Source organism: Somniosus microcephalus, chromosome 4 (assembly GCF_052327205.1).
Source record: "Somniosus microcephalus isolate GS21.2 chromosome 4, FLI_Smic_1.0, whole genome shotgun sequence".
Taxonomy (NCBI): Eukaryota; Metazoa; Chordata; class Chondrichthyes; order Squaliformes; family Somniosidae; genus Somniosus; species Somniosus microcephalus.
In genome coordinates this window covers 139162569-139234657 of record NC_140990.1, presented here as the reverse complement: position 1 = coordinate 139234657, position 72089 = coordinate 139162569, and the positions used below count along the sequence as shown (strand labels likewise).

General features: G+C 47.3%; 1 protein-coding gene across 1 annotated transcript; it reads right to left on the bottom strand.

The window, feature by feature from the left end:
• Nucleotides 1-17821: 17821 nt before the first annotated feature.
• Nucleotides 17822-59867, bottom strand: LOC147119842 (uncharacterized). The gene is given in 5 exon segments (XM_085984161.1): nucleotides 17822-18232; nucleotides 18312-18400; nucleotides 19985-19991; nucleotides 57533-58479; nucleotides 59766-59867. Coding segments are annotated over 5 exon segments (1392 nt in total). The 3' UTR covers nucleotides 17822-17985.
• Nucleotides 59868-72089: the final 12222 nt, after the last annotated feature.

Genomic DNA, 72089 nt, shown 5'->3' with positions numbered 1-72089 from the left:
TTTTTTTGCTGGAAATGTAGATTTGAAAAGAAACACGCAGAAAGCGGGAAAATGAAAGGAAAAGTTTGGAATCAAGATGGCGGCGACTCACCTCGGTTCAGAACGATAAGGCCCACCCACACACGCACCGATTGGTCGACCGTTAGGTCACCGAAGCGTAGGATTGGTCAATCGTCCCGTCAGTCGACTGTAGACAGACAGATAGACAGACAGACAGGTAGACAGACAGACAGACAGACAGATCGATCCGTTTATATATATAGATTGATACAGAATATTAATCTCCAGCCCAGGGTTTAGGGGTTATTAAGGTCAGCAAAAACACACCCTGACTGTGTACTAGAGGCGGAAGTAGTACCATATTAGATAGGAGCAGACTAAGAAAGACTATGAAAAATTCAAAAATGGGTTTAGAATTAGCCGTGCGGCAATATGATGTTGTGGCAATAACGGAAACATGGCTTAAAAACAGTGAGGACTGGGCACTTAATATTCAAGGGTACAAGGTGTTAACAAAACATAGGGATGGACAAAAAGGGAGGTGGGGTGGCAGTGCTGATTAAGGAAGACATTGTAGTGTTGGAAAGGAAGGATGTTCTTGAGGGGACAAGGACAGAATCCTTTTGGTTAGAGTTGAGGAGCAAAAAGGGTATGATCCCACTATTGGGGGTATTCTCTAGGCCTCGAAATAGTGAGAGGGAGGTAGAGGAGCAAATCTGCAGGGAAATCGCAGAGATATGCAAGTGCTAAAGAGTGGTGATATTGGGGGACTTTAATTACCCAAATATCGATTAGGATAATGCTAGGGTAAAGGCAAAGGAGGGGGAGGAATTTCTGAAATGTGTTCAGGAGAATTTCCTTGAACAATATGTTCTTGGCCAACTAGGAAGGAGGCATTGCTGGATCTGGTGCTGGGGAATGAGGTGGGCCAGGTCGACCGAGTGTCTGTGGGAGAACACAAGTACAATTTCAAAACGCACATCATTATAAAATACATTTCCTGATTCAATTACTTCTAGTCCAGATAATCAATTTTATTTTCACGACAAATTATGCCCAGACTTTGTGATTTTACAAAGAAGACAAAAGTAACAATTGCGTTTGGATGCGAGTCATTTATCCTCCCCTTCGAGCAATGTATCTTGGAAAATAGGATTACACAGGATATACGGCACAGAAACACACCATTCGGCCCAACCAGTCCATGCCGGCGTTTATGCTCCACTCGAGCCTCCTCCCGTCTTTCCTCATCTAACTCTATCAGCATAACCCTCTATTCCCTTCTCCCTCATATGCTTGTCTAGCCTCCCCTTAAATGTATCTATACTATTCGCTTCAACCACTCCCTGTGGTAGCGAGTTACACATTCTCCCCACTCTCTGGGTAAAGAAGTTTCTCCTGAATTCCCTATTTGATTTCTTGGTGACTATCTTATATTGATGGCCTCTAGTTATGTTCTTCCCCACAAGTGGAAACACTCTCTCTGTATCTACTCTATCAAAACCTTTCATAATTTTAAAGACCTCTATTAGGTCACCACTCAGCCTTTTTTCAAGAGAAAAGAGACCCAGCCTGTCGATCCATTCCTGATAGGTATACCCTCTCATTTCTGGTATCATCCTTGTAAATCTTCTCTGCACCCTCTCCAGTGCCTCTATATCCTTTTTATAATATGGTGACCAGAATTGTACGCAGTGCTCCAAGTGTGGTCTAACCAAGGTTCGATACAAGTTTAGCATAACTTCACTACTTTTCCATTCTATAACAATTCAATTCTATAACAATCGATCCCAATAATTTAACCCAATAGGTTAAAGTCTTAAGTCCAATTTTGTCAGCACGCTGCGACATTCGATGTCTGCAGATAACGGGAGATAAATTCTTAAAACTGCTGGATCTCTTGCTCTACCATCAACCTCTTATCAAGCTGGAGCTGGCATTGCCTAATATGGTCGTCTCTGGCTACTGCACAGTCCAGAGACACAAGTCTGCATTTTCTTCAACACACATCAACAACGTTAGAAGCAGTAAAAACACTGTGGCCTTCCTGGGGCAGCACAAACCACTAGTCTCCAGACTTTTCTTATCCCAACATCATATTTCTGATCGAAACATTCTATGATGAAAATATCCAAGGCCAGTTGGTTGCAAACACCAGCTGTTGCTCAGTGAAATCTCTCTCTCTCTCTCTAATGATACCAACCACATTTTCCCTGATATCGAATGAACTAAACATGAACACCTTTCAGAAGCTGAATTAACCGAGGTCCATATGCCAACACCCCTCTCATCTTCCATTCACTTCAATTGAAAGGAAACCGACAGATTGGACCAGTCAGGATTTGAAAGATATTTACAACAGATTCTAGATGTTCTTGGAGTTGGGATCTTTCTTGACTCTGTCCACTCGAGGAGTTCGATAACAGACTTTCTCCTGTGAATATAGAGCTGGGGTATTGGGCCGTGATGTGCTCACTTGTTCATCTTGTTGACTCTAAACTTTGCCAATTATTTGATGTGATCTGTTTACTTGTACGTATTTTTTTAATACACTTGCTGAGTGGTTTCAAATTTAAATTGAAAGCAGGTTTGCAGGCGTGATGCTCTATTCACACATTGAAGGTGAGAGAGATGCTGTGGGACACACGCTAAGTCCAGTAGCTGAAAGTGATTAACAGACTGGGTTTTGTGTTTACTGATCCCGGGCGTGTTACCGAGACCTTCCTCGGATACCAAGGCTAGGAGAGGCACTCTGGAAGGTATGGGAAGCTGCGACTTGTCCATGAGAGTAACCGAAGGTATGAGAACTGAAATAATCTTGAGTTAGAAAGGAGAAAAGGCCCAAAAATGGAACAGTCGGTAACAGGACATTAATTAGTCTCTTATCTTGGAGATATCAAATATTGACACACTGCGTTAACTGAAATATCAAAATATTAAACTCCAGCCCAGTTACGGGGGGGGTTATTAACATCAGCAGAAACAAACCACAACTGTCAGAATGAGCATGATTCAGTGCAGGATGTATTTAACAGCAGCAAAAAGAGCAGAATCGAACCCCTGCTTGTGAACTCGCTGGTGTCTCAGCAGGTGGGATGAATCAGTGAATCCCTTCCCACACTCAGAGCAGGTGAACAGTCTCTCCCCAGTGTGAACTCGCTGGTGTTTCAGCAAGTGGAACGACGAAGGGAATCCCTTCCCACACATGGAGCAGGTGAACAGTCTCTCCCCAGTGTGAGTGCGATGATAAATTTCCAGCTGGGATGGGGAAATGAACCCTTTCCCACAGTCCCCACATTTCCACAGATTCTCCGTGGTGCGGGTGTCCTTGTGTCTCTCCAGGTTGGACGATTAGTTGAAGCCTCGTCACACACAACACGTATACGGTTTCTCCCCACTTTGAATGGTGTGATGTTTTTTCAGGCTTGTAACTGGTTAAAGCTCTTTCCACAGTCAGTGCACTGGAACACTCTCACTCGGGTGTGTGTGTCTCGGTGCTTTTCCAGTCACACTGATGTTTGAAATCTTTTCCCACAGACAGAACAGACAAACATTTCTCCTTCCACATTCAAAGGCCGATGATATTCCGATCCTGATGAATCGAGTGACTCTGTCAGATCCTGACGTGATGTTTGGTTTGAGTTTCCCATTTAAAAATCCTCCCCTTCTAATGCCCTGAAAAAGTATTTACTAAACTCATCACTGTAAACACAGGACAGTAATTCAGAAGAGACAATTCTAGTTTCTATGGAACATTATTTCCTCTTGTTTCTCCAAAGCTGTAAATCCCCGTCCCACACACTCTCCCTCCACCCTGTGCTGAATTCGAAACACACCACACGTCTCAAGACAGTTTTTCCTCCTCTCCCTGTTTTCACCACCAACTCTGGCTGTGTTCAGTTCGACACTCACTGGTTCCCCTCCCTCTCCTCCCCTGAAGGTGTTGACTCTGGCTGGGTTGAGTTAAACACTCACTGGTTACCCTCCCTCTCCTCCCCTGAAGGTGCTGACTCTGGCTGGGTTCAGTTCTACACTCACTGGTTCCCCTCCCTCTCCTCCCTTGAAGGTGCTGACTCTGGCTGGGTTCAGTTCTACACTCACTGGTTCCCCTCCCACTCCTCCCCCGAAGGTGCTGTCTCAGGCTGTGTTCAGTTCTACACTCACTGGTTCCCCTCCCTCTCCTCCCCTGAAGGTGCTGACTCTGGCTGGGTTCAGTTCCACACTCACTGGTTCCCCACCCTCTGCTCCCCTGAAGGTGCTGACTCTGGCTGGGTTGAGTTAAACACTCACTGGTTCCCCTCCCTCTCCTCCCCTGAAGGTGCTGACTCTGGCTGGGTTCAGTTCTACACTCACTGGTTCCCCTCCCTCTCCTCCCTTGAAGGTGCTGACTCTGGCTGGGTTCAGTTCTACACTCACTGGTTCCCCTCCCACTCCTCCCCCGAAGGTGCTGTCTCAGGCTGTGTTCAGTTCTACACTCACTGGTTCCCCTCCCTCTCCTCCCCTGAAGGTGCTGACTCTGGCTGGGTTGAGTTCCACACTCACTGGTTCCCCACCCTCTGCTCCCCTGAAGGTGCTGACTCTGGCTGTGTTGAGTTAAACACTCACTGGTTCCCCTCCCTCTCCTCCCCTGAAGGTGCTGACTCTGGCTGGGTTCAGTTCTACATTCACTGCATCCCCTCCCTCTCATCCCCTGAAGGTGCTGACTCTGGCTGCGTTCAGTTCTAAACTCACTGGTTCCCCTCCCTCTCCTCTCCTGAAGGTGCTGACTCTGGCTGGGTTCAGTTCACTCACAAGGACCCTGAAACCCCGCCTACTAGAAGTTCCTTTACAGCCAAGCGCAGGCAGTGCAAGGAGCGCACGTCAACCCAAGCACCCCACCCACCCCTTCAACCACCGTCTGCCCCACCTGTGACAGAGACTGTAGGTCCCGCATTGGACTCATCAGTCACGTGCAAACTCATTTTTAATGTGGAAGCAAGTCATCCTCGGTTCCGAGGGACTGCCTAAGAGGAGGGGAACTAGAAGTTCCTTTACAAAGATGGCTGTGCATGCGCTCTACCTTTTGATGAAGCAAGATGGCGACGCACAAACCCTCATAGAAAACATAGATAGGAGCAGGAGTAGGCCATTCGGCCCCTCCAGTCTGCTCCGCCATTCAATGAGATCATGGCTGATCATCCAAGCTCAGTACCCTGTCCCTGCCTTCTCCCCATACGCCTTGATCCCTTTAGCCTTAAGAAATATATCTAAATCCTTCTTGAATATATTTAATGAATTGGCCTCAACTGCCTTCTGTGGTAGAGAATTCCACAGGTTCACCACTCTCTGGGTGAAGAAATTCCTCCTCATCTCTGTCCTAAATGGCTTACCTCTTCTCTTTAGACTATGACCCCTGGTTCTGGACACCCCGCCATCGTGAACTTCCTTCCTGCTTCTAGTCTGTCTAGTGCTGTTAGAATTTTATAAGTTTCAATGAGATCCCCTCTCATTCTTCTAAACTCCAGCGAGTATAAGCCCAATCGACGCAATCTCTCCTCATACGTCATTCCTGCCATCCCAGGTATCAGTCTGGTGAATCTTCGCTGCACTCCCTCCATGGCAAGAACATCCTTCCTCAGATAAAGCGACCAAAACCGCACACAATACTCAAGATGTGGTCTCACCAAGGCCCTGTACAACTGCAGCAAGACATCCTTGTTCCTGTACTCAAACTCTCTCGCTACGAAGGCCAACATACCATTTGCCTTCTTAACCGCCTGCTGCACCTGCATGCTTACCTTCAGCGACTGGTGCACAAGGACACCCAGGTCTCGTTGCACTTCCCCTTCTCCCAATCTATTGTTGTTCAGATAATAATCTGCCTTCCTGTTTTTGCCACCAAAGTGGATAAGCTCTCATTTATCCACATTATACTGCATCTGCCATGCATCTGCCCAGTCACCCAACCTGTCCAAATCATACTGGAGTTTCTCGGCATCCTACTCACAGCACACATGCCCACACAGTTTTGTGTCATCTGCAAACTGGGAGATATTACATCTAGTTCCCTCATCTAGATCATTAATACATATTGTGAATAGCTGGGGTCCTAGGACCGATCCCTGCGGCACCCCACTAGTCACTGCCTGCCACTCGGAAAAAGACCCGTTTATTCCAACTCTTTGCTTCCTGTCTGCCAACTAGTTCTCTATCCAAGTCACTACCTTGCCCCCAATCCCATGTGCCATAAATTTACACGCTAATCTCTTATGCGGGACCTTATCGAAAGCCTGCTGAAAGTCCAAATACACCACATCCACTGGTTCTCCCTTATCTATTCTACCAGTTACATGTTCAAAAAATTCCAGTAGATTAGTCAAGCACGATTTACCTTTTGTAAATCCATGTTGACTTTTTGTCCGATCCTGTCACTGTTTTCCAAGTGCTCTGCTATTACATCTTTTATAATGGACTCTAGCATTTTCCCCACTCTCTACCACCTTTTTTGAACAGTGGGGTAAAAATGCATCTACTATTTCTAGGGCCACTTCTTTAAGTACCCTAGGATGTAGATCATCAGGCCCTGGGGATTTATCGGCTTTCAATCCCATCAATTTCCCTAATACCATTTCCGTACAAATAATGATTTCATTCAGTTCTTCCCTCTCATTAGACCCTATGTTCCCCGACATCTCTGGGAGGTTATTTGTGTCCTCCTTTTTGAAGACAGAACCAAAGTATGTATTTAATTGGTCTGCCATTTCTTTGTTCCCCATTATAAATTCCCCTGATTCTGACTGCAAGAGACCTACGCTTGACTTCACCAATCATTTTCTCTTCACATGTCTATAAAAGCTTTTACAGTCAGTTTTTATGTTCCCTGCATGCTTACTTTCATATTCTATTTTCCCCTTCTTAATTAATCCCTTTGTCCTCCTATGTTGAATCCTAAACTGCTCCCAATCCTCAGGGTTACCGCTTTTTCTGGTCAATTTATATGTCCTCTCCTTGGATCTTATGCTATCCCTAATTTCCCTTGTTAGCCACGGTTGAGTCACCTTTTTTGTTTTATTTTTATGCCAAACAGGGATGAACAAATTCTGTAGTTCATCCATGCAAATTTTGAATGTTTGCCATTGCCTATCCACTGTCAACCCTTTGAGTAACATTCCCCAATCAATCCTACCCAACTCGTGCCTCATACCATCGTAGTTTCCTTTATTTAAATTCAGGACCCTAGTCTCTGAGTCAACTACTTCATTCTCCATCTTAATGAAGAATTCTATCATATTATGATCACTCTGCCCCAAGGGGCCTCGCACAACAAGATTGCTAATTAATCCTTTCTCATTACATAATACCCAGTCTAAGATGGCCTGGACTCTAGTTGGTTCCTCAACATATTGGTCCAGGAAACCATCGCGTAAACACTCCAGGAATTCCTCCCCCACAGTATTGTTACTAATTTGGTTAGCCCAATCTATATGTAGATTAAAGTCACCCATGATAGCTGCTGTGCCCTTATTGCACACATCTCTAATTTCCCGTTTAATGTCATCCCCAACCTCCGCATTTCTCTTTGGGGGTCTGTATACAACTCCCACTAACGTTTTCTGCCCCTTGGTATTTCTCAGTTCTACCCATACAGATTCCACATCAGAGCTAATATCCTTCCTTACAATTGTGTTAATCCCCTCTTTAAACAGCAATGCTACACCACCTCATTTTTCTTTTTGCCTGTCTTTGCTGAATATTGAATACCCCTGGATGTTGAGTTCCCAGCCTTGGTCACCCTGGAGCCATGATTCCATAATCCCAATCATATCATATCTGTTAACCTCTATCTGCACATCTAATTCATCCACCTTATTACGAATGCTCCTCGCATTAAGACACAAAGCCTTCAGGCTTGTTTTTTTTTAACACGCTTAGACCTTTTAGAATTATTATTTACTGTGGCCATGTTTGATTTAAACCCTTGATTTCTCTGACTGCCACCTTTTGCTTTTCTCCTTCCTGACTTTTGCTTCTATCCTTGTTTCCCTATCCTCTGTCTCCCTGCTCAGGTTCCCAACCCCCTGCCATTTTAGTTTAAACCCTCCCCCAGAGCACTAGCAAACACTCCCCCCGAGGACATGGGTTTACTCCGGGTGCTCCGGTTCCCTCCCACAGTCCAAAGATGTGCAGGTTAGGTTGATTGGCTATGATAAATTGACCCTTAGTGTTAGGGGGATTAAATACGTGGGGTTACGGGGATAGGGTGGGATATGTGTTGGTGTAGGGGTTATGGGGATCGGGTGGGATATGTGTCGGTGCAGGCTTGATGGGCCGAAATGGCTTCTATCTGCACTGTGGGGTTTCTGTGATTTCTGTGATTTCTGTGACATCGGTCCCGGCCCTGCCCAGGTGCAAACCATCCGTTTTGTACTGGTCCCACCTCCCCCAGAACTGGATCCAATGACCCAGGAATTTGAATCCCTCCCCCTTGCACCATTCCTCTAGCCACGTATTCATCTGAAATATGCTTTATTTCTACTTTGACTAGCACGTGGCACTGGTAGCAATCCTGAGATTACTACCTTTGAGAACCTATTTTTAAATTTACCTCCAAACTCCCTATATTCAGCTTTTAGGACCTCATCCCGTTTTTTACCTTTATCGTTGGTACTTATATGCACCATGCCAACTGGCTGTTCACCATCCCCTTCCAAAATGCTCTTCAGCCACTCTGAGACATCCTTTACCCTTGCACCAGGGAGGCAACATACCATCCTGGTGTCTCGTTTGCGGCTGCAGAAACGCCTATCTATTCCCCTTACCATAGAATCCCCTATTATTATAGCTCTACCCCTCTTTTTTCTGCCGTGCTGTACAGCAGAACCACCCATGGTGCCAGGAAGTTGGCTGCTGCTGCCTTCCCCCGATAAGCCATCCTCCCCAACAATATCCAAAGCGGGGGATGGCCACAGGGGACCCCTGCACTACCTGCCTGTGCCTACTACTCTGCCTGGTGGTCACCCATTCCCTTCCTGCCTGTGCAGCCTTTACCTGTGGTGTGACCAACTCAATAAACATGCTTTCCACAATGTCCTCAGCATTGCAAATGCTCCAGTATGTATCCATTCGCAGCTCCAGCGCCGCAAAGTGGTCTGCCATTAGCTGCAGTTGGATACACTTCCCACACACATGGTCGTCAGGGACACAGGAAGTGTCCCTGATTTCCCACATAGTGCAGGAGGAGCATACCACGGCGCCGAGCTGTACTACCATGACTTAGCCTTTAATTAATTAATTCAAATTAAATTAAATCAAATCAATCCCACCAATTACACTATAATTAAATGATATACTCAAGGGCCCTTGTTAACCAGCAGTCCCTGCTACACAACAGACCTTAGAAACTATAAACAACAAAATTAAATTTCGGAAAAATGCGAGAAAGAGAGAAATACTCACCAACCAATCACTTACCTGCTTTCTGGTGACATCACGCTTCGATTACTTTTTACTTCTTTCTCTCCTCTCACAGGTCCACCTCTCCCGCTCTCGGAGCTTGGTTTAAATCAGCCTCTCCTCTCGCAGGTCCGCCTCTCCCGCTCTCGGGGCTCGGTTTAAATCAGCCTCTCCCACCTCTCCCGCTCTCGGAGCTCGGTTTAAATCAGCCTCTCCCGCCTCTCCTCTCGCAGGTCCGCCTCTCCCGCTCTCGGAGCTCGGTTTAAATCAGCCTCCCCCGCCTCTCCTCTCACAGGTCCGCCTCTCCCGCTCTCGGAGCTCGGTTTAAATCAGCCTCTCCCGCCTCTCCTCTCGCAGGGCCGCCTCTCCCGCTCTCGGAGCTCGGTTTAAATCAGCCGCTCCCACCTCTCCTCTCGCAGGGCCGCCTCTCCCGCTCTCCGATCTCGGTTTAAATCAACCTCTCCTCTCACAGGTCCACCTCTCCCGCTCTCGGAGCTCGGTTTAAATCAGCCTCTCCCGCCTCTCCTCTCGCAGGTCCACCTCTCCCACTCTCGGAGCTCGGTTTAAATCAGCCTCTCCTGCCTCTCCTCTCGCAGGTCCGCCTCTCCTGCTCTCGGAGCTCGGTTTAAATCAGCCTCTCCCGCCTCTCCTCTCGCAGGTCCGCCTCTCCCGCCCTTGGAGCTCTGTTTAAATCAGCCTCTCCCGCCTCTTCTCTCGCAGGTCCGCCTCTCCCGCCCTCGGAGCTCGGTTTAAATCAGCCTCTCCCGCCTCTCCCGCCCTCGGAGCTCGGTTTAAATCAGCCTCTCCCGCCTCTCCTCTCGCAGGTCCGCCTCTCCCGCCCTCGGAGCTCGGTTTAAATCAGCCTCTCCCGCCTCTCCTCTCGCAGGTCCGCCTCTCCCGCCCTCGGAGCTCGGTTTAAATCAGCCTCTCCCGCCTCTCCTCTCACAGGTCCGCCTCTCCCTCTCTCGGAGCTCGGTTTAAATCAGCCTCTCCCGCCTCTCCTCTCGCAGGTCCGCCTCTCCCTCTCTCGGAGCTCGGTTTAAATCAGCCTCTCCCGCCTCTCCTCTCGCAGGTCCGCCTCTCCCTCTCTCGGGGCTCGGTTTAAATCAGCCTCTCCCACCTCTCCTCTCGCAGGTCCGCCTCTCCCGCCCTCGGAGCTCGGTTTAAATCAGCCTCTCCCGCCTCTCCTCTAGCAGGTCCGCCTCTCCCGCCCTCGGACCTCAGTTTAAATCAGCCTCTCCCACCTCTCCTCTCGCAGGGCCGCCTCTCCCGCCCTCGGAGCTCGGTTTAAATCAGCCTCTCCCACCTCTCCTCTCGCAGGGCCGCCTCTCCCGCTCTCCGATCTCGGTTTAAATCAACCTCTCCTCTCGCAGGCCCACCTCTCCCGCTTTCGGAGCTCGGTTTAAATCAGCCTCTCCTACCTCTCCTCTCGCACGTCCGCCTCTCCTGCTCTCGGAGCTCGGTTTAAATCAGCCTCTCCTACCTCTCCTCTCACAGGGCCGCCTTTCCCGCTCTCAGAAATTGGTTTAAATCAGCCTCTCCTGCCTCTCCTCTCGCAGGTCCGCCTCTCCCGCTCTCAGTGCTCGGTGTAATTCAGCCTCTCCTGCCTCTCCTCTCGCAGGTCCGCCTCTCGCGCTCTCGGAACTCGGATTAAAGCAGCCTCTCCCGCCTCTCCCGCTCTCGGAGCTCGGTTTAAATCAGCCTTTCCTGCCTCTCCTCTCGCAGGTCCGCCTCTCCCACTCTCGGAGCTCGGTTTAAATCAGCCTCTCCCGCCTCTCCTCTCGCAGTTCCACCTCTCCCGCTCTCGGAGCTCAGTTTAAATCAGCCTCTCCTGCATCTCCTCTCGCATGTTCGCCTCTCCCACTCTCGGAGATCGGTTTAAATCAGCCTCTCCCACATCTCCTCTCGCAGGTCCGCCTCTCCCGCTCTCAGAGTTCGGTTTAAATCAGCCTCTCCTGCCTCTCCTCTCACAGGTCCGCCTCTCCCGCTCTCGGAGCTTGGTTTAACTCAGCCTTTCCTGCCTCTCCTCTCGCAGGTCCGCCTCTCCCGCTCTCGGAGCTTGGTTTAACTCAGCCTTTCCTGCCTCTCCTCTCGCAGGTCCGCCTCTCCCGCTCTTGGAGCTCGGTTTACATCAGCCTTTCCTGCCTCTCCTCTCGCAGGTCCACCTCTCCCGCTGTCGGAGCTCGGTTTAAATCAGCCTCTCCCTCATCTCCTCTCGCAGGTCCTCAGATTGCCTTTGCAAACATGGTGGCCGTTAAACTGGGCCTGTTCCCGGGAAAAAGCCTCCGAGCTGCAAACGCAGAACCTGTAGGATCTCATTCGTGGATTGCGGCCTACACTAGCTGTTTATGAAGCTCACTCATCAGGTGCGTTAGCTTCCTGCGTCCCATTGATTCGTAATCGGCGTAAAATAGCTTAACCGACCTTTCAACGTTTCTCACTCGCCCGGCTCTGATCACAGTGACACTGCGTACGCTCCAAATAATGGCGGGTAGTGCGCCTGCACACTGGGCTCCTCCAGTGTGAATAGGGCACATTCTCCCCGCGGGGCATGCTTGGCAACAGCACCGCCATTGCAAGCCCCAATAAGTGAATGGAGAATGAATTTCTGTGATCCCATTGAGGGAAAATTCATCAATAATTCACACAGAAACCCAAGTGCACGAGCACTCTGCCATGGTTCACTCCTGGATGTGATTAATAACAATCCAAACCCTTGCAGTCACATGTGAACTCACTGGAGTCTCAGCAGGTGGGGTGAATTTCTTCCCAAAACACAAGATATTGAAACAGCCTCTCTCCAGTAACAATGCGCTAATCGTGCTTCAGCTGCTTTGAACTTGAAAAGCTTTTCTCACAGAGTATTTAACGCAACTGTTCTCAACGTGGACACTCTACAGAATTTGTTCACCCCAGTTTAGCATAAAAATAAAACAAAAAGGTGACTCAACCATGGCTAACAAGGGAAATTAGGGATATCATAAGATCCAAGGAGAGGACATTTAATTGGCCAGAAAAAGCAGTAAATCTGAGGATTGGGAGCAGTTTAGGATTCAACAAAGGAGGACAAAGGGATTAATTAAGAAAGGGAAACTGGAATATGAGAGTAAGCTTGCAGGGAACATAAAAACTGACTGTAAAAGCTTTCATAGATATGTGAAGAGAAAAAGATTGGTGCAGTCAAGCGTAGGTCCCTTGCAGTCAGAATCAGGGGAATTTATAATGGGGAACAAAGAAATGGTAGACCAATTAAATACATATTTTGATTCTGTCTTCACAAAGGAGGACACAAATAACCTCCCAGAAATTTGGATAGAGAACTGGTTGGCAGATAGAAAGAAAAGAGTTGGAATAAACGGGCCATTTTCCGAGTGGCAGGCAGTGACTAGTGGGGTACAGCAGGGGTCGGTCCTTGGACCCCAGCTATTTACAATATATATTAATGATCTAGACAAGGGAACTAGATGTAATATCTCCAAATTTGCAGACGGCACAAAGCTGGGTGGGCATGTATGCTGTGAGGAGGATGCCGAGAAACTACAGGATGATTTGGACAGGTTGGGTGATTGGGCAGAAGCATGGCTGATGCAATATAATGTGGATAATTGCGAGGTTATCCACTTTGGTGTCAAAAACAGGAGGGCAGATTATTATCTGAATGGCAATAGATTGGGAGAAGGGGAAGTGCAACGAGACCTGGGTGTCCTTGTGCACTAGTCGCTGAAGGTAAGCATGCAGGTGCAGCAGGCAGTTAAGAAGGCAAATGATATGTTGGCCTTCATAGCGAGAGGGTTTGAGTACAGGAACAAGGATGTCTTGCTGCAGTTGTACAGGGCCTTGGTGAGACCACATCTTGAGTATTGTGTGCAGTTTTGGTCGCCTTATCTGAGGAAGGAGTTCAGCGAAGATTCACCAGGCTGATACCTGGGATGGCAGGAATGACGTATGAGGAGAGATTGGGTCGATTGGGCTTGTACTCACTGGAGTTTAGAAGAATGAGAGGGGATCTCATTGAAACTTATAAAATTCTGGCAGGACTGGACAGACTAGATGCAGGGAGGATGTTCCCGATCGTCGGGGTATCCAGAACCAGCGGTCACAGTCTAAGGATAAGGGGTAGGCTATTTAGGACAGAACTGAGGAGGAATTTCTTCATCCAGAGAGTGGTGAACCTGTGGAATTCTCTACCACAGAAGGCAGTGGAGGCCAATTCATTAAATGTATTCAAGAAGGAGTTGGATATATTTCTTAAGGCTAAAGGGATCAAGGGGTATGGGGAGAAAGCAGGGGCCGGGTCCTGAATTTGGATGATCAGCCATGATCGCATTGAATGGCGGAGCAGGCTTGAGGGGCCGAATGGACTACTCCTGCTCCTATCTTCTATGTTTCTATATTTCTTTGATTCTATGAATGTCAACAGTTGAGACAACGGAGTCAATCCCTTCCCTCAGGTGACGTATCTAAACGGTCTCTCTCCAGTGTGACTGTGCTGGTGTGTCAATAAATGGGATGATTGATTGAATCCCTTTCCACATACAGAGCAGTGAATGGATTCTCACCAGTACGAACATGTTAGTGTGGGAATAGATGAGATAAGCGAGTGAATCTCTTTCCACACTCAGCTGGTGAACGGCCTCTCCCCAGTGTGACTGTATCCATGAGTTTCCACCTCAGTAGGGCAACTGAATCCGTTCCCACTGTCCCCACATTTACATTGTTCATTCAGGTGGAGCGCACGAGTCTCACAGGCGAGACGATTTGTTAAAGGTGGATCCACACATATAAGACGTGTGCTGTTTCTCCCCGCTGTGATTGGTATTTTTTTCCTTTCATATCCAAAGGCCGATGATATTCAGGTCCTGATGAATCCAGTGAATCTGTCAGATCTTGAAGCGATGCTTGGTTTGTGTTTCCATCTGCAGATCCTCTCCTTCTAATACCCTGCAAATGGTGTTTACAACATGATAGAAATTTGGAACAGACAAATCCAGTTTCTACAGACATTTTTTTTCTCTCCTGTCCCTCTTGAACTGTAAAATCCCCATTCTACAAACTTTCCTCCACCCTTACTGTCTAAAAAACAACATTCATGACACCATCTGTGATTTTGTTTCTCTTCTCTCCAGAAGGAACTGAATCTGGCTGAGTGCAACAACAACTTGTATTTATATAGCGCCTTTAATATAGTATAACATCCAAAGGTACTGCACAGGAGGATAAAAAGACAAAAAATTGACACCGAGCCACATAAAGGGAAATGAGGGCAGATGACCAAAAGATTGGTCAAAGAGGTAAGTTTTAAGAGATTAGCATGTAAAGTTAAAGCACATGGGATTGAGGGTAAGGTACTGACTTGGATAGAGAACTGGTTGGCAGACAGGAAGCAAAGAGTTGGAATAAACGGGTCTTTTTCCGAGTGGCAGGCAGTGACTAGTGGGGTACCGCAGGGATCGGTGCTACGACCCCAGCTATTCACAATATATATTAATGATCTAGACGAGGGAACTAGATATAATATATCCAAGTTTGCAGACGACACAAAGCTGGGTGGGCGTGTGTGCTGTGAGGATGCCGAGAAAATCCAGTATGATTTGGACAGGTTGGGTGATTGGACAGATGCATGGCAGATGCAGTATAATGTGGATAAATGCAAGGTTATCCACTATGGTGGCAAAAACAGGAAGGCAGATTATTATCTGAACAGCAATAGATTGGGAAAAGGGGAAGTGCAACGAGATCTGGGTGTCCTTGTGCACCAGTCGCTGAAGGTAAGCATGCAGGTGCAGTAGGCGGTTAAGAAGGCAAATGGTATGTTGGCATTCATAGCGAGAGGATTCGAGTACAGGAGCAAGGATGTCTTGCTGCAGCTGTACAGGGCCTTGGTGAGACCACATCTTGAGTATTGTGTGCAGTTTTGGTCGCCTTAGCTGAGGAAGGATGTTCTTGCCATGGAGGGAGTGCAGCGAAGGTTCACCAGACTGATACCTGGGATGGCAGGAATGACGTACGAGGAGAGATTGGGTCGATTGGGCTTATATTCGCTGGAGTTTAGAAGAATGAGAGGGGATTGCATTGAAACTTATAAAATTCTACAGGACTAGACAGACTAGATGCAGGAAGGATGTTCCCGATGGCAGGGAAGTCCAGAACCAGGGGTCACAGTCTAAAGATAAGGGGTAAGCCATTTAGGACAGCGATGAGGAGGAATTTCTTCACCCAGAGAGTGGTGAACCTGTGGAATTCTCTACCACAAAAGGCAGTTGAATTAAATATATTCAAGAAGGAGTTAGATATATTTCTTAAGGCTAAAGGGATCAAGGGATATGGGGAGAAAGCAGGGACAGGGTACTGAATTTGGATGATCAGCCATGATCTAATTAAATGGCGAAGCAGGCTCGAGGGACCGAATGGCCATTCTCCTGCTCCTATCTTCTATGCTGCTATGTTAAGGTGCATCTTAAAGGAGTGGTAACGAGGTGGAGAGGTTTAGGCAAGGAATTCCAGAGCTTAGGGCCGAGGCAACAGAAGGCACAGCCACCAATGGTTGAGTGATTATACTCAGCGATGCTCAAGAGGGCGGAATTAGAGGTACGCAGGTATCTCGGGGGGGGTTGTGGGGCTGGAGGAGATTACAGAGATAGGAAGGGGCGAGGCCATGGAGGTTTTTGAAAACAAGGATGAGAATTTTGAAATCGAGGCACTGCTTAACCGGGAGCCAGTGTAGGTCAGCGAGCACAGGTGTGATGGGCGAACGGGACTTGGTGCAAGTTAGGACATGGGCAGCCGAGTTTTGGGTGACCTCAAGTTTACGTAGGGTGGAATGAGGGCGGACAGCCAGGAGTGCATTGGAATAGTCAAGGCTAGAGGTAACAAAGGCATGGATGAGATGAGGCAAGGGTGGAGACGGGCGATGTTACGGATGTGGAAGTAGGCAGTCTTTGTTGTGCTGCGGATATGTGTTTGGAAGCTCATTTCAGGGTCAAATACGATACCAAGGTTGTGAACAGTCTGGTTCAGCCCCAGACAGATGTTGGGGAGAAGGATGGAGTCAGTGGCTAGGGAACGGAGTTTGTGGCGGAGACCGAAATCAATGGCTCCGGACTTCCCAATATTTAATTGGAGAAAATTTCTGGAATATTGTGTCCAGTTCTGGGCACCACACTTTAGGAAATATGTGAAGGCCTTAGAGAGGGTGCAGAAAAGATTTACAAGAATGCTTCCAGGGATGAGGGACTTCAGTTCCGTGGATAGACTGGAGAAGATCGGGATGTTCTCCTTAGAGCAGAGAAGATTGAGAGGAGATTTGATAGAGGAGTTCAAAATCATGAGGGGTCTGGACAGAGTAGAGAGAGAGAAACTGTTCCCATTGGCGGAAGGGTCCAGAACCAGAGGATACATATTTAAGGTGATTGACAAAAGAACCAAAGGTGATGTAAGAAAAACCTTTTGCACAGCGAGTGGTTAGGATCGGGAATGCACTGCCTGAAAGGGTGGTGGAGGCAGATTCAATCGTGGCTCTCAAAAGGCAATTGGATAAGAACCTGAAGGAAAAACAATGTCAGAGCTCCGGGGAAAGGGCAGGGGAAGGGACTAGCTGAAGTGCTCTTGCAAAGAGCCGGCACGGGCTCGATGGGCCGAATGGCCTCATTCTGTGCTGTAACCATTCTCTGATTCAAAGTATCGATATAGTTTATCTTCATTTATTCCTATTTTAATAACTTTTGCTGAATGTGGCCCTCGCCAAGGGCCAGGATATCAGATTCGGCCCACCATGGAAAATGAGATCGGCACCCCTGTGGTAGACAATGTCAACCGGATTCCCCTCATCCCCCAACTCAGCAACTTCTTCACAGAACTCAAACAAGTTGGCCTTGTTTTCTGGAAGCCATGTTGAATATCTCTAATGGCTCCTTCCCTTTCCCCGTGATCGAAAACAGCATCTCTTAGGATCGCTTCAGGCACCTTCCCTGTGATTGATATCACACTGATGGGCCTCTAGTTCCCTGGCTCTGATTTGTCCCCAATTTGGAAAATGGGAACTACGTGAGCTACCTTCCAATCTCAGGGAGCAATCCCTGACTCTACTGAGCTGAAGACACGGGCAAGGGGCTCACAGAGCACCCGTCCGATCTCTTTAAACACCTTTGGGTGGAAATCATCTGGACCTTACAGGCCTCAAGATTCACCTGCACGGGGACATTGCTGTCAGTGAAGAGAGACGAGAAAGACCAAAGTGCCATTTGTCCCTCTCAGTGTGGCCCTGAAGGACTGTGTCCAGGCTGTAGTTCTGTTCCTGCCGTATGGTTCTCCCCCCAGATTGTCCTTTCTGAGCTCCAGCCAGGTGATGCTAAACACTCAGGTGGGAACGACAAAAATCCACAACAATGTGTTTAAAGCTAAGCTGATTTATTTGACATATATCCAGAATATTAAACTCCAGCCCAGTTACACGGGTTATTATCAGCAGAAACAAACCCCAACTGTCAGAATGAACATGATTCAGTCCAGAATGTAATTAACAGCAGCAAAATCATCAGAATCCAACCTCTGCAGTCACTTGTGAACTCGCTGGTGTTTCAGCAGGTCGGATGATAGGGTGAATTCCTTCCCACACGCGGAGCAGGTGAACGGCCTCTCCCCAGTGTGAACTTGATAGTGTTTCAGCAAGTTGGATAAACAAGTGAATTCCTTCCCACACTCAGAGCAGGTGAATGCTTTCTCTCCAGTGTGAACTCGCTGGTGTGTCAGCAGGGAGGATGAACACGTGAATCCCTTCCCACACTCAGAGCAGGTGAACGACCTCTCTCCAGTGTGAACACGACAATGCGTTTCCAGCTCAAACGGGTAGTTGAAATGCTTCCCAGTCCCTACATTTACACGGTTTCTTCCCGGTGTGACTGCGCTGGTGTCTCAACAGGCCAGAGGATCGGCTGAAGCCTCGTTCACACACACAACAGGTGTACGGTTTCTCCCGCTCTGAATGGTGCTTTCTGCTTCCATGTTCAAAGGTCCTGATGAATTGAGCGACTCTGTCAGATCTTGAAGTGATGTTTGGTTTGAGTTTCTCGTCTGCAAATCCTCCCCTTCGAACACCCTGTAAAATAAATTTCAAACGGGAAAAAGGGTGAGAGAGAACCCACAAAAACAGGTTGTGAAATTGAGCTGAATGAATCTGGGAATTTGTGGGGCCACCACTAGAAAAAAGTGACCATAAAAACTGTCGGATTGTCATAAAACCCAACTGGTTCACTAATGTCCTTCAGGGAAGGGAACCCGCCACCCGGTCTGGGCCGACACAAGACTCTGGCCTCTATGGGAGGAGAGAGAGAGAGAGAGAGAGAGTGAGGTGGGAGGGGGAGGGGTAAAGGAGAGCGACTTTATACATCTGTAACTCGACTAGAACTTTGACAGCACCTCCCAAACACGCGACCTCCACCACCTAGAAGGACAAGGGCAGCAGGTGCATGGGAACACCATCACCTACCAGTTCCCCTCCAAGTCACACACTATCCTGACTTGGGCATATATCGCCGTTCCTACATCGTCGCTGGGTGAAAATCCTGGAACTTCTCACCTAACAGCATTCTGAGAGTACCTTCACCACACGGACTGCAGAGGTTCAAGAAGGCCCAGCATCACCTTCTCAATGGGCAACTGGGGACTGGCAATATATGCTGGCCTTGCTAGCGGCACCCACATCGAATGAATTTTAAAAATCAGTATATATAAAATGGATTGAAAGCCTCTACAGAAATACTTGTTCCTAAAACGATAATCTTTTACACTGTACGGACAGTATCTGTTTAGCAACTTAATCCCCCCTAGAATCCACCTCTCTTCACAGTCCCACATTGGAAATTGTTGGGTCTCCCTGGGCTCAGAAGTACTGAGGGTTAAACCCAGCAGCTTTTCCCCCCCTCTCCACTCCAGCTCAAACTGATGCAACAAGAAAGCCCTACACAGGAGGCCAGGGACCGAGATCCACCCTGATGCTAACCGGCTCTGAGTTGCTCCCTCTGTTGTGTCAAGGCCACTTGTTGTTTCTTCTGTCGGGTCACCCAGTCTCCGCCACTGCCCAACAACGAGCCTCTCCCGCGCATGCTCAGCTCACACTGCCCGGGTGATTGACAGGCGCTCCCGACCAATAGGAAGAGCGGGGCGGGACTGGAGGACCTAGTGGGCGACTGGACCTCCAAGCAATCGGAGTGTGTGAGGGGCGGGGTTTGCGGCACCCAGTGGGCGGGGCTGAGCCCGGATCTCCCTCATTGGCTGAAACTCTGCCTCATTGTTGAAGCTGATTTCTCTCAAACTCCAGGAGAAAACTGGACCTTTCTGTTGTGGCTTTGAACAGATGGAACCCTGTGGGGTGGAGCAAACATTGCAACATTTGGCAGTGAAATGGATTCACTCAGGACAGACAGCAGCGATTATGTCAGGAAATAGCACAGTGTAGTGAGAAAGGAAATGCAGCGGATGTTGTGGAGATGGATTGTCAGAAGGCGTTTGATAAGGTGCCCAGAGAACATAAGAAATAGGAGCAGGAATCGGCCACTTGGCCCCTCGAGCCTTCGCCGCCATTCAATAAGATCACGGCTGATCTTGGGCTCAAAGCCACTTCCCAGCCCGCTCCCCATAACCCTTCACTCCCTTATCTTGCAAAAATGTGTCCATCTCCACTTTAAATGTATTTAATGACCCAGCCTCCACAGCTCTCTGGGGCAGAGAATTCCACAAATTTATGACCCTCAGAGAAGAAGTTCCTCCTCATCTCAGTTCTAAAAGGGCGACCCTTTATTCTGAGATTGTGCCCCCGAGTTCTAGATTTCCCCATGAGGGGAAACATCCTCTGCATCTACCTTGATGAGCCCCCTCACTATCTTATATGTTTCAATAAGATCACTTCTCATTCTTCTAAATTCCAATGAGTATAGGCCCAGCCTGCTCAACCTTTCCTCATAAGTCAATCCCCTCATCTCTGGAATTAACCTAGTGAATCGTCTCAGAGAAATGATCTGGGCTTGGGTATGAGAGGCACAAGATCAAAATCTCCAGATGAGACTAAAATAGGGACCCTGGCCAACTGTGAAGAGGACTAAGTGATTTCAGTGTGAATACACAGGCTAGTAAATGGGGCAGGTAGATGTCAGCTGAAATTTAATGCAGTGAATTTTGAGGTGGTGCATTTTGGGAGGAAGAAAAAAATAGGAAATCTACATTAAATGGTAAAAGTTTAAAAGGAGTAGAGGAGCAGAACAGTAAAGAGGTGTAAGATTCTAGCTGATGCCTTGTCTTATTAATTAGCAGGTTCGAGAGTCTCGTGTCAGCAAATTTAATACCTTATTAGAAATATAGAAACATAGAAACATAGAAGATAGGAGCAGGAGTAGGCCATTCGGCCCCTCAAGCCTGCTCCGCCATTCAATGCGATCATGGCTGATCATCCAAATTCAGTTCCCGGTCCCTGTTTTCTCCCCATACCCCTTGATGCTTTAGCCTTAAGAAATATATCCAACTCCTTCTTGAATATATTCAATGAATTGGCCTCCACTGCCTTCTGTGGTAGAGAGTTCCACAGGTTCACCACTCTCTGGGTGAAGAAATTCCTCCTCATTTTTGTCTTAAATGGCCTACCCTTTATCCTTAGACTGTGTCCCCTGGTTCTGGACTCTCCGATCATCGGGAACATCCTTCCTGCATCTAGTCTGTCCAGTCCTGTCAGAATTTTATAAGTTTCAATGAGATCACCTCTCATTCTTCTAAACTCCAGCGAGTACAAGCCCAATTGACCCAATCTCTCCTCATACGTCATTCCTGCCATCCCAGGTATCAGCCTGGTGAATCTTCGCTGAACTCCTTCCATGGCAAGAATGTCCTTCCTCAGATAAGGTGACCAAAACTGCACACAATACTCAAGATGTGGTCTCACCAAGGCCCTGTACAACTGCAGCAAGACATCCTTGTTCCTGTACTCAAACCCTCTCGCTACGAAGGCCAAAATACCATTTGCCTTCTTAACCGCCTGCTGCACCTGCATGCTTAGTTTCAGCGACTGGTGCACAAGGACACCCAGGTCTCGTTGCACTTCCCCTTCTCCCAATCTATTGCCATTTAGATAATAATCTGCCTTCCTGTTTTTGCCACCAAAGTAGACAACCTCACATTTATCCACGTTATATTGCATCTGCTATGTTTCTGCCCAATCACCCAACATGTCCAAATCATCCTGGAGTTTCTCGACATCCTCCTCACAGCACACATGCCCACCCAGCTTTGTGTCATCTGGAAATTTGGAGATATTACATCTAGTTCCCTTGCCTAGATCATTAATATATATTGTGAATAGCTGGGGTCCAAGGACCAATCCCTGCGGTACCCCACTAGTCACTGCCTGCCACTCGGAAAAGGACCCGTTTATTCCAACTCTTTGCTTTCTGTCTGCCAACCAGTCCTCTATCCAAGTCAATACCTTGCCCCCAATCCCATGTGCCTTAATTTTGCATGCTAATCTCTTATGTGGGACCTTATCGAAAGCCTTCTGAAAGTCCAAATACACCACATCCACTGGTTCTCCCTTATCTATTTTGCCAGTTACATCCTCAAAAAATTCCAGTAGATTAGTCAAGCATAATTTACCTTTTGTAAATCCATGTTGACTTTGTCCGATCCTGTCACTGCTTTCCAAGTGCTCTGCTATTACATCTTTTATAATGGTCTCTAACATTTTCCCCACTACCGATGTCAGGCTTACCGGTCTGTAATTCCCCGTTTTCTCTCTACCACCTTTTTTGAATATTGGGGTAACATTAGCTACCCTCCAATCCATGGGTACTGTTCCAGATTCCATCGAATGTTGGAAGATGATCAGCAATGCATCGACTGTTTCTAGGGCCACTTCCTTAAGTACCCTAGGATGTAGATTATCAGGCCCTGGGGATTTATCGGCCTTCAATCCCATGAATTTCCCTAACACCATTTCCCTACAAATACTGATTTCTTTCAGTTTCTCCCTTTCATCAGACCCTATGTTCCCCGGCATCTCTGGGAGGTTATTTGTGTCCTCATTTGTGAAGACAGAACCAAAATATGTATTTAGTTGGTCTGCCATTTCTTTGTTCCCCATTATAAATTCCCCTGATTCTGACTGCAAGGGACCTACGCTTGACTTCACTAATCTTTTTCTCTTCACATATCTATAAAAGCGTTTACAGTCAGTTTTTATGTTCCCTGAAAGCTTACTCTCATATTCTATTTTCCCCTTCTTAATTAATCCCTTTGTCCTCCTTTGTTGAATCCTGAATTGCTCACAATCCTCAGGATTATTGCTTTTTCTGGCCAATTTATATGTCCTCTCCTTGGATCTTATGCTATCCCTAATTTCCCTTGTTAGCCACGGTTGAGTCACCTTTTTTGTTTTATTTTTGAGCCAAACAGGGATGAACAAATTCTGTAGTTCATCCATGCGGTCTTTGAATGTTTGCCATTGCCTATCCACCGCCAACCCTTTGACATTCCCCAATCAATCCTACCCAACTCGCGCCTCAGACCATCGTAGTTTCCTTTATTTAAATTTAGGACCCTAGTCTCTGAGTCAACTATTTCATTCTCCATCTTAATGAAGAATTCGATCATATTATGATCGCTCTGACCCAAGGGGCCTCGTACAACAAGATTGCTAATTAATCCTTTCTTGTTACATAATACCCAGTCTAAGATGGCCTGATCTCTGGTTGGTTCCTCAACATATTGGTCCAGGAAACCATCGCGTAAACACTCCAGGAATTCCTCCCCCACAGTATTGTTACTAATTTGGTTAGCCCAATCTATATGTAGATTAAAGTCACCCATGATGACTGCTGTGCCCTTATTGCACGCTTCTTTAATTTCTCTTTTAATGCCATCCCCAACCTCCGCCTTACTGTTTGGAGGTCTATATACCACTCCCACTAATGTTTTCTGCCCCTTGGTATTTCTCAATTCTACCCATACAGATTCCACATCATCAGAGCTAATATTCTTCCTTACAATTGTGTTAATCCCTTCTTTAACCAGTAATGCTACCCCACCTCCCTTTCCTTTTTGCCTATCTTTCCTGAATATCGAATACCCCTGGATGTTGAGTTCCCAGCCTTGGCCATCCTTGAGCCATGTTTCCATAATCCCAACCAAATCATATTCGTTTACCTCTATTTTCGCAGCCAATTCATCCACCTTATTACAAAAGCTCCTCGCATTAAGACACAAAGCCTTCAGGCTTGTTTTTTTAACGCTGTTAGACCTATTAGAATTATTATTTACTGTGGCCATGTTTGATTTAAACCGTTGATTTCTCTGACTGCCACTTTTGTTTTTCTCCTTCCTTTCTTTTGCTTTTATCCTTGTTTCCCTTTCCTCTGTCTCCCTGCTCAGGTTCCCAACCCCCTGCCATCTTAGTTTAAACCCTCCCCCAGAGCACTAGCAAACACCCCCCCAGGATATCAGTTCCAGCCCTGCCCAGGTGCAAACCGTCCGGTTTGAACTGGTCCCACCTCCCCCAGAACCGGTTCCAATGTCCCAGGAACTTGAATCCCTCCCCCTGGCACCATTCCTCTAGCCACGTATTCATCTGAAGTATCCTTCTATTTCTACTCTGACTAGCAAGTGGCACTGGTAGCAATCCTGAGATTACTACCTTTGAGGTCCTATTTTTTAATTTACCTCCTAACTCCCTATATTCAGCTTTTAGGATCTCATCCCGGTTTTTACCTATATCGTTGGTACCTATATGCACCACGACAACTGGCTGTTCACCCTCCCCTTCCAAGATGTTCTGCAGCCGCTCTGAGACATCTTTGACCCTTGCACCAGGGAGGCAACACACCATCCTGGAGTCTAGTTTGCTGCCGCAGAAACGCCTTACCCCTTACAATAGAATCCCCTATTACTATAGCTCTACCCCTCTTTTTCCTCCCGTCCTGTGCAGCAGAGCCACCCCTGGTGCCAGGAAGTTGTCTGCTGCTGCCTTCCTCTGATAAGCCATCCCCCCCAACAGTACTCAAAGTGGTGTATCTGTTTGAGAGCAGATTCTCTGTCCTCTACCGTACATCATATTGATCCATCAGTCAGAGTAAACTTGCAAGTCCCGCGTGTCCACAGTAACTTACACAAGGTCAGTCCGCTGGATGGAACCTCGGGCGCCCTGAGCTTGGTCTCCGGTGTCTCCAGTCCTGACTGTCCCCTTACATCAGGATCCCCTCACTTTTATACCCTGTAGTGATCCATCTCTGGCACCTGACTCTTCTTTGTCTTCTCTGCTGTGATTTACACGGACACTTTCCCTGGTTCCCAGCAGTTACTTTTCTTCAGTAATGTTCTCATTATCCCTCAACTACCCTGCCTGTTGTTAATGATGTTATTTTACAGCTTCACAGTTATAGGTATAAACATCACACGTTATAATATAATCTGTTCTTTTACTCACTCTGGTTTAAGCTTATATTAACAGGCAAACCCGGCTTTTTCCCCTGATCTGATTAGAGTTCCACCCGAGCGGAATTTGTGGAATGGAATGCCTTATCGGTGTTGCCGTGGCGACCTGTCTGCAGTGAAGCCTGTTTCATTTCCTAACTCAGACAAAACATCTCTCTCCCACAATGCACATTATATCAGACATTATGTTAATGTATTTTAGCCATGTTCTGTTAATATCAATAAAATCAACAAGCGGTTCAGACACACAAACCTTTAAAAGTGGGAGGGACAAGCTAAACAAAAGTGTTTAAAAAGCACATGGGATCCTAGCTTTTACAAATAGGGGAGTAGAGCACAAAAGGGTAGGTACAGCACGGGTTAGATACAGAGTCAAGCTCCCTCTGCACTGTCCCATCAAACACTCCCAGAGCAGGTACAGCACGGGATAGATACAGAGTAAATCTCCCTCTTCAATGTCCCATCAAACACTCCCAGGGCAGGTACAGTACGGGTTTGATACAGAGTAAATCTCCCTCTTCAATGTCCCATCAAACACCCCCAGGGCAGGTACAGCACGGGTTAGATACAGAGTAAATCTCCCTCTACACTGTCTCATCAAACACTGCCAGGGCAGGTACAGCACGGGTTTGATACAGAGTAAAGCTCCCTCAACACTGTCCCATCAAACGCTCCCAGGGCAGGTACAGCACGATTTAGATACAGAGTAAAACTTCCTCTGCATTGTCCCATTAAACACTCAGGGCACGTATAACATGGGTTAGATACAAAGTAAAGTTCCCTCTACAGGAATAGCATGGGTCAGATACAAAGTCCAACTCGCTCTACACTGTCCCATCAAACACTCCAGGCAGGTACAGCACGGGTTGGATACAAAGTAATGTTCCCTCTTCAATGTCCCATCAAACACTCCCAAGGCAGGTGCAGTACGGGTGAGATACAGAGTAAAGCTCTCTCTAATCTGTCCCATCAAACACTCCAGGGCAGGTACAGCACGGGTTACATACAGAGTAATGCTCCCGATACACTGTCCCATCAAACACTCCCTGGGCAGGTACAGCACGGATTAGATACAGAGTAAAGCTCCCTTTGCACTGTCCCATCAAACACTCCCAGGGCAGGTACAGCACGATTTAGATACAGAGTAAAACTCCAGCTACATTGTCCCATCAAACACTCCCAGGGCAGCTACAGCACGGGTTAGATACAAAGTAAAGTTCCCTCCACACTGTCCCATCAAACAATCCCAGGGCAGGTACAGTACGGGTGAGATACAGAGTAAAGCTCCCTTTACACTGTCCCATCAAACACTCCCAGGGCAGGTACAGCACGGGTTAGATACAAAGGAAAACTCCCTCTACATTGTCCCATCAAACAATCCCAGGGCAGCTACAGCATGGGTTGGATACAGAGTAAAGCTCCCTCTACACTGTCCCATCAAACACCCCCAGGGCAGATACAGCACGGTATACGCACAGAGCAAAGCTCTCTCTACACTGTCCCATCAAACACTCCCAGGGCAGATATAGCACGGGTTAGATAGAGAGTCAAGCTCCCTCTACACTGTCCCATCATAAACCCCCAGGGCAGGTACAGTACGGGTTAGATACAGAGTAGAGCTCCCTTTACACTGTCCCATCAAACACTCCAGGGCAGGTACAGCACGGGTTACATCCAGATTAAAGCTCCCTCTACATTGTCCCATCAAACACTCCCAGGGCAGGTACAGTACGGGTTAGATACAGAGTCAAGCTCCCTCTACACTGTCCCATCAAACACTCCCAGAGCAGGTACAGTACGGGTTAGATACAGAGTCAAGCTCCCTCTACACTGTCCCATCGAACACTCTCAGAGCACATTCATCATGGGTTAGATACAGAGTAAATCTCCCTCTGCACTGTCCCAACAAACACTCCCAGGGCAGGTACAGTATGGGTTAGATAGAGTAAATCTCCCTCTGCACTGTCCCATCAAACACTCTCAGAGCACATTCATCATGGGTTAGATACAGAGTAAATCTCCCTCTACACTGTCCCATCAAACATTCCCAGGGCAGGTACAGCACGGGTTACATCCAGAGGAAAGCTCCCTCTACACTGTCCCATCAAACACTCCCAGGACACGTACAGCACAGGTTAGATACAGAGCAAAGCTCCCTCTACACTGTCCCATCAAACACTCCCAGGGCAGGAACAGCAGGTGCCACATACAGGGTAAAGTTCCCTCCACAGTGTCCCATCAAACAATCCCAAGGCATGTACAGCACGAGTCAGAGACAGAGTAAATCTCCCTCTACACTGTGCCATCAAACACTACTGGGGCATGTACAGCACGGGTCAGATACAGAGTCAATCTCCTTCTACACTGTCCCATCAAACACTCCAGGGCAGGTACAGCACGGGTTAGATACAGAGTAAAGCTCCCTCTAAACTGTCCCATCAAACACTCCCAGGGCCGGAACAGCACAGGTTAGATACAGAGTAAAGCTCCCTCTACACTGTCTCATCAAACACTGCCAGGGCAGGTACAGCACGGGTTTGATACAGAGTAAAGCTCCCTCAACACTATCCCATCAAACGCTCCCAGGGCAGGTACAGCACGATTTAGATACAGAGTAAAACTTCCTCTGCATTGTCCCATCAAACACTCAGGGCACGTAAAACATGGGTTAGATACAAAGTAAAGTTCCCTCTACAGGAATAGCATGGGTCAGATACAAAGTCCAGCTCGCTCTACACAGTCCCATCAAACACTCCAGGCAGGTACAGCATGGGTGAGATACAAAGTAATGTTCCCTCTAATCTGTCCCATCAAACACTCCAGGGCAGGTACAGCACGGATTAGATACAGAGTAAAGCTCCCTTTGCACTGTCCCATCAAACACTCCCAGGGCAGGTACAGCACGATTTAGATACAGAGTAAAACTCTGGCTACATTGTCCCATCAAACACTCCCAGGGCAGCTCCAGCACGGGTTAGATACAAAGTAAAGTTCCCTCCACACTGTCCCATCAAACAATCCCAGGGCAGGTACAGTACGGGTGAGATACAGAGTAAAACTCCCTCTACATTGTCCCATCAAACACTCCCAGGGCAGCTACAGCACGGGTTAGATACAAAGTAAAGTTCCCTCCACACTGTCCCATCAAACAATCCCAGAGCAGGTACAGTACGGGTTAGATACAGAGTCAAGCTCCCTCTACACTGTCCCATCGAACACTCTCAGAGCACATTCATCATGGGTTAGATACAGAGTAAATCTCCCTCTGCACTGTCCCAACAAACACTCCCAGGGCAGGTACAGTATGGGTTAGATAGAGTAAATCTCCCTCTGCACTGTCCCATCAAACACTCTCAGAGCACATTCATCATGGGTTAGATACAGAGTAAATCTCCCTCTACACTGTCCCATCAAACATTCCCAGGGCAGGTACAGCACGGGTTACATCCAGAGGAAAGCTCCCTCTACACTGTCCCATCAAACACTCCCAGGACACGTACAGCACAGGTTAGATACAGAGCAAAGCTCCCTCTACACTGTCCCATCAAACACTCCCAGGGCAGGAACAGCAGGTGCCACATACAGGGTAAAGTTCCCTCCACAGTGTCCCATCAAACAATCCCAAGGCATGTACAGCACGAGTCAGAGACAGAGTAAATCTCCCTCTACACTGTGCCATCAAACACTACTGGGGCATGTACAGCACGGGTCAGATACAGAGTCAATCTCCTTCTACACTGTCCCATCAAACACTCCAGGGCAGGTACAGCACGGGTTAGATACAGAGTAAAGCTCCCTCTAAACTGTCCCATCAAACACTCCCAGGGCCGGAACAGCACAGGTTAGATACAGAGTAAAGCTCCCTCTACACTGTCTCATCAAACACTGCCAGGGCAGGTACAGCACGGGTTTGATACAGAGTAAAGCTCCCTCAACACTATCCCATCAAACGCTCCCAGGGCAGGTACAGCACGATTTAGATACAGAGTAAAACTTCCTCTGCATTGTCCCATCAAACACTCAGGGCACGTAAAACATGGGTTAGATACAAAGTAAAGTTCCCTCTACAGGAATAGCATGGGTCAGATACAAAGTCCAGCTCGCTCTACACAGTCCCATCAAACACTCCAGGCAGGTACAGCATGGGTGAGATACAAAGTAATGTTCCCTCTAATCTGTCCCATCAAACACTCCAGGGCAGGTACAGCACGGATTAGATACAGAGTAAAGCTCCCTTTGCACTGTCCCATCAAACACTCCCAGGGCAGGTACAGCACGATTTAGATACAGAGTAAAACTCTGGCTACATTGTCCCATCAAACACTCCCAGGGCAGCTCCAGCACGGGTTAGATACAAAGTAAAGTTCCCTCCACACTGTCCCATCAAACAATCCCAGGGCAGGTACAGTACGGGTGAGATACAGAGTAAAACTCCCTCTACATTGTCCCATCAAACAATCCCAGGGCAGCTACAGCATGGGTTAGATACAGAGTCAAGCTCCCTCTACACTGTCCCATCATAAACCCCCAGGGCAGGTACAGCACGGGTTAGATACAGAGTAGAGCTCCCTCTACACTGTCCCATCAAACACTCCCAGGGCAGGTACAGTACGCGTGAGATACAGAGTAAACCTCTCTCTACACTGTCCCATCAAACACTCCAGGGCAGGTACAGCACGGGTTACATCCAGAGTAAAGCTCCCTCTACATTGTCCCATCAAACACTCCCAGGGCAGGTACAGCACGGGTTAGATACAGAGTAAAGCTCCCTCTACACTGTCCCATCAAACACTCACAGGGCACGTACAGCATGTGTTAGATACAGAGTAAAGCTCCCTCTTCACTGTCCCATCAAACACTCCCAGGTCAGATACAGCACGGGTTTCATACAGAGTAAAGCGCCCTCTACACAGTCCCATGAAACACTCCCAGGGCAGCTACAGCACGGATTACATACAGAGTAAATCTCCCTCTACACTGTCTCATCAAACACTCCTGGGGCATGTACAGCACGTGTTAGATACAGAGTAAAGCTCCCTCTACACAGTCCCATCAAACACTCACAGGGTACGTACAGCACGGGTCAGATACAGAGTAAATCTCCCTCTACACTGTGCCATCAAACACTCCTGGGGCATTTACAGCACAGCTCAGATACAGAGCAAACTCCCTCTACATTGTCCCATCAAACACTCCAGGGCATGTACAGCACATGTTAGATACAGAGTAAAACTCCCTCTACAGTGTCCCAGCAAACACTCCCAGGGCAGGTGCAGCACGGGTTAGATACACAGTCAAGCACCCTCTACATTGTCTCATCAAACACTCCTGGGGCAGGAATAGCATGGGTCAGATACAAAGTCCAGCTCGCTCTGCACTGTCCCATCAAACACTCCAGGCAGGTACAGCACGGGTTGGATACAAAGTAATGTTCCCTCTACACTGTCCCATCAAACACTCCAGGGCAGGTACAGCATGGGTGAGATACAGAGTAAAGATCCCTCTACACTGTCCCATCAAACACTCCCAGGGCAGGTACAGTACGGGTGAGATACAGAGTAAAGCTCTCTCTAATCTGTCCCATCAAACACTCCAGGGCAGGTACAGCACGGGTTACATACAGAGCAACGCTCCCGATACACTGTCCCATCAAACAGTCCCTGGGCAGGTACAGCACGGGTGAGATACAGAGTAAAGCTCTCTCTAATCTGTCCCATCAAACACTCCCAGGGCAGGTACAGCACGGGTTACATACAGAGTAACGCACCTGATACACTGTCCCATCAAACACTCCAGGGCATGTACAGCACGTGTTAGATACAGAGTAAAGCTCTCTCTACACTGTCCCATCAAACACTCCCAGGCAGGTACAGCACGGGTTAGATACAGAGTAAAGATCCCTCTACACTGATTAAAAAAACAAATTAAAAAAACAAATTAAAAAACAGAACCTCAAGGGTAATAATCTCTGGATTATTACCTGAGCCACGAGCAAATTTGGCTAGGACAAATAAAATTAGAGAGTTAAATGCGTGGCTCAAAGTCTGTTGTGGGAGAAAAGGGTTTTGCTTCCTGGGACACTGGCACCAGTACTGGGGCAGGAGGGAGCTGTTCCGTTGGGACGGGCTTCACTTGGCCAGTGCTGGGACTAGAGTCCTGGCGGATCATATAACTAGGGCTGTAGAGAGGGCTTTAAACTAACTAGTGGGGGGGAGGTTCCTAGAGAGCAAATAATAAAAATGACAACAGAGAAGGTCATAGACTTAGGTAGCAGTGGAGAAATTAAAAACCAGAGCGTGTCAGGAAGGGGCAGAAGGTATGGAGTAAAAGGTAAAGTAATAAAAAGGGCAAAAGCAGGAACTAAGTGTCACAAAACATATTTGAAAGTTCTCTATCTGAATGCACGTAGCATTCGTAACAAAATAGACGAGTTAATGGCACAAATAACTACATATGGGTATGATCTTGTGGCCATTACAGAAACATGGCTGCAGGGTGACAATGCCTGGGAATTAAACATACCAGGTTATTTAACGATCAGGAAGGACAGGCAGGAAGGAAGGGGAGGTGGGGTGGCTATGTTAATAAAGGAAGGAAATCACTAATACAGAGAAATGATATTGGGTCAAAAGATCAGGATAATGAAACAGTTTGGGTGGAGGTAAGGAATAATAAGGGGAAAAAACACTAGTGGGCGTAGTCTATAGGCCTCCGAACAGTTGCAACTCTGTTGGACGGAGTATCAATCAGGAAATAGTTCAGGCTTGTAATAAGGGAGCATCTATAATTATGGGGGATTTTAACTATCATATTAATTGGACAAATCAAATTGGGCAGGGCTGCCTTGAGGATGAGTTCATTGAGTGTATTAGGGATGGGTTTCTTGAGCAGTATGTAACTGAACCGACCAGGGGGCAAGCAACCTTAGATCTGGTCCAGTGTAACGAGACAGGATTAATTGAAAATGTCCTAGTAAAGGATCCCCTTGGAATGAGTGACCATAACATTCAATTAGAGGGTGAGAAGGTTGGATCTCAAACAAGCGTGCTAAGCTTGAATAAAGGAGACTATGAAGGTATGAGAGCGGAATTGAGTACAGTGGATTGGGAAAATAGATTGAAGGGTAAGATGATACATGATCAGTGGTGTACATTTCAGGAGTTCTTTTACAACTTCCAAAAAAAAAATATTCCACTGAGAAGAAAAGGGTGTAAAAGAAAAGACAGCCATCCGTGGCTAAGTAAAGAAATTAAGGATAGTATTCGACTAAAAACAAGGGCATATAAGGTAGCCAAATCTAGTGGGAGGATAGAGGATTGGGAAAACTTTAAAAGACAGCAAAAAATAACAAAAAGATTGATTAAGAAAGGGAAGATAGATTATGAAAGTAAATTAGCAAAAAATATAAAAACAGATAGTAAGAGTTTTTATAGTTATATAAAAAGAAAAAGGGTGGCTAAAGTAAATGTTGGTCCCTTAGAGGATGAGACCGGGAAATTAATGTTGGGAAATATGGAGATGGCAAAAACACTGAATGAATATTTTGTATCAGTCTTTACAGTAGAAGACACTAAGAATATCCCAACACTGGACAAACAGGGGGCTATAGGGCGGGGGAAGAGCTAAACATGATCAAAATCACTAAGGAAGTGGTACTCGGTAAAATAATGGGACTCAAGGCGGATAAATCACCTGGACCTGATGGCTTACATCCTAGGGTCTTGAGGGAAGTGGCGGTAGGGATTGTGGATGCATTGGTAATAATTTTCCAAAACTCCCTGGACTCAGCAAAGGTCCCGGCAGACTGGAAAACTGCTGATGTAACGCCCTTATTTAAAAAGGGCTGTAGACAGAAGGCGGGAAACTATAGACCGGTTAGCCTAACATCTGTGGTAGGTAAAATATTGGAGTCCATTATTAATGAGACAGTAACAGGATATTTGGATAATCATAATTTAATAGGACAAAGTCAGCATGGTTTTATGAAGGGGAAGTCATGTTTGACAAATTTGCTGGAGTTCTTTGAGGAAGTAACATATAGGGTGGATAAAGAGGAACCAGTGGACGTAGTGTATTTAGACTTCCAAAAGGCATTTGACAAGGTGCCACACAAAAGATTATTGCTTAAGATAAAAAATCACGGGATTGGGGGTAATATTCTGGCATGGATAGAGGATTGGCTATCTAAAAGAAGGCAGAGAGTTGGGATAAATGGTTCATTCTCGGACTGGCAATCAGTAACTAGTGGTGTTCCACAGGGGTCAGTGCTGGGTCCCCAACTCTTTACAATCTATATTAACGATTTGGAGGAGGGGACCGAGTGTAACATATCAAAGTTTGCAGATGATACTAAGATGGGAGGGAAAGTAGTGAGTGAGGAGGACATAAAAACCTGCAAGGGGACATAGACAGGCTAAGTAAGTGTGCAGAGATTTGGCAGATGGAATACAATACTGCAAAGTGTGAGGTTATGCACTTTGGCAGGAAAAATCGTAGAGCAAGTTATTATCTTAATGGCAAGAAACTGGAAAGTACTGAAGTACAAAGGGATCTGGGGGTCCTGGTGCACGAAACTCAAAAGGTTAGTATGCAGGTGCAGCAAGTGATTAAGAAGGCCAATGGAATGTTGGCTTTCATTGCTAGGGGGATAGAATATAAAAATAGGGAGGTATTGCTTCAGTTGTACAAGGTATTGGTGAGACCGCACCTGGAATACTGCATACAGTTTTGGTGTCCATACTTAAGAAAAGACATACTTGCTCTCGAGTCAGTACAAAGAAGGTTCACTCGGTTAATCCCGGGGATGAGGGGATGGACATATGAGGAGAAGTTGAGTAGATTGGGACTCTACTCATTGGAGTTCAGAAGAATGAGAGGCGATCTTATTGAAACATATAAGATTGTGAAGGGGTTGGATCGGGTGGATGCGGGGAGGATGTTCCCGATGATGGGTGAAACTAGAACTAGGGGGCATAGTCTTAGAATAAGGGGCTGCTCTTTCAAAACTGAGATGAGGAGGAACTACTTCACTCAAGAGGGTGGTAGGTCCATGGAATATGCTGCCCCAAAAAGCTGTAGAAGCTACATCATTACATAAATTTAAAACAGAAATAGACAGTTTCCTAGAAGTAAAGGGAATAAAGGGTTATGGGGAGCAGGCAGGAATTTGGACATGAGTCTAGGTTCGGATCGGTCATGGCCCTGTGGGTAGCGGAGCGGGCCCAGGGGCCATGTAGCCTGATCCTGCTCCTATTTCGTGTGTCTAATTCTGTTAGATTCAGGAGATGGTTCTGTGATAGTAGATTGGCGGTTAGGATCAGATCAGCCATGATCTTATTGAATGGCGGCGCAGGCTCGAGGGGCCGATTGGCCTACTCCTGCTCCTATTTCTTATGTCCCATCAAACACTCCCAGGCAGGCACAGTACGTGTGAGATACAGAGTAAAGCTCTCTCTACACTGTCCCATCAAACACTCCAGGGCATGTACAGCACGGGTTAGAACAGAGTAAAGATCCCTCTGCACTGTCCCATCAAACACTCCCAGGCAGGTACAGTACGGGTGAGATACAGAGTAAAGCTCTCTCTACACTGTCCCATCAAACACTCCAGGGCATGTACAGCACGGGTTAGAACAGAGTAAAGATCCCTCTGCACTGTCCCATCAAACACTCCCAGGCAGGTGCAGTACGGGTGAGATACAGAGTAAAGCTCTCTCTAATCTGTCCCACCAAACACTCCAGGGCAGGTACAGCACGGGTTACATACAGAGTAATGCTCCCGATACACTGTCCCATCAAACACTCCCTGGGCAGGTACAGCACGGGTTAGATACAGTGTAAAGCTCCCTCTACAATGTCCCATCAAATACTCCCAGGGCAGGTACAGTACGGGTCACATACAGAATCAAGCTCCCTCTACACTGTCCCATCAAACACTCCAGGGCATGTACAGACCGTGTTAAATACAGAGTAACTCTCCCTCTACACTGTCCCATCAAACACTCCCAGGGCTGGTACAGTATGGTTTAGATACAGAGTAAAGCTCCCTCGACACTGTCCCATTAAACACTCCCACGGCAGGTACAGCACGGGCCAGATACAGAGTCAAGCTCCCTCTACAGTGTCTCATCAAACACTCCTGGGGCAGGAATAGCATGGGTCAGATACAAAGTCCAACTCGCTCTACACTGTCCCATCAAACACTCCAGGGCAGGTACAGCACGGGTTACATACAGAGTAACGCTCCCACTACACTGTCCCATCAAACACTCCCAGGGCAGGTACAGTACAGGTTAGATACAGAGTAAAGTTCCCTCTACACTGTCCCATCAAGCACTCCCAGGGCAGGTACAGCACAGGTTAGATACAGAGTAAAGATCCCTCTACACTGTCCCATCAAACACTCCCAGGGCAGGTACAATACGGGTGAGATACAGAGTAAAGCTCTCTCTAATCTCTCCCATCAAACACTCCAGGGCAGGTACAGCAATGGTTACATACAGAGTAAAGCTCCCATAACACTGTCCCATCAAACGCTCCCAGGGCAGAGACAGCACGGGTCAGATAAAGAATAAATCTCCCTCTACACTGTGCCATCAAACACTCCTGGGGTATGTACAGCACAGGTCAGATACAGACTCAAGCTCCGCTACACTGTCCCATCAAACACTCCAGGGCATGTACAAACAGGTTAAATACACAGTAAAGCTCCCTCTACACATTCCCATCAAATGCTCCAAGGGCAGGTACAACACGGGTTAGATACAGAGTAAAGCTCCCACTACTGTCCCAACAAACACTCCCAGTGCATGTATAGCACGGGTTAGATACAGAGTAAAGCTCCCTCTACACTGTCCCATCAAGATAAAGAGTAAAGCTCCCTCTACACTGTCCCATCAAACACTCCCAGGGCAGGTACAGCACAGGTTAGATACTGAGTAAAGCTCCCTCTGCATTGTTCCATCAAACACTCGTGGGGCACGTACAGCATGGGTTAGATACAAAGTAAAGCTCCCGCTACATTGTCCCATCAAACACTCCTAGAGCAGGTACAGCATGGGTTAGATACAGAGTTAATCTCCCTCTACACTGTCCCATCAAACACTCCCAGGTCAGCTACAGCACGGGTTACATACAGAGCAAAGCTCCCTCTAGACTGTCACATCAAACACTGCCAGGGCAGGTACAGCACAGGTCAGATAGAGAGTCAAGCTCCCTGTACATTGTCCCATCAAACACACCCAGGGCAGGTACAGTATGGGTTAGATACAGAGTAAAGCTCCCTCTACATTGTCCCATCAAACACTCCCAGGGCAGGTACAGCACGGGTCAGATAGAGAGTCAAGCATCCTGTACATTGTCCCATCAAACACTCCCAGGGCAGGTACAGCATGGGTTAGATACAGATTAAAGCTTTCTCTACACTGTCCCATCAAACACTCTCAGGGCTGGTACAGCACGGTTTAGATAGAGAGTAAAGCTCCCTCTACACTGTCCAGTCAAACACTTCCAGGTCAGGTACAGCACGGGTTAGATTCAGAGTAACGCTCCCTCTACATTGTCTCATCAAACACTCCTAGAGCAGGTACAGCATGGGTTAGATACAGAGTTAATCTCCCTCTGCACTGTCCCATCAAACATTCCCAGGGCAGCTACAGCACAGGTTACATACAGAGTAAAGCTCCCTCTACACTGTGCCATCAAACATTCCAGGGCAGGTACAGCACGGTTTACATACAGAGTAAAGCTCCCTCTACAGTGTCCCATCAAACACTCCCAGGTCAGGTACAGCACAGGTTAGATACAAAGTAAAGCCCCCTCTACACTGTCCCATCAAACACTTTCAGGGCAGGTACAACTTGGGTTAGATACAGAGTAAAGCTCCTTCTACACTGTCCCATCAAACACTCCCAAGGCAGGTATAACACGGGTTAGATACAGAGTAAAGCTCCATCTACACTGTCCCATCAAACACTGCCAGGGCAGGTATAGCACAGGTTAGATACAGAGTAAAGCTCCCTCTACACTGTCCCATCAAACACTCCCAGGCAGGTACAGCATGGGTTAGATACAGAGTAAAGCTCCCGCTATACTGGCCCATCAAACACTCCAGGGCATATACAGCACGTGTTAGATACAGAGTAAATCTCCCTCTACACTGTCCCAGCAAACACTCCCAGGGCAGGTACAGCACAGGTTAGATACACAGTAAAGCTCCATCAACACTGTCCCATCAAACACTCACAGGGCACGTTAAGCATGTGTTAGATACAGAGTAAAGCTCCCTCTACACTGTCCCATCAAACACTCCCAGGCCAGTTGCAGCACCGGTTAGATACAGAGTAAATCTCCCTCTAAACTGTGCCATCAAACACTCCTGGGGCGTGTACAGCACGGGTCAGATACAGAGTCAAGCTCCGCTACACTGTCCCATCAAACAGTCCCAGGGCAAGTACAGCACGGGTTAGATACAGAGTAAAGCTCCCTCTACACTGTCCCATCAAACACTCCCAGGGCAGGACCTGTGTGGGGAACACTGAGCAGCGGCGGAGCTCAAAACTGGCAGCGAGGCGAGGCCCGACCAGAGCGGACCTGCATGGGGAACACTGAGCAGCGGCGGAGTATAAAACCGGCAGCGAGGCGAGCAGCGAGGCCCAACCAGAGCGGATCTGCGTGGGGAACACTGAGCAGCGGCGGAGTACAAAACCGGCAGCGAGGCGAGGCCCGACCAGAGCGGACCTGCGTGGGGAACACTGAGCAGCGGCGGAGTATAAAACCGGCAGCAAGGCGAGGCGAGGCCCGACCAGAGCGGACCAGCGTGGGGAACACTGAGCAGCGGCGGAGCTCAAAACTGGCAGCGAGGCGAGGTGAGGCCCGACCAGAGCGGACCTGCGTGGGGAACACTGAGCAGCGGCAGAGTATAAAACCGGCAGCGAGGCGAGGCCCGACCAGAGCGGACCTGCGTGGGGAACACTGAGCAGCGGCGGAGCTCAAAACTGGCAGCGAGGCAAGGCGAGGCCCGACCAGAGCGGACCTGCGTGGGGAACACTGAGCAGCGGCGGAGTAGAAAACCGGCGGCGAGGCGAGGCGAGGCCCGACCAGAGCGGACCTGCGTGGGGAACACTGAGCAGCGGCGGAGTATAAAACCAGCAGCGATGCGAGGCCCACCAATTCAACAGCAGGGGAGAGAGATAAAAAGTAATCAAAGTGTGACGTCACCAGGAAGCAGGTAAGTGATTGGTTGGTGAGTATTTCTCTCTTTTTCAAACTTTAACTCTGGTTTATAGTTACTAAGGTCTCCCTGGTGTAGCGGGGACTGTTGGTAAACCAGTTAACTGTAGTGTAATTAGTGGGATTGATTGATTTAATTTAAATTCAATTAATTAAAGGGTAAGTCATGGCAGAACAGCCCGGCCCCGTGATCTGCTCCTCCTGCGATATGTGGGAACTCAGGGACACTTCCTGTGTCCCTGACAACTACATGTGCAGGAAGTGCATCCAGCTGCAGCTACTGACAGACCGCATTGCGGCACTGGAGCTGCGATTGGATGCATACTGGAGCGTTCACGATGCTCAGGACATCGTAAATATCACATTTACGGAGTTGGACACACCGCAGGTAGAGGTTGGACAGGAAGAAAGGGAACGGGTGACCAACAGGCAGAGTACTAGGCGCAGGCAGGTAGTGCAGGGGTCCCCTGTGGCCATCCCCCTCTCCAACAGATACACCACTTTGAGTACTGTTGGGGGGGATGGCTTATCAGAGGAAGGCAGCAGCAGCCAACTTCCTGGCACCAGGGTTGGCTCTGCTGCACAGAATGGGAGGAAAAAGAGGGGTAGAGCTATAGTAATAGGGGATTCAATTGTAAGGGGAATAGATAGGCGTTTCTGCAGCCGCAAACGAGACTCCAGGATGGTGTGTTGCCTCCCTGGTGCAAGGGTCGAGGATGTCTCCGAGCGGCTGCAGAACATCTTGGAAGGGGAGGGTGAGCAGCCAGTTGTCGTGGTGCATATAGGCACCAACGATATAGGTAAAAAGCGGGATGAGGTCCTAAAAGCGGAATATAGGGAGTTAGGAGATAAATTAAAAAATAGGACCTCAAAGGTAGTAATCTCAGGATTGCTACCAGTGCCACCTGCTAGTCAGAGTAGAAATAGAAGGATACTTCAGATGAATATGTGGCTAGAGGAATAGTGCCAGGGGGAGGGATTCAAGTTCCTGGGACATTGGAACCGGTTCTGGGGGGAGGTGGGACCAGTTCAAACCGGACGGTTTGCACCTGGGCAGGGCTGGAACCGATGTCCTCGGGGGAGTATTTGCAAGTGCTATGGGGGAGGGTTTAAACTAAAATGGCAGGGGTTGGGAACCTGAGCAGGGAGACAGAGGAAAGGAAAACAGGGATAAAAGCAAAAGATAGGAAGGAGAAAAACAAAAGTGGCAGTCAGAGAAATCAACGGTTTAAATCAAACACGGCCACAGTAAATAATAATTCTAATAGGTCTAAGAGCGTTAAAAAAACAAGCCTGAAGGCTTTGTGTCTTAATGGAAGGAGCATTTGTAATAAGGTGGATGAATTGGTTGTGCAAATAGAGGTAAACGAATATGATTTGGTTGGGATTATGGAAACGTGGCTCAAGGATGGCCAAGGCTGGGAACTCAACATCCAGGGGTATTCGATTTTCAGGAAAGATAGGCAAAAAGGAAAGGGAGGTGGGGTAGCATTACTGGTTAAAGAAGGGATTAACACAATTGTAATGAAGGATATTAGCTCTGATGATATGGAATCTGTATAGGTAGAATTGAGGAATACTTAGGGGAAAAAAACATTTGTGGGAGTAGTATATAGACCTCCAAACAGTAAGGCGGAGGTTGGGGATGGCATTAAAAGGGAAATTAAAGAAGCGTGCAACAAGGGCACAGCAGTCATCATGGGTGACTTTAATCTACATATAGATTGGGCCAACCAAATTAGTAACAATACTGTGGAGGAGGAATTCCTGGAGTGTTTACGGGATGGTTTCCTGGACCAATATGTCGAGGAACCAACCAGAGATCAGGCCATCTTAGACTGGGTATTATGTAATGAGAAAGGATTAATTAGCAATCTTGTTGTACGAGGCCCCTTGGGTCGGAGCGATCATAATATGATCGAATTCTTCATTAAGATGGAGAATGAAGTAATTGAATCAGAGACTAGGGTCCTCAATTTAAATAAAGGAAACTACGATGGTCTGAGGAGCGAGTTGGGTAGGATTGATTGGGGAATGGCACTCAAAGGGTTGACGGTCGATAGGCAATGGCAAACATTCAAAGACCGAATGGATGAGCTACAAAATTTGTTCATCCCAGTTTGGCATAAAAATAAAACAAAAAAGTGACTCAACCGTGGCTAACAAGGGAAATTAGGGATAGCATAAGATCCAAAGAGAGGACATATAAATCGGCCAGAAAAAGCAATAATCCTGAGGATTGGGAGCAGCTTAGGATTCAACAAAGGAGGACAAAGGGATTAATTAAGAAAGGGAAAATAGAATATGAGAGTAAGCTTTCAGGGAACATAAAAACTGACTGTAAAAGCTTTTATAGATATGTGAAGAGAAAAAGATTGGTGCAGTCAAGCGTAGGTCCCTTGCAGTCAGAAACAGGGGAATTTATAACGGGGAACAAAGAAATGGCAGACCAACTAAATACATATTTTGGTTCTGTCTTCACAAAGGAGGACACAAATAACCTCCTAGAGATGCCGGGGAACATAGGGTCTGATGAAAGGGTGGAACTGAAAGAAATCAGTATTTGTAGGGAAATGGTGTTAGGAAAATTGATGGGACTGAAGGCTGATAAATCCCCAGGGCCTGATAATCTACATCCCAGGGTACTTAAGGAAGTGGCCCAAGAAATAGTAGATGCATTGCTGGTCATCTTCCAGAACTCGATAGATTCTGGAACAGTACCCATGGATTGGAGGGTAGCTAATGTTACCCCACTATTCAAAAAAGGTGGTAGAGAAAAAGCGGGTAATTATAGACCGGTAAGCCTGACATCGGTAGTGGGGAAAATGCTAGAGTCCATTATAAAAGATGTAATAGCAGAGCACTTGGAAAGCAGTGACAGGATCGGACAAAGTCAACATGGATTTACAAAAGGTAAATCATGCTTGACTAATCTACTGGAATTTTTTGAGGATGTAAATGGTAAAATAGGTAAGGGAGAACCAGTGGATGTGGTGTATTTGGACTTTCAGAAGGCTTTCGATAAGGTCCCACATAAGAGATTAGCGTGCACAATTAAGGCACATGGGATTGGGGGCAAGGTATTGACTTGGATAGAGAACTGGCTGGCGGACAGAAAGCAAAGAGTTGGAATAAAGGAGTCGTTTTCCGAGTGGCAGGCAGTGGCTCGTGGGGTACCGCAAGGATCGGTCCTAGGACCCCAGCTGTTCACAATATATATTAATGATCTGGACGAGGGAATTGGATGCAAGATCTTCAAATTTGCAGACGACACACAGCTGGGTGGGAGTGTATGCTGTGAGGAGGATGTCGTGAAACTCCAGTACGATTTGGACAGGTTGAGTGATTGGGCAGAAACATGGCAAATGCACTATAATGTGGATAAATGTGAGGTTATCCACTTTGGTGACAAAAACAGGAAGGCAGATTATTATTTGAATGGCAATAGATTGGGAGAAGACCTGGGTGTTCTTGTGCACCAGTCACTGAAGGTAAGCATGCAGGTGCAGCAGGTGGTTAAGAAGGCAAATGGTATGTTGGCCTTCGTAGCAAGAGGGTGCGAGTTCAGAAACAAGGATGTCTTGCTACAGTTGTACAGCGCCTTGGTGAGACCGCACCTTGAGTATTGTGTGCAGTTTTGGTCGCCTTACCTGAGGAAGGACGTTCTTGCCATGGAAGGAGTGCAGCGAAGATTCACCAGGCTGATACCAGGGATGGCAGGAATGACGTATGAGGAGAGACTGTGTCGACTGGGCTTATACTCACTGGAGTTTAGAAGATTGAGAGGGGATCTCATCGAAACCTATAAAATTCTGTCCGGCCTGGACAGACTAGATGCAGGAAGGATGTTTCTGATGGCCGGGGAGTCCAGAACCAGGGGTCATAGTCTAAGGATAAGGGGTAAACCATTTAAGACTGAAATGAGGAGGAATTTCTTCACCCAGAGAGTGGTGAACCTGTGGAATTCTCTGCCACAGAGAGCGGTGGAGGCCAGTTCATTAAGTATATTCAAGAAAGAGTTGGATATATTTCTTCAGGCTAAAGGGATCAAGGGATATGGGGAGAAGGCAGGGACAGGGTACTGAATTTGGATGATCAGCCATGATCTCATTGAATGGCGGAGCAGGCTCGAAGGGCCGAATGGCCTACTCCTGCTCCTATCTTCTATGTTTCTATGTTTCTACACTGTCCCATCAAATGCTCCAAGGGCAGGTACAGCATGGGTTAGATACAGAGTAAAGCGCCCCATACACTGTCCCAACAAACACTCTCAGGGCAGAGACAGCACGGATTAGATACAGAGCAAAGCTCCCTCTACATTGTCCCAAACACTCCTAGAGCAGGTACAGCATGGGTTAAATACAGAGTAAAGCTCCCTCTACACTGTCCCATCAAACACTCACAGGGCAGGTACAGCATGGGTTAAATACAGAGTAAAGCTCCCTCTACACTGTCCCATCAAACACTCCCAGGGCAGGTACAGCACGGGTTAGATACAGAGTAAAGCTCCCTCTACATTGTCCCATCAAACTCACCCAGGGCAGGTACAGCACAGGTTAGATACCAAGTAAAACTCCCTCTTCAATGTCCCGTCAAACACTCCCAGGGCGGGTACAGTATGGGTTAGATACAGATTAAAACTTTCCCTACACTGTCCCATCAAACACTCCCAGGGCAGGTACAGCACGGGTCAGATACAGAGTCAAGCTCCCTCTACACTGTCTCATCAAACAGTCCTGGGGCAGGTATAGCATGGGTCAGATACAAAGTCAAGCTTCATCTACACTGTCCCATCAAACACTCACAGGGCATGTACAGCACAGGTTAGATACAGAGTAAAGGTTCCTGAACACTGTCCCATCAAATACGCCATGGGCAGGTACAGCATGGGTTAGATATAGAGTAAAGCTCCCTCCACTGTCCCATCAAACACGTCCAATTCAGATATAGCATGGGTTAGATTCAGATTAAAGCTCCCTCTACACTGTCTCCTCAAACACTGCCAGGGCAGGTACAGCACGGGTGAGATACAGAGTAAAGGTGTCTCTACACTGTCCCTTCAAACACTCCCAGGGCAGGTACAACATGGGTTATATACTGAGTAAAACTCCCTCTACATTGTCCCATCAAACACTCACAGGGCAGGTACAGCACGGGTTAGATACAGAGTAGAGTACCCTCTACACTGTCCCATCAAACACCCCCTGGGGAGGTAGAGCACGGGTTAGATACAGAGTAAAGCTCCCTCTAAACTATCCCTTCAAACACTCCCAGGACAGGTACAGCACAGGTTAGATACTGAGTAAAGCTCCCTCTACATTGTCCCATCAAACACTCACAGGACAGGTACAGCACAGGTTAGATACTGAGTAAAGCTCCCTTTGCATTGTCCCATCAAACACTCACAGGGCAGGTACAGCATGGGTTAGATACAGAGTAGAGTTCCCTCTACACTGTCCCATCAAACGCTTTCAGGGCAGGTACAGCACGGGTTAGATACAGAGTAGAGTTCACTCTACACTGTCCCATCAAACACCCCCAGGGGAGATACTGCACGGGTTAGCTACAGAGTAAAGCTCTCTATACACTGTCCCATCAAACACTCTCAGGGCAGATACAGCACGGGTCAGTTAGAGAGTCAAGCTCCCTCTACACTGTCCCTTCAAACACTCCCAGGGCAGGTAGAGCACAGGTTAGATACTGAGTAAAGCTCCCCCTACATTGTCCCATCAAACACTCACAGGGCAGGTACAGCACGGGTTAGATACAGAGTAAAGCTCCCTCAACACTGTCCCATTAAACACTCCCAGGGCAGGTACAGCACAGGTTAGATACTGAGTAAAGCTCCCTCAACACTGTCCCATCAAACACTCCCAGGGCAGGTACAGCACAGGTTAGATAAGAACATAAGAAATAGGAGCAGGAGTAGGCCATATGGCCCCTCGGGCCTGCTCCGCCATTGAATAGGATCATGGCTGATCTGAATCTAGACTCATGTCCACTTCCCTGCCCTCTCCCCGTAACCCCTAATTCCCTTATCTGCTAGGAAAATGTCTATCTCCATTTTAAGTTTATTTAATGTTGCAGCTTCCACAGCTCTCTGGGGTAGCAAATTCCATAGATTTACTACCCTCTGAGTGAAGAAGTTTCTCCTCACCTCAGTTTTGAAAGGGCAGCCCCTTATTCTAACATTATGCCCCCTAGTTCTAGTCTCACCCATCAGTGGAAACATCCTCACCGCATCCACCCGATCAAGCCCCCTCACAATCTTATATGTTTCGATAAGATCGCCTCTCATTCTTCTGAACTCCAATGAGTAGAGTCCCAACCTACTCAACCTTTCCTTATACGGCAACCCCCTCATCTCTGGAATCAACCGAGTGAACCTTCTCTGAACCACCTCGAGAGCAAGTATATCTTTTCTTAAATATGGAAACCAAAACTGCACGCAGTATTCCAGGTGTGGCCTCACCAATACCCTGTATAACTGCAGCAAGACTTCCCTGTTTTTATACTCCATCCCCCTTGCAATAAAAGCCAAGATTCCATTGGCCTTCCTGATCACCTGCTGCACCTGCATACTAACTTTTTGTGTTTCATGCACCAGGACCCCCAGATCCCTTTGTACTGTAGCACTTTGCAGTTTCTCTCCATTTAGATAATAACTTGCTCTTTGATTTTTTCTGCCAAAGTGCATCACCTCACACTTTCCAACATTAATCATAATAATAATCATAATCAACTTTATTGTCATTGTTGGTGCACAAGTGCAGTACAACGAAACGTAGGCTTGCGGCTCCCGAGAGTGCACATTTAGATTAAGACATTTAAACATTCAACATACATTTGGCTTGTAGTATATTAACATAAACATAACCATAATAAAGTGCATTGGCAGATGTGCAGGCTTTAGAGTTTATTTGTGGAGTTCAGTAGGATGACAGCCCTGGGAAAGAAGCTGTTCCTAAATCTGGTCGTACGGGTGCGAATGCATCTGTAGCATCTCCCAGATGGCAGGAGGGCAAACAGACTGTGGCTGGGGTGGGTAGGGTAATTATATTGCATCTGCCAAATCTCTGCCCACTCACTTAGCCTGTCTATGTCCTTTTGCAGGTTTTTTATGTCCTCCTCACTCAGTGCTTTCCCTCCCATCTTTGTATCGTCGGCAAACTTGGATATGTTGCACTCGGTCCCTTCCTCCAAATCGTTAATATAGATTGTAAAGAGTTGGGGTCCCAGCACTGACCCCTGCGGAACACCACTAGTTACTGATTGCCAGCCCGAGAACGAAACATTTATCCCAACTCTTTGTTTTCTGTTAGATAGCCAATCTTCCACCCATGCCAGTATATTACCCCCAATCCCGTGATTTTTTATCTTGATCAGTAATCTTGTGTGGAACCTTGTCAAATGCCTTTTGGAAGTCCAAAAACACTACATCAACTGGTTCCCCTTTATCCACCCTGTATGTTACATCCTCAAAGAATTCGAGCAAATTTGTCAAACATGACTTCCCCTTTGTAAGTAAAGCTCCCTCTACATTGTCCCATCAAACACTCACAGGGCAGGTACAGCATGGGTTAGATACAGAGTATAGCTCCCTCTACATTGTCCCGTCAAACCCTTCCAGGTCAGGTACAGCACGGGTTAGATTCAGATTAAAGCTCCCTCTACACTGTCTCATCAAACACTGCCAAGGCAGGTACAGCATGGGTTAGATACAGAGTAAAGGTCCCTTAACACTGTCCCATCAAACACTCCCAGGGCACGTATAGCATGGGTTAGATACAGAGTAAAGGTCCCTTAACACTGTCCCATCAAACACTCCCAGGGCAGGTATAGCACAGGTTAGATACAAAGTAAAGCTCCCTCTACACTGTCCCATCTAACACTCCCAGGCAGGTACAGTACGTGTGAGATACAGAGTAAAGCTCGCTCTACGCTGTCCCATCAAACACTCCCAGGGCAGGTATAGCACGGGTTAGATACAGAGTAAAGCTCCCTCTACACTGTCCCATCTAACAATCACAGGGCAGGTACAGCACGGGTTAGATACAGAGTAAAGGTCCCTCAACACTGTCCCATGAAATACGCACCGGGCAGGTACAGCATGGGTAGATAGAGAGTAAAGGGCTCTCTATACTGTCCATTCAAACACTCCCAGGGCAGGTACAGCACAGGATAGATACTGAGTAAAGCTCCCTCTGCATTGTCCCATCAAACACTTCCAGGTCAGGTACAGCACGGGTTAGATTCAGATTAAAGCTCCCTCTACACTGTCCCATCAAAAACTGCCAAGGCAGGTACAGCACGGGTTAGACACAGAGTAAAGCTCCCGCAACACTGTCCCATCAAACACTCCCAGGGCAGGTACAGCACGGGTTGGATTCCGTGTAAAGCACCCTATACACTGTCCCATTAAACACTCCCAGGGCAGGCGCAGCACGGGTTAGATACAGAGTAAAGCTCCCTCTACACTGTCCCTTCAAACACTCCCAGGGCAGGTACAGCATGAGTTAGATACAGAGTAAAGGTCCCTTAACACTGTCCCATCAAACACTCCCAGGGCACGTACAGCATTGGTTAAGATACAGAGTAAAGGTCTCTCTACACTGTCCCATGAAACACTCCCAGGGCAGGTACAGCATGGGTTAGATACTGTCGGGCTAAAATTGTTGCGCCTAGGGAAGGTAAGGGTTAAAATATATTCTTGAAGCTCCGGCTTTGTCAATTTACAGAAGTGACAGTTTGCAATAGCATAAAGTTGATTAACTTACAGCAATAGCATAAAGTTGATTAACTTACAGCAATAGCATAAAGTTGATTAACTTACAGCAATAGCATAAAGTTGATTAACTTACAGCAATAGCATAAAGTTGATTAACTTACAGCAATAGCATAAAGTTGATTAACTTACAGAAGTGACAGTTTGAAATAGAAAAGAGTTGAGCAACTGATTGGTGCAGGCGGGCGCATGGCTAGATAGGAATCTGCCCCTTGGCCTGCTAAAAAGTATGATGATATAATTAAGTTGTTTTTAAAAGAATGTGATTGGAGGTCAGTTGTTGCTAAGGCACCAGATTGGCCGAAGAATAACTGACCAAGACTAATGATGTAATAACTACTGATATCGGTACTTTCCAACCTTTTTGAACTGTATAAGAAGCACTCGATCACCACTGTAAAAGCGAGAAGCTGGACACAAGGTTGTGGAACCTTTGTCTCTTCTCCCAAAGTACTTTGTCCAAATAAATTGTGTGCTTTGAACGATCAAGAGACTTGGTGAAGTTCTTTTTCACTTACAAATTGGCGTAGTCGGCAGGATAAATCCGGAGGTCGCCGGACCACCCGACGGGTGAACACGGACGAGTAGTCAAAATTCTGACTGTCCACCAATTAGCATCACATCGGAGGGTGACACAGCGGTGCCGGGTTTATCAAAGGATTCGGAGTAAAGTCTGTGGCGGGTAAGAGTACACAATTCAGTAAGTGTGAATGATAGATTGAATAGGGAAAACCGTGTGCGATAAATGTCGAGAAGAATCAGATCTGACTAAACGAAACGGACAAGGGGAGTGCCTGTCTCACATACCTAGCCTGAGCCGGTTATTAAGAGGGCACATGCCCCACGTGAAGGCCAGGATCAAATAGGCGCAGAGGCTCCAAAGCACTCCAAGAACGCGAAGTCAGAAGGGTGACTGAGAAAGTGAATAATTACTTGAACCTTTTTAGGAGATCCAAGACCAGCCCGAATAGAGGAACTCAGCAGATGGTAAGACTGAAGTTGGACTAACTATGGCATCGGGGAAAGAAATAGAATGGGGACCTTCTGGGTCCCTGTCTAGGTTCTATGAAGGGTATGGTGGATAAGATGACAAAAGATGGGTGGGATCCGCTTCAAACCCCTGCCGCTCAGCGAGAGTGGTGGGAAAAACAGAAACGAGAAAAAGACCAAAAAGGCAGGAGTAATTTTAGTCCATCAGTTGGTCACGGTAATCTGAAAAACCCAGAATCTTCACACTAAGTTGATGAAACAAAATGAGGAAATTTTAGAATTAGAACAAGAAAATTAGTATTTGACAACAGGCAAAAAATTGAAAGATGGGTATAGAACGGATAAGACAGAGTTCTGGAATGAACAGGCAGGGCTCTGTGCCCTGGCCAAGTTTATGACCAATAATCCTTCGGAAAAAGAGACCCCCCCCTCCTTACGCCCTGGCGGCGTCGGCCCCTTTCACAGACACAGATGATGATGAAGAGGTACCTGTCATCAAGGTAGCCCCCTTAAAGCGATCCAGTACACAGGGGCAAGGGGCAAATACAAAATTTAGGTATCAGGCATTCACCCCGGCGGAAAAACAAATGATTAATCAGGATTTAGGAACCCTACAACCACGGAAACGAAACGTGCAATTTTGGCAGAAATTGGAAGAACTATACGAGATTCACGACATGCATGAGAGAGACATCCACTAGATTGTACGAGCAAAATGTCCAAGGGATAAGTGGGCACAATTAGGACAAAGAGAAAGGGAGGGGCAATGGATCCCGAACCTGAACGCCAATAAGGGGGACCGGGATACCGCAAGAGACGCATTTGTTCAAGCTGTCCAAGGCGTGATGGGAGCTGGTACACCTAATTGGGGATTGATAATGCAGATTCGACAAAAGAAAGGAGAAAACGCTAATACTTACGGGGAGCGACTCTGGTATCGGTATCAAGAGTCATCCGGACAGGGAAACCCACAAAGGGATGACCCCGTATTTGTGAAGATGTTTAAAGACGGCTTGTCAATAGAGCACCAGAAAATATTAAAGATGGGGTTAGTAGTAGCCGATGCTTATGACGCAGCCATTAGATGGGCATGTCAGGCAGACAGCACAGAGGGAGAAAAACAGGAAAAGCATATCAAACAAGCAGGCGCACAGATAGCGAGGCCCCAACAGAGGAAGAAGGGGGTATGTTTTAACTGTGGGAAAATGGGACACATGGCCAAGGATGGTAGAGGACCAAAACAAAACCTCCTAAGCTGCGATAACTGTGGCAAAACGGGACATAACACAAGTAGTTGTTGGACGAACCGGGATTCACAGGGATCCCAGGGGCCCAGGCTAAATCCCGAGGAATATCAAAGGTTCTTACAATTCATGAAACAACAAGGAGAAAGCCGCTGACTTACAGCGGCCCCCATAAAAAGGGAGGCAGGCGATAACCGGGTCTATGTGCCAGCACTGTTAGGGGGCCGGCAGTGTGATATGTTAGTAGATACCGGGGCATCGGTGTCCATTACGGACCTGCCTTTACCTGTCACCAAACATAAAATATATATAGTGGGGTTGGAAGGGGAACGGATCCCCGCGTATAAAAGTGAAGTACAAGTATTAGAAATGGCGGGACGCCTGCTCCCCGCCCAATTTTATGTATGTCTAAACAATGAAGGAACAATTTTAGGAATAGATTTATTGAAGGAAGTCAACCTATTGGTGGACTGAAAACAGGGTAAGATAACATGGTCACAGACGGATGGGAGTAAAGTAGGGCTGACAAGACCCCTCTGTCATCTTGCCAAAATAGGTAGCGTGAAACTGGTGGCCTGGGATTGGGGACAGGAACCAGGAAATTATGGGGTTATATGCGAGACGATTAAAACTGTCTGGGCAGCCTCAAAACAAGATACGGGACTAGTGGATATGACCCCTATCGATGTCCCGGGGCCAGAGCACAAATCACATAGACAATACCCCATTAGGCTGGAAGCCAAAGAGGCTGTATCAAAAATAGTACGCGATTTAGAAGAAAAAGGGATAATTAGAGCCACGGAGAGTACAACGAACTCCCCTGTATGGCCAGTAAAGAAACCAGATGGATCATACCGATTGACCATCGATTATACAGCGTTAAATAAGGTAACCCCCAAATTACACCCAATAGTGGCTAGCCCTGCCACTATTTTAAATGGCTTAAGTATGTAGCACAGAATATTCACCGTATTGGATATAGCTAATGGATTCTGGTCCTTACCATTGGATCAGGGGTCCCAAGAAAAATTTGCCTTTACCGTTGGAAATAGGCAATATACGTGGACCCGATTACCACAAGGGTTCCATAATAGTCCGGTGACATTTCACCGGGTGATGAGCTCACTACTGGAGCCAATAGACCTGACTCCCTACCGTAGTACAATACAACAATATGTGGATAACCTATTAATAGTGTCAGAGGACGAAAGAGGGCACGCTTCAGCCCTGATTGTAATCTTACAAGCACTGGAAAAAGGTGGATTTAAAGTGAACCCCAAGAAAGCCCAAATTGGAAAATCCACCGTCACCTACTTGGGACAACAGTTGTCACAAGGGGCCAGGACCATGCCCAGTGATCGCCGGAAGGTGATACAAGAAATGCCTAGACCAGTCTCGGTGAGAGGGGTCAGGAAGGTCCTGGGTCTGTTCAATTACAGTAGGAATTTTATACCCAATTTCGCAGCTATAGCAGAACCAGTTCAGAGGTTAGTGAAAGGAGGGAACCCCACAATAACACCCATTGAGTGGGGGCCAGAGCAGGAGAACGCTTATGCCGAATTAAAACAGGCCCTGATAACAGCCCCGGGATTAGGGTTACCCGATATGAAAAGGCCGTTCCACATCCATTGTGAGAACGAAGGGGGATTTTATGCTGCAGTGGTCACTCAACAACACGGCGATCGAAGGCGACCCGTAGCATATTATTCAACCCAGCAGTCCCCGGTGGCAGCGGGATTATCGTGTTGTGTGGCGGCACTCGATTGCGCTGCCTGGGCGATAAAAGTGAGTGAACCCACCGTGATGACGGGGGACATTACTTTACATACCAAGCACACCTTGGTGGAAATGTTGAACACAGGGAAATTAAGATCGGTCTCTAATACGCGTAGGGCGCGATGGGAAGCGGTGCTGTTACCAGTAGACCAATCAGTAAAAATTATCAGAGATACAGGAGAAAACCCGGCTGAGGGCCTTTTGGGAATGGGGGAACCTCATCAGTGTGCAGAAACAGACGAAGAGGTTAATGACAACAGACTACAGGATGAGCTGCTGGGAGAAGCTCAGCTCACCCTCTATGTAGATGGGTCCCCCAGGACCGGATGGGCAGTAGCGAATGACCAGTTAGAAACCGAGTTATCAGGGAGATTGGACGGAGGACTCTCGGCCCAAGTGGCGGAGATTTTAGCCCTCACAAAGGTGTTGGAATTAGCCAAAGATAAAACAGTAATTATATATACCGATAGCCGGTATGCGTTCGGGGTTGTGCATGATTATATGACAGCCTGGGGACGTAGAGGATTTGTGACAACAGGAGGGGAACCCATTAAACATCAGAGTAGAATCCGGGCCCTCTTACAAGCTGCGGAAGGGCCAACACAAGCAGCCGTCATCAAAATAAAAGTGCACCAAAAGATACAAAATAAGGAACAAGAAGGGAATCAGGCAGCCGATGTTGCAGCACAAAGAGCACTAGAACAGGGCCTTGAGGAAGAAACAGAAGAGCAGGTCGGGAGCGTTGAAAGGGAGGAAGTTAATATAGTTCAGTTACACACGGATACCTCACAGACGGAGAAAGAGGACTGGTATCAAACAGGAGGGAGACAAGATGCAGATTTGATATGGAGAAAGGATGGAAAGACCATAGCCCCAACCTGCATCAGACAGATGCTGTTGGAACTGCATCACGGGTTAGCTCACACGGGAAGGGGACCCATGACAGAATTAATATCCAAGGAATGGTGGTGGCCGGGATTGGGAAGGGATGTAGCAAAGCATTGTCAACGTTGTGTCACGTGTGCACAGCATAATCCCAGCAGACCAGTTAAGATCCGAATGGCTCACCAGCCGCGCCCGAGGGGGCCATGGGAAAACATACAGATAGATTTCACTGGTCCATTACCCGCTTCGCGAGGTAAACAATATTGCCTGGTCATTATCGACCAGTTCACCCGCTGGGTGGAAGCTTTCCCGACCTGAAATTGTACTGCCACCACTGTCGCCCGTATTTTGGCAGAAGAAGTAATTCCTAGATGGGGAATACCGTTGCAAATCGACTCTGACCAGGGAACACACTTTACCGGGTCAGTAATAAAAACAGTCTGTGGGCTGATGGGGATAAAACAAAAGTTCCACATTCCTTACCACCCCCAGAGCTCAGGGATGGTGGAGCGAATGAATAGAACTTTGAAGGTGGCCCTAGCTAAGGCTATAAGGGATACCGGGAAATCATGGGTAGACGTGTTACCCATCATTCTGATGAAACAGCGAGCGACCCCGAATCGAACAATGTGATTATCCCCATATGAATTAATGACAGGCAGAGCTATGCAACTCCCAGAAGGAATAGTTACGGGGGGCACAGACGTAGGACCACTTAAAGATAGGCTCCGACAATACGTGATAGAGTTAAGCAAACAATTGAAAGATATGAGACAAACCCGGGACAGGCAAGCTGAAAAGGATAAAGATCTAGAGTTAACGGCATTCCCATATATTCCCCCAGCAGGGACGAAGGTAATGGTTAAAAACTTACCAGGGAAGCCCGGGTTTGCTCCGAAGTGGTCGGGCCCGTATGATATCGTAATTAGTGGAGATACGTGTGCTTGCGTCGATATGAGGGGCATGGGACGGTGGAAACATTGGACACAGTTGAAAATCTATGACCCTTCATCGACTTAAGAAAGGGCCACCCCTGAACGAATACTCTTCGTAGAAAGTGAGGAATGTCCGAACCGATGATACAAAAATTCAAACCCGAAATTGATAGTCTAGAATTAACAATGAAAATTGCAATTCGGGTTATGTGCGTTTTGTTTGTGATATTTGGCCTTGTCTGGATCCTCGAATATTTGTGGCACCGTGCACAAAGCGCTGCGGGGGAGACAAGGTCAAATAACAATAATAATGAGAATAAGGAGGAAATTGATGAGATAATTGCCTAGATAATTGTGTTTGTCCAGAATTTCAGAATGAACCGTACAAGCAACTGAAGAAGAAATCGAGGAAATTTGATGTGAAGTTGCGATTTTTGTTTTCTCTTTTGATTTTGTTAAAAAAAACTGTTGTAATAATGGAAAAAGGGACATTACTGTTATGTGTGCGTAGTGGGTGCCTGTCTAATCGTTATGTTGAGACAGGACCCCGGACCGGAGAATGATAACAAGCGGCGTTGTAGAGAACTAAATGTGAATAACTTTTTGTATATGTCATATACTTATGCCAAAGAAACCGATATCTCCAGTTGTTGGGTGTGTGCACACGTACCCATCCACTCAGAAGGGGGTATCCCTTTGAGACCAGCCCCCTTCGATATGCCAGACACATTGGAACTGAATGTTGCACATATATCCCTGATAGTTCGGAGAATATAACCAATCTGGCCGAACACATTCGGAAGGAGGTGGGAAAACTTAGACAACCACCTGAATCGACTCTGTGGAGTTGGGCACATGGGTGGTTGGGATCAATCGGAACCTCATTGTTACAGGGACTGATGTCGTTCTTTGTCATAATAATTGTGTTGTATTGTGCATTCCTGTTGTTGAAATGTTGCTGAGCCCAAGTGGCAAAGAATGCTGTTCCAGCCGCACCAGTCAGGCTGGTATATGGTAACATAGGGGATAGATCTTTGTTTATTTAGGAGCACAAACAGTTAGAAAGGAAAATGCTTATGCGCAGGTAGCTATTAAAGGGGTATAGTAAGATAGAGTAGGGATAGACCATTGGTTATGACATAAGGCACAAGAAGAAACAGATAAACAGATGAAGAAGGCAACGAGAACAAAAAGGAGAAGAACATGTTCGCGACACGTCAGATGAAGGATGATGGATCAAAATGGACAATAACCAAAATGGTATAAATGAATTAGCAACAATGTTATGAATTACTGTAATTGTTGTTAGCTTTCGTAAACGGATCATGAAGAGTTGTGTGCCACCAGTCTAACCATGGTATGATGGTTCCCAGGGCAAATCAAGCTTTGGCCAGGGACCAATAGGAGGGACTGTTGGGGTAAAATTGTTGTGCCTAGGGAAGGTAAGGGTTAAAATATATTCTTGAAGCTCCGGCTTTGTCAACTTACAGAAGTGACAGTTTACAATAGCATAAAGTTGATTAACTTACAGCAATAGCATAAAGTTGATTAACTTACAGCAATAGCATAAAGTTGATTAACTTACAGCAATAGCATAAAGTTGATTAACTTACAGAAGTGACAGTTTGAAATAGAAAAGAGTTGAGCAACTGATTGGTGCAGGCGGGCGCATGGCTAGATAGGAATCTGCCCCTTGGCCTGCTAAAAAGTACGATGATATAATTAAGTTGTTTTTAAAAGAATGTGATTGGAGGTCAGTTGTTGCTAAAGCGCCAGATTGGCCGAAGAATAACTGACCAAGACTAATGATGTAATAACTACTGATATCGGTACTTTCCAACCTTTTTGAACTGTATAAGAAGCACTCGATCACCACTGTAAAAGCGAGAAGCTGGACACAAGGTTGCGGAATCTTTGTCTCTTCTCCCAAAGTACTTTGTCCAAATAAATTGTGTGCTTTGAACGATCAACAGACTTGGTGAAGTTCTTTTTCACTTACAAATACAGAGTAAAGCTCCCTCTACACTGTCCCATCAAACACTGCCAGCCCATAATGAGCGGGGCTCAGGGAGGTTGGTTGCTAGGCACTGCAGTGATGTCATAAAGCAGGGCCATTCAGCCCAGCTGGTCGTCTCCTTGTCCCTTTAAAGGAGGAGAGCGGGGACACCCTGTCTCCAAACACACCCCACCTGTTCACACTGAGAATCCCCAGGCAGGGCCCAAGGCCCAGAGTGTGGAACACAACCAAGGGGGAAAGAGGAGGAGAGCGGGGACACCCTGTCTCCAAACACACCCCACCTGTTCATACTGAGAATCCCCAGGCAGGGCCCAAGGCCCAGAGTGTGGAACACAACCAAGGGGGAAAGAGGAGGAGAGCGGGGACACCCTGTCTCCAAACACATCCCACCTGTTCATACTGAGAATCCCCAGGCACAGCCCAAGGCCCAGAGTGTGGAACACAACCAAGGGGGAAAGAGGAGGAGAGCGGGGACACCCTGTCTCCAAACACATCCCACCTGTTCATACTGAGAATCCCCAGGCAGGGCCCAAGGCCCAGAGTGTGGAACACAACCAAGGGGGAAAGAGGAGGAGAGAAGGGGAGGAGTAGGGACTGAGGGACACCAAGCTTCAGTTTTAGAGCCTGTAGACTTCAGGAGGGAAGACTGAGTTCAGTAGTTTTAGAATCCAGGGAAACGACGAGGAGCAGATGGGGAGACTGGTGTGGATTCCAGCACAGTGAGGATGTAGGGGGAGGGAGATTGTGTCGGGCCGTGTATTAGGGGTGTAGGAGGGACACGAGAGGAAAGGTTAGAGGAGCAATTACTGCAGCAGTGTCCATGAATAGTGAGAGAGAGAAGGTGGAGGTTACAGTGGACCATGGGCAGTCTGTTAAACTGTCTGTTTGCTGTGACTACACAGGATTACACAGGATATACGGCACAGAAACAGGCCATTCGGCCCAACCAGTCCATGCTGGCGTTTATGCTCCACTCGAGCCTCCTCCCGTCTTTCCTCATCTAACTATCAGCATAACCCTGTATTCCCTTCTCCCTCATGCTTGTCTAACTGCCCCTTAAATGCATCTATACTATTCGCTTCAACCACTCCCTGTGGTAGCGAGTTCCACATTCTCCCCACTCTCTGGGTAAAGAAGTTTCTCCTGAATTCCCTATTTGATTTCTTGGTGACTATCTTATATTGATGGCCTCTAGTTATGCTCTTCCCCACAAGTGGAAACACTCTCTCTGTATCTACTCTATCAAAACCGTTCATAATTTTAAAGTCATCTATTAGGTCACCACTCAGCCTGCTTTTTTCAAGAGAAGAGAGACCCAGCCTGTCCATCCTTTCCTGACAGGTATACCCTCTCATTTCTGGTATCATCCTTGTAAATCTTCTCTGCACCCTCTCCAGTGCCTCTATATCCTTTTTATAATATGGTGACCAGAATTGTACGCAGTGCTCCAAGTGTGGTCTAACCAAGGTTCGATACAAGTTTAGCATAACTTCACTACTTTTCCATTCTATAACAATTCAATTCTATAACAATCAATCCCAATAATTTAACCCAATAGGTTAAAGTCTTAAGTCCAATTTTGTCAGCATGCTGCGACATTCGATGTCTGCAGATAACGGGAGATAAATTCTTAAAACTGCTGGATCTCTTGCTCTGCCATCAACCTCATCAAACTGGAGCTGGCATTGCCTAATATGGTCGTCTCTGGCTACTGCACAGTCCAGAGACACAAGTCTGCATTTTCTTCAACACACATCAACAACGTTAGAAGCAGTAAAAACACTGTGGCCTTCCTGGGGCAGCACAAACCACTAGTCTCCAGACTTTTCTTATCCCAACATCATATTTCTGATCGAAACATTCTGTGATGAAAATATCCAAGGCCAGTTGGTTGCAAACACCAGCTGTTGCTCAGTGAAATCTCTCTCTCTCTCTCTAATGATACCAACCACATTTTCCCCGATATCGAATGAACTAAACATGAACACCTTTCGGAAGCTGAATTACCCGAGGTCCATATGCCAACACCCCTCTCATCTTCCATTCACTTCAATTGAAAGGAAACCGATAGATTGGACCAGTCAGGATTTGAAAGATATTTACAACAGATTCTAGATGTTCTTAGAGTTGGGATCTTTCTCTATTCTGTCCACTCGAGGAGTTAGATAACAAGACTTTCTCCTGTGAATATAGAGCTGGGGTATTGGGCCATGATGTGTCCACTTGTTCATCTTGTTGACTCTAAACCTGGGCCAATTATTTGATGTGATCTGTTTACTTGCTAAGTGGATTCAAATTTAAATTGAAACAAGGTTTGCAGGCGTGATGCTCTATTCACACATTGAAGGTGAGAGAGATGCTGTGGGACACACGCTAAGTCCAGCAGCTGAAAGTGATTAACAGTCTGGGTTTTGTGTTTACTGATCCCGGGCGTGTTACCGAGGCCTTCCCTGGATACCAAGGCTAGGAGAGGCACTCTGGAAGGTATGGGGAGCTGGGACTTGTCCATGAGAGTAACCGAAGGTACAAGAACTGAAATAATCTGGAGAAAAGGCCCAAAAATGGAGCAGTCGGTAAGAGGACATCAATTAGTCTCCTCTTGGAGACATCAAATATCGACACACTGTTATTTGAAATATCAAAATACTAAACTCCAGCCTGGTTACAGGGGTTATTAACATTAGCAGAAACAAACTCCACCTGTCAGAATGGACACGATTCAGTCGGGATGTGATTAAAAGCAGCAATAACAGTAGAATCCAACCCCGGTCACTTGTGAACTCGCTGGTGTGTCAGCAGGTGGGATGAAGTAGTGAATCCTTTCCCACAGTCGGAGCAGGTGAACGGCCTCTCCCCAGTGTGAACACGCTGATGAGTTAGAAGGTTGGATAACTGAGTGAATCCTTTCCCACAGTTGGAGCAGATGAACGGCCGCTCCCCAGTGTGAACACGCTGATGAGCTAGGTTAGATGATTCAGTGAATCCCTTCCCACATTCGGAGCAGGTGAACGGTCTCTCCCCCGTGTGAACTCGCTGGTGTCTCAGCAGGTGGGATGAAGTAGTGAATCCTTTCCCACAGTCGGAGCAGGTGAACGGCCTCTCCCCAGTGTGAACACGCTGATGAGTTAGAAGGTTGGATAACTGAGTGAATCCTTTCCCACAGTTGGAGCAGATGAACGGCCTCTCCCCAGTGTGAACACGCTGATGAGTTAGAAGGTTGGATGATTCAGTGAATCCCTTCCCACACTCGGAGCAGGTGAACGGTCTCTCCCCCGTGTGAACTCGCTGGTGTCTCAGCAGGTGAGATGAATCAGTGAATCCCTTCCCACACTCTGAGCAGGTGAACGGACCCTCACCCGTGTGAACTCGCTGGTGTCTCAGCAGGTGGGATGAACGAGTGAATCCCTTCCCACACACGGAGCAGGTGAATGGTCTCTCCCCGGTGTGAACTCGCTGGTGTGTCAGTAGGTGGGTTGACTGAGTGAATCCCTTCCCACACTCAGAGCAGGTGAACAGTCTCTCCCCAGCGTGACTGCGCCGATGAATTTCCAGATTAGATGGGGAACTGAATCCCTTCCCACATTCCCCACATTTCCACAGTTTCTCTGTGGTCCGGGTGTCCTCGTGTCTCTCCAGGTTGGACGATCAGTTGAAGTCTCATCCACACACAGAACACGTGTACGGTTTCTCCCCACTGTGAATGGTGCGATGTTTTTCAGGCTGTGTAACGGGTTAAAGCTCTTTCCACAGTCAGTGCACTGGAACACTCTCACTCGGGTGTGTCTGTCTCAGTGCTTTTCCAGTTACACTGATGTTTGAAATCTTTTCTCACAGGCAGAACAGACAAACATTTCTCCTTCCACATTCAAAGGCTGATGATATTCAGGTCCTGATGAATCGAGTGACTGACAGATCTTGACATTGTGTTTGGTTCGAGATTCCCGTATGCAAATCCTCCCCTTCTAATACCCTGTAAAAGGAATTTACAAAACTCATCAGTGTAAGTACAGGACAGAAATTCAGAAGACAATTCTAGTTTCTACAGAAGATTCTTTCCTCTCTTGTTCCCCCAAAGCTGTAAATCCCTGTCCCACAAATTGTACCTCCTCCCTGTGCTAAAATGCAAAACTATCACACATCTCAAGACAGTTTGTGTTTTGCTCCCAGTTTTCTCCCCCAACCCTGGCTGGGTTCAGTTCAACACTCATAAAATTCTAACAGGACTTGGCAGACTAGATGCAGGAAGGATGTTCCCGATGGCGGGGGAGTCCAGAACCAGGGGTCACAGTCTAAGGATAAGGGGTAAGCCATTTAGGACAGAGATGAGGAGGACTTTCTTCACCCAGAGAGTGGTGAAGCTGTGGAATTCTCTACCACCGAAGGCAGTTGAGGCCAACTTATTAAACATATTCAAGAAGGAGTAAGATATATTTCTTAAGGCTAAAGGGATCAAGGGATATGGGAAGAAAGCAGGGACAGGGTACTGAATTTGGATGATCAGCCATGATCTCATTAAATGGCGGAACAGACTCGAGGGGCCGAATGGCCTACTCCTGCTCCTATGAAAGTGCTGACTTCAGTTCTACACTCACTGGTCCCCCTCCCTCTCCTCCCCTGCCCTGAAGGTGCTGACTCTGACTGGGTTCAGTTCTCCTACCCTGAAGGTGCTGACTCTGGCTGGGTTCAGTTCTACACTCACTGGTTCCCCGCCCTCTCCTCCCCTGAAGGTGCCGACTCTGGCTGGGTTCAGTTCACTCACTGGGATCCTGAAGCCCCGTCCACCAATGAGTCCTTTACAAAGAAGGCCGCGAACGCGCGCTACCGCTTGTTGAAGCAAGTTTGCGACACAGAAATCTACTGCTTTCCTTTACAAAGATGGCCACCATCAGCCTAGGCCTACGACCGGGAAAAAGCCCCGGAGTTGTTAACGCAGAACCTGTAAGTTCTCATTCGGGACTTGAGGCCTACACCAGATGTTTATGAAGCCCGCCCACCGAGTGCGTTACCTCCCTGCGCCCCGCTGATTCGTAATCAGCGCAAAATTCGTACATCCCACCTTTATCCGCTTCCAGGACCCGCACGCCCTGGCTCACAGTGACACTGCGCATGCGCCAAATACAGGCGCCTGCGCACTAGGCTCCTCCAGTGTGAATAGGGCACATTATCCCCCGCGTGGCATGCCGGGGAACATCCCCGCAATTGATAGCCCCAATTAGTGAATGGAGAATGAGTTTCTGTGCTCCGAGTGAGAGAAAATTCATCAATAACTCACTGAGAAACCCAAGTGCACGGGCACTCTGCCATGGTTCAGTCCTGGATGTGATTAATAACAGAATCCACACCCCTGCAGTCACATGTGAACTCACTGGAGTCTCAGCAGGTGGGTGAATTTCTTCCCACACACAGGATCTTGAAACAGCCTCTCTCGTGCATCAGCTGCTTTGAACTTTGAAAGCTTTTCTCATTGTCAGAGTATTTACAGCAACTGTTCTCAATGTGGACACTCTGGAGTAGGAGAGTAAACTTGCAAGGAACATAAAAGCAGACTGTAAAAGCTTGTACAAGTATGTAAAAAGAGAAAGATTGGTTAAGACAAATGTAGGTCCCTTACAGTCAGAAACGGGATAATTTATAATGGGGAACAAGGAAATGGCATAGCATTTAAACAAATACTTTGGTTCTGTCTTCACGGCAGAGGACACAAATAACTTCCCAGAATTGCTAGGGAACCAAGGGTCTCGTGAGGAGGAGGAATTAAAGGAAATTAGTATTAGTAAAAAAAAGTGCTGGAGAAATTAATGGGACGGAAAGCTGATAAATCCGCAGGGCATGATAATCTGTTAATGGAAATATTGGATACATTGGTTGTCCTCTTCCAAAATTCCATAGCTTATGGAACAGTTCCTGCAGATTGGAGGGTGGCAAATGCAACCCCACTATTTAAAAAAGGAGGGAGAGAAAACAGGGAATTACAGACCGGTTAGCCTAACATCAGAAGTAGGGAAATGCTAGAGTCCATTATAAAGGATGTGATAACAGGACATTTAGAAAATATCAACAGGATTAGACAAAGTCAACATGGATTTATGAAAGGGAAATCGTGTTTGACAAACCTACTGGAGTTTTTTGATGATGTAACTGGTAGAATAGATAAAGAAAAACCAGTGGATGTGGTGTATTTGGATTTTCAGAAGGCCTTTGATAAAGTCCCACATAAGAGGTTAGTGTGCAAAACTAAAGCACGTGGGATTGGGGTAATATACTGGCATGGATTGAAAATTGGTTAACTGCCAGGAAACAGAGAGTAGGAATAAATGGGTCTTTTTTGGGGTGGCAGGCGGTGACTAGAGGGGTACCGCAGGGATCAGCCCCAGCTATTCACAATATATATCAATGATTTGGATGAGGGAACCAAATGTAATATTTCCAAGTTTGCTGATGACATGAAACTAGGTGGGATTGTGAGTTGTGAGGAGGATGCAAAGAGGCTTCAAGGTGATTTGGAAAAGTTGAGTGAGTGGGCAATTACAAGGCAAATGCAGTATAACGTGGATAAATGTGAAGTTATCCACTTCGGTAGGAAAAACAAAGGTAGAGTATTATTTAAATGGTGTTAGATTGGGAAATGCTGATGTACAATGGGACCTGGGTGTCCTTGTACACCAGTCACTGAAAGCAAACATGCAGGTACAGCAAGCAGTTAGGAAGGCAAATGGTATGTTGGCCTTCATTGCAAGAGGATTTGAGTGCAGGAGCAAGGATGTCTTACTGCAGTTATACAGGGCCTTGGTGAGACCACACCTAGAGTACTGTTTTGGTCTCGTTACCTAAGAAATAATATACTTGCCATAGAGGGAGTGCAGCAAAGGTTCACCAGCTGATTCCTGGGATGGCAGGACTGTCTTATGAGGAGAGATTGGGCCGACTAGGCCTGTATTCACTCGAGTTTAGAAGAATGAGAGGGGATCTCATTGAAACGTATAAAATTCTGACAGGGCTGGACAGACTGGATGCAGGGAGGATGTTTCCCCTGGCTGCGGGGTCTAGAACGAGGGGTCACAGCCTCAGGATACGAGGTAGGACATTTAGGACTGAGATGAGAAGTGTCTTCACGCAGAGGGTGGTGGACCTGTGGCATTCTCTACCACAGAAGTCTGTGGAGGCCAATCACTGAATATATTTAAGAAGGAGATAGAGAGATTACTGGACATAAAAGGCATCAAGGTGTATGTGAAGAGAGTGGGAATATGGTTTTGAGATAGAGGATCAGCCATGATCATATTGAATGGCAGAGCAGGCTTGAAGGGCTGCATGACCGACTCCTGCTCCTATTTTACTATGTTTTCACACTCAGCTGGTGAACGCCCTCACCCCGGTGTGATTGTATCTATGAGTTGCCACCTCGGATGGGCAACTGAATCCATTCCCACATTTACACTGTTCAGGTGGGTGCACGAGTCTCACAGACTAGATGATTTGTTAAAAGTGGATCCAGGCACAGAACACATGTCCTGTTTCTCCCCACTGTGATTGCTGCTTTTTCCTTCTATATCCAAAGGCCGATGATATTCAGGTCCTGATAATCCGGTGAATCTGTCAGATCTTGATGCAATGTTTGGATTCAGTTTCTATCTGCAGATCCTCCCCTTCTAATACCCTCAAATGGTGTTTACAACAGGATAGAACTTCAGAACAGACAAATATAGTTTCTATACATACTTTCCTCTCCTGTCCCTCCTAAGCTGTAAATTCCCCATTCTACACACACTCCCTTCATCCTTACTGTCTAAAAACAACATTCATTACATCGTCTGGGATTTTGTGTCTCCCCTTCTCTCCGGAAGGAACTGAATCTGGCTGGGTGCAATTAGTTAACCTCTATATTTTGGTAGGAAGAACGAGGAGAGGCAATGTAAAGTAAAGGGTACAATTCTATAGGGGGTGCCTGAACAGAGAGACCTGGGGGTATATGTGCACAAATCGTTGAAAGTGGCAGGGCAGGTTGAGAAAGTGGTTAAAAAAGCATACGGGATCCTGAGCTTCATAAATAGAAGCATAGCATACAAAACCAAGGAAGTTATGAAGTTTTTATAAAACACTGGTCCGATCTCTCTGGAGTTTAGAAGAATGAGAGGTGATCTCATTGAAACATACAAGATTCTGAAGGGGATTGACAGGGTAGATGCTGAGTGGTTGTTTCCCCTGGCTGGAGTGTCTAGAACTAGGGGGCATAGTCTCAGGATAAGGGATAGGCCATTTAAGACCGAGATGAGGAGGAATTTCTTCACTCAGAGGGTTGTGAATCTATGGAATTCTCTGCCCCAGAGGGCTGCGAATGGTGAGTCTTTGAGTATATTCAAGGCTGAGATAGCTGGAGTTTTGGACTCCAGGGAAATGAATGGGATATGGAGATTGGGCGAGAAAGGGAAGTTGAGGTCGATGATCAGCCATGATCTTACTGAATGGCGGAGCAGGCTCGAGGGGCCGTATGGCCTACTCCTGCTCTTATTTCTTATGTCCTCATGACCTCAACTGGAGTATTGTGTCCAATTCTGGGCACCACACTTTAGGAAGGATGTGAAGGCCTTCGAGATAGTGTGGAAAAGATTTGTTCCAGAATAAATGTTTCCAGGGATGAGGAACTTCAGTTAAATGGATAGACTAGAGAAGCTGGGGTTGTTCTCCTTGGAGCAGAGAAGGTTGAGAGGAGATTTGATAGAGGTGTTCAGAATCATGAGGGGTCTAGACAGAGTAGATAGAGAGAAGCTGTCCCATTGGTGGAATGGTCGAGAACCAGAGGACACAGATTTAAGGTGATTGGCAGATGAACCAAAGGCGACATGAGGCAAAACCTTTTTACACAGCGAGTGGTTAGGATCTGGAATTCACTGCCTGAAAGGGGTGGTGGGGGCAGATTCAACTGTGGCTTTCAAAAGGGAATTGGTTAAGTACCTGAAGGAGAAATGTTGGCAGGGCTCCGAGGAACGGGCGGGGGGGTGGGGGGGGGGGGGGGGACTAGCTGAATTGCTCTTGCAGAGAGCCAGCACGGGCTCGATGGGCCTCCTGCTGGGCTCTAACGAGTCTATGATTCCATGATTCTAGAGCCACACCATCAGCCGACTCAGTGAGTGTCAGCAGTGACAGCAGTCCAATCCTGCCCTCAATTGACATCCATACACTTTCCAGTTGATGTCACTGGATCTCCATCAAGAGCAGGGGCAGTGCCTGATTCTTACTCTTAGTCCAGTGGTACTGAGGATAATTATAGCCCCTGAACTGCTGCCTTGTCAGAGATCAACTAACAGCCCAGATCAAGGATTGAACTTGGTACCTTCCTTATCAGTAGTGCAGAGTGTTTTAAAGTGGAAGGGGGAGGGGGAGAACAGAATATTTAGAAAGAAATATCACTCCACTTTTAAACGAAACCTTCGTCACTCTGCAAAGTTCTGAAGACTTTCAATATTAAACAAGCAAGTCAAATGGATCGTCAAAAATAGTGAAACATTTCAGAAAGGCTCGAGTCACTGAAACAGACAGGTTTACAATCACTTAACAGTACAGAAGGGAGCGACTGTTAATGGGAGCTCTGTGAGTGAAGTCCGCCGACACTCCAAGATAAACGGGTCTGTCCCTTTAACTATAAATAGACAGAGAAAGGGGAGTCGGTGTTCCTTTAAATATCTGGCCCATTGCCCCAGGCAGTGGCAGGAGGAACAGCGCGCGGTCTTTATATCCTGACCCAGCGGGCCCCGCTGATGGGCTGCCGCTGGGTCCTAAAGGGTAACACGCTTGTTCATCCGGTTAAACAGAACTGATAAGAGTTCACACAAAGCAGTCGATTTTAACTGCTTGGAGGCGGGCTTGGAGGCGTGCGGGGTGTTAAAATCGCAAAAACTGGCCCGCCTGGTTCCCGACTGCGAGCCATTTTTACTCAGGAATGCCTGATGGTCCTGAATCCGTCCCGCATCCAACAGGCGGCACTGGTCTTTAAGGCCCTTAATCACCACTAAATGGCCTCTATAATCCCATTTTAACAGGTCCTTGCATTTTAACCCTTTTCCCACGTAAAACACGCCTGGTGGGACTCACGACTGTGAAACCTGGCGGGAGCACTATTGGCTTGCTGACTATCAGCTGCAGGTCAACCATTAAAGAGGAGATTTGATCAACCATCATTTGCAAGTGGCAGGACTTTGTTGTCTCAGGCCTGGGGCAAATTTTACTAGGCTTAACCACACCTGTGGAAGGTTGGAGCCTCACACACATCTCCAGTGTGAACTCCTGGGAAACCCCTCTCGCCACCTTCTCTCAGCGCTTCCTCAACAGAGAACCTGGGGACTGTACATGGGGATTCCAATGCTGGGACTGAACAGCGGGATTCCAACCCTGGGACTGTATTCTGCACTTGCAGCGCGTTCCTATGCAGAGCTAGACAGGTAGCTAACTTGATATCTTCCCATAAAAATCACAAGGCTTGACTTTTCTTGTAAACTTTACTGAAAGGTTCTTATTGTGAAACTGAAATACAATACAGAAATGGAAGCACACATTAGTATACAAGCACATAACTGATATGCATACACAAATTTAGGTACGCCTGAGCAACACAGTACATTTGGCATGTAAATTACCAAAACACGTGGAAACACAGCTTACTGTGAATATACATTTAGCAAACTGAAAGGCATTCTCTTTAAATTAGCCCTGTACATAGTGCATCAAAATACAGCTACAAGTTAACCAGCTAGACAGAGAGCGAGCACTTCACGGCTAGCTGTGTAAGTTTGCTTACAGAGAAAAGTTACAGACTAAACATTTTCCGCAAAATATAGTGTACACTAATCATCTATAACATTCTCAAGTACTTACAGACAAATAGTGTCCAAGGCTGGAGCGTGACAAAAATATAACTTCCCAGACCATGTGTGGCTGCGGGTCTGTGATATACAGTAGTTTACTTTACTGTGCTTTACTGCACTTTACTGCACTTGCTAGGTACCAAATATCCACTAGGTGGCGGCACACAATGGAAATCGACCCAAATTACTCAAACCCCTGAATTAACTGGAAAACTAACATAAATTCCTAAAGGAAGGCAGCACACTCCCCACTTGGTACCACTACAGATACAAAATAAAACCTAAAGAAAACGTCCTTTGGCTGCAAACATACTCAGAATCCTTTCTCTAGGTTTCTTCAGAAAGGAGGATTATGATCTCTGAGACTGGCCTCAAACACATTGACAGTCCCCTCCTTGACAATCTTCACCTCCACCTCCACCTCGCGGACCCTCTTGTCCCTGCTCGGCAGAGTTTTGGCAACTAGTCCCACTGGCCATTCATTTCTGTGTGCTTGGCTGTCTTTCAGCAAGACAACATCTCCCACTTTGACATTTGGCTTGTCTTCTGTCCATTTCCTATGGCTCTGTAGGGTGGACAAATATTCTCCTCTCCATCTCTTCCAAAAAGTGTCTGCAAGACACTGGACTTGCTTCCACTGCTTCCCGTGCAGCTCAGCCATGTCGAAGTTTCCAGAGGGGGCTGAAAGAGCACTCATCTTTTGAGTCAGGAGCATCGCTGGGGTGAGGACTGCAGGCATGTCTGGGTCAGTGGACACCGGCACCAGGGGTCTTGCGTTCATGATCGCCATGACTTCAGCCATGAGAGTGCTCAAGACGTCGTGTGTGAGATGAGTGGGTCCTGTCCGAAGCAGCATAGCATCCAGAATACGCCTGGCAACACCGATGAGCCTCTCCCATGAACCACCCATGTGGGATGAATGCGGGGTGTTAAACACCCACGTGCATCCTTTCTTTTGGAGGTAGCTTCTTACCGCTGCATTGTCCGTGTGGATGTCCAACTCCTTACAGGCACCCACGAAGTTAGTCCCTCTGTCGGAGCGGAGAAGTTTGGCTGGACCACGGATTGAGAAAAACCTCCTCAGGGCACTGATGGTTAGGAAAGCTTTGTCATCCATGGGTAGTGTTAGTTTGTCATCATCCTTGGACCTTTCAAACACTGAGCATCCTAGGCTGTCTATGCTCACAGTGAGGCCTGCCTCTTCCTCACAGGCAGAGGAGGTTGACCTATGATGCTGCGTCATGCCATCGTAGTCTTCCTTTACCTGGATCCTGTTTGGGCATGGGTTGAGACAGGATGTGCGACCATTGTGCAACACGTTTGCTTTATAGACGTTGACATCCGCTGGTTTGTGGACTGTTCCCAGGCAAACTCCACCCACGAGGACCCATCCCAGGTCAAGCCACTGCGCATAAGGAGCATTGTGGGGCCCGTTGATTTGCTCACGCACCTTATGCACCCTTAAGATGTCTCTTCCCAAGAGCAGGAGGATTGGAGCATTCGGGTCCACAGCTGGAATCTTGTTGGCAACTGGCTGTAGGTGGGGCTGATGGCGTGCGACCTCTGGGGAGGGAATTTCCGTCCTATCATCTGGCATCATGTCACACTCAATTAAGGTGGGGAGGGGAAGCTGTAGTTTCCCATCCATGGACTCGATCATGAAGTTGCCAACTCTCCTACCCGTAGTTTCTGTTGTCCCTGAACAGGTTTTTAGCATGTACGGAGCTGCGCTGGCCTTGACTTCAAAGAGATTGAAGAATTCTGTCTTCGCTAGATACTTGTTACTTTGCTCATCAAGCACTGCATACATCTTGATTGCCTTCTCCTTTCTCCCTGCAGGATATGCTTTAACCAAGCAGATTTTGGAGCATGAGCGTGGGCTGCTTGCATTTCCACAAACCTCTGTACACTTGGAGGTGACTGAAGAAGATGCGCTTTTGCTTTGCTCCCCGCTATCCTCTTTGTCAACCGCAGCACTCTCGGTGGTCGAAGGAGGAGGACCTGGATGCAGGGCTGCGATGTGTTTTTCCACTGTTGCACTCGAAGCACTTGATTGTCGCCTTGCAGTCTTTTGCCATGTGCATAGTCGACTCACATCACCTGAAGCAGATGCGATTTTCTTTCAGGTATGATTTGCGCTCATCAATAGGCTTGCCTGTAAAGCTTCAACACTTTTTGAGTGGGTGGGGCTTCTTGTGTACTGGACACTGACGATCTGGGTCATCCACTTTATTCCCAGCAGAACTGGATTGGTTGACTGAGGGTTTGGCTGGAACATCTGTTTTGTGCACGCTCACAGAGGCTTTGTTGCTGTACTTTGTGGGTTTCTCTGTTCTTGAAGGAGCATGACTGCTGGAGGTGGAGAAAGTGAAACTTGGATCATCCCTCACCTTTGCCTGTTGTTGGACGAAACTGGAGAAGGGAGGAAATGCCACTCCGTTGTCCTCCTTGTACTTGGATCCCTTAGCTATCCATTTCTCTTGAAGGTTGTAGGGGAGCTTTTCCACTATTGGGTTTACCCCACGAGCTGTATCCAAATACGAGAGGCCGGTCAGGTAACCTTCTCCCTTGGCACACTCCAGTTCAAGGAGAATGTCGCCCAGTTCTCGAAGCTCGACATTATCTTTGTTGGTTAGCTTCGGAAAGTCCTCAATCTTCTTAAGCAGTGCGTGTTCAATGACTTCTGGTGTCCCATAACAATCTTCGAGACGTTGCCAAACCAGGTTGAGGCCTGCTGTGGGATTGCGGACGTGCACAGAGCGAATTCTCCTCACCTGTTCTGACGACTCAGCTCCGAGCCACTTTGTCGGCAAATCTAGTTCTTCTCTGGCTGACAGATTCAAGTCCTTGGTGGTAGTCAGAAAGGACGCTTTCCATGACCAATAATTTTCAGGACGGTCATCAAATTCTAGAAGACCTGAACTTACCAATTCTCGGCGGATGAGGTGCCTAGCGAGGTCTTGTGCACCTTATGGCTCGGGTGAGGACTGCTTGGCTGGATTGGCCGAGTGCTGTGGCGGTCTCTGCAGGCAAGTCTTACTTGTTTCTTCTCTTTTAAGCTCAGTGTCTCCGAAAACAGGCTGTTTGTTACTGTGGTGAGTAGCTGGTTCTGTGCCGAGATGCCTGGATGTTTCCTTGAAAAACAATTTGGAGTGTTGTTGGACTTACTCACTTGTACGTTGCACTGGACTGAGGGGCTGTTCTGGAACATATGGTTCATGGCTGTGCTCCCGCCTTCGTTCTCCTCACCTTCTTCATAAGCTGCAGCTTCAGCTCCAGCAGCTCTCTGGCTTTGGAGAATGTGGAGACTGGCGTCGAGGTCAGCTCTCTGCTTCATCACACTAGCGTCGAGGCCGGCACTCTGCTTCATCACACTAGCTTCTTTGTCAGCGAAGGACAATTGAGCCTGGGCAGCTTTTGCCTTGGCATGTGCTTTGGCGGCTGCAGAAGCTGTCGATGACGACGGTCTGCTGGACCGCCGAGATGATCTAGAGGATGCTTTAGAGGACTGTGACTTGGTATCATTTGCTCGAAGAAGCTCATGCTTCTCGGTTGGCTGGTCGACGTCCTCGATGGTATATTGTCTTCCTGAGCGTAGACTCATGGTAGCTGAGTGGTATCTTCTTATGCTTGAGCCCGCTGTGCTGTTGCCTTTTCACTATTCTGCCCTTGCAGCGCGTTCCTATGCAGAGCTAGACAGGTAGCTAACAATTTGATATCTTCCCATGAAAATCACAAGGCTTGACTTTTCTTGTAAACTTTACTGAACGATTCTTATTGTGAAACTGAAATACAATACAGAAATGGAAGCACACATTAGTATACAAGCACATAACTGATATGCATACACAAATTTAGGTACACCTGAGCAACACAGTACATTTGGCATGTAAATTACCAAAACACGTGGAAACACAGCTTACTGTGAATATACATTTAGCAAACTGAAAGGCATTCTCTTTAAATTAGCCCTGTACATAGTGCATCAAAATACAGCTACAAGTTAACCAGCTAGACAGAGAGCGAGCACTTCACGGCTAGCTGTGTAAGTTTGCTTACAGAGAAAAGTTACAAACTAAACATTTTCTGCAAAATATAGTGTACACTAATCATCTATAACATTCTCAAGTACTTACAGACAAATAGTGTCCAAGGCTGGAGCGTGACAAGAATATAACTTCCCAGACCATGTGTGGCTGCAGGTCTGTGATATACAGTAGTTTACTTTACTGCACTTTAATGTGCTTTACTGCGCTATACTGCGCTTTACTGCACTTGCTAGGTACCAAATATCCACTAGGTGGCAGCACACATGGAAATCGACCCAAATTACTCAAACCCCTGAATTAACTGGAAAACTAACATAAATTCCTAAAGGAAGGCAGCATAGACTGTACATGTGGATTCTAACCCTGGAACTGTACATCGGGATTCCAACCATGGGACTGTACATGGGGATTCTAACCCTGGCACTGTACATGTGGATACCAATCCTGGGACTGTACATGGGGATTACAACCCTGGGACTGTGCATGGGGATTCCAACGCTGGGAATGTACATGCGGATTCCAACCCTGGGATTTTACATCGGGTTTCCAACCCTGAGACAATATATGGGGATTCTAACCCTGGTGCTGTACATGGGTATTCTAATGCTGGGACTCTACATGGGGATACTAGCCCTGCGAGTGTACAGGGGGTTTCCAACCCTGGGAGTGTATATGGGGATTCCATTACTGGGAGTGTACAAGGCGATTCCAACCCTGGGACTGTACATGGGGATACTGACCTTGGGACTGTATATGGGGATTCCAACCCTGTGACTGTATATGGAGATTCCAACCCTGGGACTGTACATGCGGATTCCAAACCTGGGACTGTACATGCTGATTCTAACCCTGGCACTGTACATGGGGATTCTAACCCTGGCACTGTACCTTGGGATTCCAAACCAGAGACTGTACATGGCGATTCTAACCCTGGGGCTGTAAATGGGGATTCTAACGCTGTGACTGTACATGGGGATTCTACCCCTGTGAGTGTACAGGGGGCTTCCAACCCTGGGACTGCACATGGAAATTCTACTGCTGGGACTGTACAGAGAGAATACAACCTTGGGACTATGCATGTGGATTCTAACCCTGGGACTGTACAGCGGAATTCTAGCTGTGGGACTGTACATGGGGAATCCAACCCTGGGACTGTACAAGGGGATTCTAGCCCTGGGACTGCACATGGGGATTCTGACACTGGGACAGTGCATGGGGATTCCAGCCATGGGACTGTACATGCGGATTCCAGCCCTGGGACTGTACATGGGGATACCAACCCTAGGACTATGCATGTGGATTCTAACCCTGGGAATGTACAGGGGAATTCTAGCTGTGGGACTGTACATGGGGAACCCAACCCTGGGACTGTACAAGGGGATTCTAACCCTGGGACTGTACATGGGGATTCCGACACTGGGACAATGCATGGGGATTCCAGCCATGGGACTGTACATGGGGATTCCAGCCCTGGGACTGTACATGGGGATTCCAACCCTTGGACTGCACATGGGGATTCCAACCCTGGGATAGTACATGGGGATTTCATCCCTGGACTGTACATGGGGATCCTAACCCGGGGACTGTAAATGGAGACACCAACCCTGGGACTGTGCATGGGGATTTCAACCCTGGGACTGTAAAGAGGAAATCCAGCTCTGGGACTAATCATGGGGATTCCAGCCCTGGGACAGTACATGGGGATTCCAACACTGGGAATGTAGATGGGAATTCCAACCCTGTGACTGTACATGGGGTTGCCAACCCTGGGAGTGTACATGGTGATTCCAGCCCTGGGCCTGTACAAGGGGATTCTAAATCTGTGACTGTACATGAGGATTCCAAGCCTGAGACGGTAAATGGGGATACCAACCCTGGGACTGTACATGGGAATTCCAATCCAGGGACTATACCGGGGGATTCTAAACGTGGGAATGTACATGGGGATTGCAATCCTGGGACTGTACATGGGGATCCAACCCTGGGACTGTATATGTGGCTTCTAACCCTGAGACTGTACCTAGGGATTCCAACCCCGAGACTGTACATGGGGATTCCAACCCTGGGACTGTACATTGGGATTCCAACCCTGGTGCTGTCCATGGGAATACTAAACCTGTGAGTGTACAGGGGGTTTATAAAACTGGAAGTAGATATGGGGATTCCAACCCTGGGACTGTACAAGGCGATTCCACCCTGGGAATGTACATGGGGATTCTTACCCTGGGACTGTGCATGAGGATTCTAACCCTGGGACTGTATATGGGGATTCCAACCCAGAGACTGTACATGGCGATTCTAAACGTGGGGCTGTACATGGGGATTATAACGCTGGGACTGTACATGGGGATTCTAACCCTGTGAGTGTACAGGGGGTTTCCAAACCTGGGAGTACACATGGGGATTCCAACCCTGGGGCTGT